At 43.2% G+C, this 72,089-nt stretch overlaps 1 protein-coding gene across 1 annotated transcript; it reads right to left on the bottom strand.

Annotated features, from left to right (window-relative positions):
* Positions 1-28,871: 28,871 nt before the first annotated feature.
* Positions 28,872-49,194, bottom strand: LOC148138380 (putative G protein-coupled receptor 139). Its single transcript, XM_087981662.1, has 5 exons — positions 48,984-49,194; positions 39,540-40,406; positions 37,479-37,515; positions 33,244-33,299; positions 28,872-29,017 (listed from the first exon to the last, which is right to left on the bottom strand). Exons 1-5 carry the CDS (start codon positions 49,192-49,194, stop codon positions 28,872-28,874), a joined length of 1,317 nt encoding a protein of 438 aa, XP_087837788.1.
* Positions 49,195-72,089: the final 22,895 nt, after the last annotated feature.

Genomic DNA, 72,089 nt, shown 5'->3' with positions numbered 1-72,089 from the left:
ATTTACGTGACTGTAAATAGAAAGGAAAAAGATTTAAAGGAGACTTGAGGGGCAGGCTTTTCACACAGAGGGTGGTTCGTATGTGCAACAAACTGCCAGAGAAAGTGGTCGGTGCAGGTTCAGTCACAGCATTTTAAATACATTTGGAGAGGTACACGAATAGGAAAGGTTTAGAGGGAAATGAGCCAAATGCAGGTAAATGGGACTTAGATTGGCATGGATGAGTTGTAGCAAAGGTTCTGTTTCTTTGCTGTATGATTCTATAACTCTATGATTGAAAAACAGTGCAAAACTTAAGATGTTTCACATCTGGCTGTTCTGAGGGCACAGGTATGTTTTGCTCCTGTCCCGTTTGCAAGGGAGCAGCTTTCATGTGATCTACATGTTTGTTTGGGACCGTCTCACTTACCCAAACTATCTACATCACCGGACCTGACATAACATCAACTTCACCTCGTGCCCATGCAAGGCGATTTTTGTGGTTTCGACACCAAACTTCACCCCCTGAAGTAAACTATCTATCTCCCTTAGAGGAGGCATGTGGCTGGTATTGGTGTCCCTGATGCTGTTTCACCCTCGCCCTTGATCTGGGAGTATCAGGTTTAACCTGGCGCAGAGTCTACTCTCCACCAGCAACTCTGCTGGAGCTATCCTTGTTGTTGTGTGAGGGGTGGTCCTACAGTCGAACAGGACCCTGGAGTGTTTGGTATCGAGTGAAGCTGTTGGCTGTTTGTTTAAACCTGCAATCGATATTTTGACTGTTCTTTCCACCAAAACATTGAGCAGTGGTTGTTATGGAGCCATATAAATATGCTGAATGCCATTCGATGTCTGGAAATACTGGAAATCTCTGCTGGAAAATGACGTCCCATTGTCCGTGACCAGTACAACTGGTAGTCCCTGTTTTGCAAACGATGCTCATAACTATTTAATTATCATCTCTGAATCTGACAAATTAACTCTATGCCCACCCAACTACTTTGAATGAGGGTCAATACTGAGGGAGTGCCGCACTGTCAGAAGGTCAGTATTGAGAGAGTGCCGCACTGTTAGAGGGTCAGTACTGAGGGAGTGCCGCACTGTCAGAGGGTCAGTACTGAGGTAGTGCCGCAATATCACAGGGTCAATACTGAGGGTGTGCCACAATGTCAGAAGGTCAATATTGAGGGAGTGACGCACTGTCAGAGGGTCAGTACTGAGGGAGTGATGTACTGTCAGAGGGTCAGTACTGAGGAAGTGCCACACTGTCAGAGGGTCAGTACTGAGGAAGTGCCACACTGTCAGAGGGTTCGTACTGAGGGAGTGCTGCACTGTCAGAGGGTCAGTACTGAGGAAGTGCCACACTGTCAGAGGGTCAGTACTGAGGAAGTGCCACACTGTCAGAGGGTTCGTACTGAGGGAGTGCTGCACTGTCAGAGGGTCAGTACTGAGGGAGTGCTGCACTGTCAGAGGGTCAGTATTGAGGGAGTGCTGCTCTGTCAGAGGGTCAGGACTGAGGAAGTGCTGCACTGTCAGTGGGTCAGTACTGAGGGAGTGCCGCACTGTCAGAGGGTCAGTACTGAGGGTGTGCTGCACTGCCAGAGGGTCAGTACTGAGGGAGTGCCGCACTGTCAGAGGGTCAGTACTGAGGGAGTGCTGCACTGTTAGAACGTCAGGACTGAGGGAGTGCAGCATTGTAAGAGTGTCAGTACTGAGGGAGTGCCGCACTGTCAAGTGATCAGGACTAGGAATAACCTTGTTTGTTCTGACCTTGTTCTTCAGTCGGAGACAGATAGAGGGAGCGGGATTGAAACACACAGTGCGGGGGCTGTGTAACATCCTCCTGAGAGAAAAGAAGTGAGATTGTGTCATATATTCCCTCACATTAATCATTATCATGGGTAGAGATCGCATAGCCTCAAAACCGAAGAGCTCCATGTCAACCTGGAATCAAGTCTGTAAAGAGTTACTGCCTATAAATGTGGGGATTGTCAGAGGGTCAGTACTCTCCTTACTTGAGAAATAATGTACTGGCACTAGAAGGGGTGCAGAGGAGGTTCACTAGGTTGATTCCAGTGTTGACGGAGTTGGCTTATGAGGAGAGGCTGAGTAGGTTGGGATTATATTCATTGGAATTTCAAATAATGAGTGAGTAATCTTATAGAAACATTTAAGATTATGAAGAGAATAGGTAAGAAAGAAGCCGAGAGGATGTTACTACTGGCGGGTGAATTAGGACAAGAGAGCTTAGCCTCAAAATGAGTGGGGACAGATTTAGCACTGAGTTGAGGAGGAACTTCTTCACCTAGAGGGTTGTGAATCCGTGGAATTCCCTGCACAGTGAAGTGGTTGAGGCTTCCTCGGTAAATGTTTTTAAAGCTAAGATAGATAAATTTTTAAACAGTGAAGGAGTTAAGGGTTGCGGTCAGAGGGCGGGTAAGTTGTGCTGAGGGCACGAAAAGATAATCCATGATCTTATTAAATGGTGGAGCAGACTTGAAGAGCCAGATGGCCTACTCTTGCTCCACGTTCTCATGCTCTAGAATGGAAACCCTACAGTGTAGAAGAGGCCATTTGGCCATCAAGGGCACACTTACCTATTCTGACCCTCCTTGCCAATGCTATCCTCGCATTTCCATGGCCAACCCACCTAACCTTCATATACTTGGACGTTGTGGACTATTTAACATAACCAATCCACCTAACCTGCATATCTTCGGACAGTGGGAGGAAACCCAGACACACAGGGTGAATGTGAAAAAAAAACTCTACATAGTCACCTAAGGCTGGAATTGAACACAGCTCCCTGGTTCTGTGAGGCAGCAATCCTAATCAGTGAGCCTCAGAATCACCCAAATCCTATGTCCTGTCACTAAGTCAATTCTGGATTCATCTTGCCAAGTTACCCTAGATCCCACGAGCTTTTAGCTTCTATATCAATTTCCCATGTGGAGCCTTGTCAAAGGCCTTACTGAAATCCATATAAATTACATCAACTGATCGTCCCACACCTAGCCACCTCATCGAAAAACTCATTCAAATTTGTTCGAACATAGGAACATCAGAACATGGAGCAGGAGTAGGCCCTCTGGCCCTATGAGCATGCTCTGCCTGTGAATAAGATCATGGCTGACCTTTTTGTGGCCTCAGCTCCAATTACCCACCCTCTCACCATAAGCCTTAATTCCTTTACCGTTCAAAAATCTATCTTTCCATCAAGAGCATTCAACAAGATAGCCTCAACTGCTTCACTAGGCAGCGAATTCCACAGAATCACAACACTTTGGGTGAAGAAGTTCCTTCTCAACTCTCTCCTAAATTCTTTTCCCTCTTGTTTTGAGGCTATGCTCCCTTGGTCTAGTACACCCACGGAAACAGCCTCCTTGCTTCTATCTGATCTTTTCCCTTCATAATTTTATATGTTTCTGTTGTATGCCCCCTCACTGTTCTAAATCCCATACAGTACAATCCCAGTGTACTCAACCTCTCCTCATAAGCCAACCTTCTCAACTGCAGAATCAACCTAGTGACCCACTTCTGCACTCCCGGTCAGTGCCAATACATCCTTTCCCAAGTAAGGAGACCAAAACTGTACATGGTACTCCAGGCACAATAAACTCCCTGTTTTTAAATTCTATCCCTCTAGGAATGAAGGACGATATTCCGATGGCCTTCTGAATTCCCTGCTGCACCAGTAAAACAATGTTTTATGATTCATGAAGGAGACCCAGCATGCTGCAATTTTTCACCATTTAAATAATAGACATGACTTCTCTGAATTAAGGATCCCTCAAGCAATGCCGATATATTTCCCCGATTCCATACATTCAAGGCCATGTTGAAAGGGATCGACTTCAAATGAAAATGGAGTTGTGCAACATCCAACTCTTTACCTTGGTCTCCTGCTTTCTGCTGAGTCAGTAAATGATGTGACAATTGAGCGGACTTCTCTCCCTCTCTCCTGGTCGACAAAATATTTCCATAGGACTTTGCGATAGAGGAGCAGAATTAAGCTATTTGGCCCTTGTCGTCCACTCTGCATTTTCGATCCTGACTGATATATTTTTCAAGCCAATTCTCCTGCCTTGATACACTCGATCCCCTCACTAATCAAGAAACTTGCTCCTATCTTTGACCCACACCTCCACGATGGGCTGAATGGCCGTCTTTTACTTTCCATCATTCTATGTTCCACAACTTCAGTTGTTGCAAGTGTTTCCTCTGTAAAATAATAATTTCCTCAAGTCACAGGTTGTACCATTCTAATAACTTACTCCCTACAGAGAGAATTCATTCCATTTTGATGCTGTCATGGAGGTGTAGGTGTGTACTGTACCTTTAAGAGAAATAGGAAGTCAGCAAGGACTGATTGAAAGCACAGAGAATTTTGAACAAGGTATAAATGTAACGGTTGGCTGACCAAATAGCTGGAGTTGTCATGGAAAAAAAATCCAAACTCAGCCAATCAGTTTAAATTATGCTCCAGATTCCAAAAATCCAATCAAATTTGAATTTAGTGTTTTGATGACATGAAACCAGTAAAATGATCCGATGTTTTGGGGTATAAAACCAGACATTTTGAACCATTAGGGGGAGAACTGTCAAGCACCAACAAGTATAGACTGCTAGCCAAACAGCTCTCTGAAACATAGCTGTCCAGAAGAAATGTTGTGCAGCAGAAGAGGCAACCCAGGAAAACCGAGAGGGAAATTTACAGAGGAAAATTGAAAAAGCTGACTGGTTTTGAAATGTGAATTTGTTTCTTTGTAAATCTTAATCAGGGTTTTTTTCTTAAAGAAAATGGACCAGTATTGTGAAGTAGGAGGTAAAAGATACGTTTAGAATGAAAAACAAAGAAAATTTACAGCCCAGGAACAGCCTGTGCCGATCCAATCCACTGTCTAAACCTATTCTCCATTTCCTAAGAATCTGTATCTCTCTACTCTCCACCTAGTATTGCATCTGTCCAGGTGCACCTTAAACGAATCTACCTTGCCTGCCTCTACTACCTCTGCTGGCAATGTGTTTCAGGCACCTACCACCTTCTGCATAAAACACTTGCCGTGTTTTCACCTCTCACCTTAAATGCGTGACCTCTCGTTATTGAATCCCATACTTTGGGAAACAGCTCATCTCTATCAACCCTGTCTATACACTTCATGATTTTGTAAACCTCAATCAGGTTCCCCCCTCAATCTCCTTTATTCTAATGAAAAAAATCCGAACCTACTCAACATCTCTTCATAGCTAGCACCTTCCATACCAGGCAACATCCTCGTAAACCTTCTCTGCATCGTCTTCAAAGTGTCCACATCCTTTTGGTAATGTGGCGACCAAAACTATACACAGTATTCTAAATGCAGCCTAAACAAATTCTTGTACAATTTTAACACGACCTGCCAGCTCTTGTACTCAATACCGCGTCCAAGGAAGGCAAGCATACCATATACCTTCTTGACCACTCTATCCACCTGTGCAGCCACCTTCAGGGTACAATGGACCCGAACTTCCAGATCTGTCTGCTTATCAACTTTTCCCAAGGCTGTTCTATTTTTGGAATAGTTTGCTCCAGAATTAGACTTCCCAAAATGCATCACCTCACAGTTGCTTGGATTAAACTCCACCTGCCACTTATCCTCACAATTCTCCAGTCTAACTATATTCCCCTGCATTCTTTTTCACTCCCCTAAGCTTTCTGCTTCTCCACCAATCTTCGTGTCATCTGTAAACGTACTGATAAGATCATTTATGTATATCACAAACAACAACGGTTTCAAAACTGATCCTTGTGGAACACCACTGGTCAGCTTTCTCCATTTTGAGAAACTCCCTTCTACTACTACACTCTGTCTCCTATTGCTCAACCAGTTCTTTATCCACCTAGCTAGAATACCCTGCACACCATGTGACTTCACTTTCTCTATTAGTTTACCATGGGGAACCTTACCAAACGTCTTACTAAAGTTCATGTATCTGACAGCTACAATCCTTCCTTCATCAATCAACTTGGTCGCTTCCTCAAAGAACTCTATTAAGTTGTAAGGCACGATCTCCCTGGCACAAAACCATGTTATCTATCATTGATAAGTCCATTCTTTTCCAAATGTGAATAGATTTTATCCCTCAGTACATTCTTCTGCAACTTTCCCACCACTAATGTCAGGCTCACTGGTCTGTCGTTACCTGGAATATCCCTACGACCCTCTTGTACAGGAAGATGACATGAGCAACCCTCCAGTTCTGTGAAACTTCACCTGTGTTTAAGGATGCTACAAAGATATCTGGCAGGTATTTCCTCTCTCGACTCCCTCAGCAACATGGGATAGATCCTATCCAGTCTTGGGGATTTGTCCACCTTAATATAATTTAGCCTACCCAACACATCTTCCCTACTTATGTCAACGTGATCCAGAGTGAACAAACTTCTATGGCTAATCTCACCATTCGTCATGTCCCTCTCCTCAGTGAACAATGATGTTCAGTAATCATTGAGAATTGCACCCATTTTCTCAGGTTCGACACACAACTTTCCTTTCTTATCGCTTAGCGGACAAACACTTTCTCTAGTTACCCTCTTGCTTCTTATATTTGAATAAAAGTCCTTGGGATTCTCCTTAATTCTTCTCGCTAAATTTATTTCATATAGTTATTTTATAAAGTTATCTTTAGCCCGCTTGATTCCTTGTTTAAGATTGGTCCTTCCCTCTCGTTATTCCTCCAGGGCCCATTCTGTTCTTAGCTGCCTGAACCTTATGTATGCTTCCTTTTTCCTCTTGGCTAGTTGCACAATTTCTCCTGTAATCCATGGTTCATGAATCTTGCCTTTCCTATTCCGTTTTTATTTTCAAAGGGACATGCCTACCCTGCACTCTCTTCATCCTATCTTTGAAAGCCTCCCACCTATCAAATGTGGACTTTCCTACAAATAGCGGCCTCCAATCCACATTTCCCAACTCCTGCTGAACTTTGATATAATTGGCCTTGGTGCAGTTTAGTACTCTTCACTTAGGACCACTTTCATCTTTGTCTACGAGTATTCCAAAACTTAAAGAATTGTGGTCACTATTCCCAAAGAAATCCGTACACAACTTCAACCACCTGGCCTGACCTATTCCCCAACACCAGGTCCAATATGGCCCCTTCCCTTGTCGTACTATTGGCATACTGCTCTATAAATTATGCCTGGGCATTCCTTACAAAGTCTGCCCCATCCAGGCCTCTGACACTAAGTGTATCCCAGTCAATGTTGGGAAAATTAATATCTCCCATCACCACCACCCTATTGCCTCTACATCTTTCCATAATCTGTTTACCAATTTGTTCTTCTACCTCATGCTCTCTTTTTGGAGACCTGTAATGCCCACCAATATAACTGCATCCAAGACATTGAATATATTTAGAACGGAGATATATCGTTTCTTGTTGATTTAGGCAAGCAAGGGTTGTTGAGGGGAAGGCGGACGAATGGGGTTGAGAAACGTACCAGCCATGACTGAATGGTGGAGCAGACTCAATGGGCTGAATGGCCTAAATGTGTTCCTATATCTTATGGTCTTACTGTCTTGTTGACTGTAGCGATTGGAGAAGGCAGCTTACTGTCTCAGGGACACTTCGGCAAATGCACTAAAGGCTAGGAGGTTTATCGTGTGGAGTCTTCTGTTCCAGTTGGAGGAGATGTGTCACTGAGTTGCTCGGAATTGTGGAACTATTTTCAGAATTGGAATTTAGGATAACCTGCAATCCATAGTCAGAATAATTAATGACAGAATTAATCTCCCCAAGTCATGAATCAAGCTCTGAGTCTTTGGAACGTTCTGTCACACAGAGCTGGAGGGGCAGAGCGCTTGTGTATGTTCAAGGCTGAGATTGCTAGATTCTTCATCAATCGGGGAATACACGGTTGTGGGGAAGGCAAGTTCAACGGACTGCTCAATTCCTCATGGATGATCCGGTGGGAATTCGGATGCTGCATTCTAGCTACAAACGGGTTGTTGCATTGGCTGATCAGGCATGATCCTACTGAACAAAGGGGCAGACTGGCGGGACTGAATGGCCTACACCTGTTCCTATTGCTTACGGTCTTACATGCAACAAAGGCTGGTCAGTGACAGCTGTGTGAGAGAGTCTGGAATATCTGGAATGTAATGGCTGACCAGTCACTTAGGGTTGGTCTGAAATAATATGTGATCCAGAGCTGAAACAGATCGTGTCCAATGCAACAACCTGTTTGTAGCCAAAATGCAGCATCCAAATTCCCATTGGACCATGCATGAGGAACTGAGAAGTCTGTAGAACTCTCCAAGCGAAAATCCAAAATTCACCTCATCACAAAAGGGACACAGCTCGATGGTGTCATGTGTTTGTTCGAAATACTGTGGAGAATTCACATGTTGCAACCACCAATTCCCGTGGCACTCCCACTGTGTTTAAATGGAAGATTCTGGAAAAGTACACCCACAGAGCTTCATCCAGAGAAATCACCAGCATCGCATTGTGACAGGATAATTCAAACAGAAAATGCAGGAAATATTTAAAATCGTCGACAAAATATTCTACTTGATTCTTGCGGTTGTCGGTGTGCCTGGTGAGTAATTATAACCACTGGAGTTGTGGGAGGGAGCTGTTTCTGTTCGATGGCTGGTCAATATTTTATCCCCATGTTCTGGTCACCAATATCTAAATACCTGATCAACGTTATCATCAAGTCAAAAGTTTTCAATTAGCTTGGCAGTTTTGTTTTATTTTCTCAAATAAGAATCAAAGGAAAAAAAACTGAAATTTACAGCTGACCTTATAGAGACCTCACTATTTGAGTTACTGACTGCTGGGAGTGGTGGGATTTCTTTGAATAGCTCAGTGTTTAAGATTTATAAAATTTATAAATCTTGATTTTTTTTTTTGGAAATCGATAAAAGTGAGTAGAGTGACGGTTTTAAAAATGTTATAATGAGATCTGTCATAAATTCATAGAGCACTGAAACAGGCCCTTCAGTCCATCTCGTTCATGCCAATCAGATTTCCTAAACTAAACCTGTCCAATTTGCCAGCATTTTGCACGTATCCCTGGAAAACCTTCCTATTCATATACCATCCAGATGCGTTTTAAATGCTGTAACTGTACCAGACTCCAACACTTCCTCTGGCAACTCATTCCATACATGCACCACACTCTGCAATCAAATGTTCTCCCTTTTTCACTTTTAAATCTTTCGCCCCTCACCTGAAAGCGATGCCCTGTAGTTCTGGACTACTCCATCTTGGAAAAAAAGAGACCTATCTGTTTATCCTGTCCATGCCCCTCATGATTTTTTAAACCTCTTTAAAATCACCTCTCATCCTCCGACGCTCCAGGGAAAGCGGTCCCAGCTTATTCAACCTCTTCCTATATGTCAAAACCTCCATCCCTGGCAACATCTTTGTCAATCTTTATTGAATGCTTCTCGTTTCACAACATCCTTCTGAAGGAGACGAGAGTTGCATGCAATATTCCAACAGTGGCCTAACTAATGTTGTGTACAGCCACAACATGACCTCCCAACTCCTATACTCAATGCTTGGACCAATAAAGGTAAGCATACCAAACACTTTCTTCGCTGTCCTATCTACCCGTGACTCTACTTTCAGGGACACATGAAACTGCACCCTAGTGTCTCTTTATTCCGTAATACTCACCAGGAACTGACCATTAAGTTTATACGCCGTATCCTGATTTGCCTTTCCAAAAATGAGCACCTCACGTTTACCTAAACTAAACTCCATCTGCCACTCCATGGCCCATTGGTTCCCACTGGCTTAAATTACTTTACTACAAAATGTATGTATTAAGTTATTCTAGAGCAGTGTTTTCCGAATGGTAAGGCTGTGCTGATATCTGGGTCTGTCGATTAAGGAGCTGAGATGTTCTTGAGTGAAGTGATGTGCTCTTCCTATCACACGTGGGAGATGAGCAAGAATCTCCATATTCCTGATGATTATACTGCAGGAATTGTCTATGGTTGGGAACCCTAACAGATCACATGGAAGGATTAGAGCAGCAGTTAAAAGCAGTGGGAAATTTACAGAAGGTCTGGAATGAGATGGATAGCTGTTATAGGAAGGGAGAAAAACCATAGATAAAGTCAGATAATGGATTGCCTCCAGGAAAGTAGAAGAAGGAAGCAGTTAATGTAGAATCTTTTGTTGCCATTCCGATCTCAAACAAGGATGTTGTTTTGGAAAATATAGGGGCTGATGGACTCTCAAGGTAATGTAACATGAACCGCCAATTTTCTGGCACCGAGACTGGCTCTAATGTAACAATGTATATATCAGGCTCCAATCAATTGATTGTGACAGGAGAATCTCTATTCAGAGGAACAAACAGACGGTTCTGCTGCTGACAGTGAGAAATCAGAATGGTATGCTGCCTTCCTGGTATCATGATCAAGGATATCTCGGAGAGGATGCAGAATGTTCTCAAAGGGGAGAGGGACCAGCAGATGGTCATTGAAAAGACTGGAACTAAAAAGGTAGGAAAAGAATGGGACGAGGATCTGAACAGCGAATATAGGAAACGAAACAGGAGGTTAGTAGTAACTGGATTAATCCTGGTGCCATGTGCTAGTGAGAGGAGGAATAGGAAGGGAGAACAGATGTATGTGTGACTGAGGGGTTGATACAGGGGACAGGAATTCACATTTCTGAATCATTGCAATCAATTCTGGAGTAGAAGGGAGCAGTATAAGAAGGATGGGGTGCACCTGAATTGGAAGGGTGTCAGTATCCTTGCAGGGAGTTTGCTGATGCCACTGAAGAGGGTTTAAACAAGTCCGCAGGTGGGGTTGGTCCCAGGGAGGTAGTGAGAAAAGGGAGAAGTCATATCCATTCTGTCAGAGGTCTCATGACACCAGGTTATAGTCCAACAGGTTTATTTGAAATCACAAGCTTTCAGAGTGGTGCTTCTTTGTCAGGTGAAAGGTCAAGATTAATTTAGGATACCTGGTCTGCATGGACAAGTTGGATCAACAGGTCTGTTTCTGTGCTGTACACCTCTACAACTGCAAATTGTCAAGGCAGTCAAGAGCAAGGCAGAGAACAAGGTCAGACTGATTAATTAAACTGCATTTATTTGAATTCAAGATGCCTGACAGGCAAGGCAGATGAACTCAGGGAATGGTTGGGAACATGGGGGTGGGATATCACGCCAATTACAGAGACGTGGTTCAGGGATTGACTGGACTGAAAGCTTAATGTTCTCAGGGCAGAGATGTGAAAGGAAGGATAGAAAGTTGGAGGGGGTGGGGGGGGGGCAGAGAGGAGGGGCAGTGGCGTTTTAGGTTTGGGATAACATCATGGCTGTACTTAGGAAGGATAATTTTGGGGGGTGTTATTTCAGTGGAACTGAGAAGTAAGCAAGTGATGATCGCATTGTTGTGATTGTACTATAGAACCCTCCCCCAATAGTCAGAGGGAAATTGAGAAATGAATTTGTGAGGGTATTGCAGTTATCTGTAAGACTGATAGAGCTGTAATTTGAGGGGATTCTAACTTTACACAAGACAAGCACATAGATTGGGACTGTCAAGAGTTTGGATAGCGAGGAATTTAAGTGAGAATGAGGAAATTTCCTCATTCAGTATGTGGATGCACTTCTTAGAGAAGGAGCAAACCTTGATGTACTCTTGGCCACAGCAAGCGATTGAAGTGACAGTGGAGCAGCATATTGGAGCCAGTGATCATAACTTATGGAAAAGACCTTGAAGAAAAGTTGAAGTTCTAAATTGGAGGAGAGCCAATTTTGATGATATTAGGCACGAACTTTCAAAAGTCTACTGGGAGAGGCTATTCCCAGGTAAAGACACGATTGGAAAGTGGGAGGGTTCAAAAATGAGATAATGATAGCCCCGGAGCACTATGTTCATATTAGTGTGAAGGGGAAAGCTGGGAATTGTGGATGGCTAGAGAAATTGGGGCTCCGGTCAGGAAAAAAAAAGATGACTTATGGCAGTTATAAATATTGAGATTGAGGAACTCCATCCAGGAGGCTGAGGGCAGTAGGAGTTCACACAAAAGGGAACTCAGGAAGGCAAAAGGGGGCCATGAGGTAGCTTTCGCAAATAGGGTTAAGGGGAATCAAAAGAGACAGTACAAATACACTAAGGGCAAAAGGTAACGAGGGAGAAAATCGGGATTACTTAAAGATCAAAAAGGCTGCCTATGTGTACAACCACAGGAGTTAGGTGAGATATAAACTGAGTATTTCCATTCAGTATTCATGGTGGAGAAGGATATGGAAGCTAGAGCACTTGGAGAAATATGCAGTGAGATCTTGACAAGTGGGAGCAAGTAAGGACTGCAGATGCTGGAGATCAGAGTCAGGAGTGTGGTGCTGGAAAAGCACAGCAGGTCAGACAGCATCCAAAGAGCAGGAGAATCGACTTTTCAGGCATAAGGACGTGCTTGTCTTGATAATCTAAATATCTTGACAAGTGTCCATTTTACAGAGGTGGAGGTGCTGGATGTCTTAAAGCACATCAAGTTGGATAAATCGCCTAGACCTGATCAGATGTGCATGAGAACTCTGTGGGAAGCTAGGGAAGTGATTGATGGGCTCTTTGCTGAGATAGTTGTATCATCGATAGTCACAGGTGAGTGCCGGAAGACTGGAGTTTGGCTAACATGGTGCTGTTATTTAAGAAATGGGGTAAGGAAAAGCCAGGGAACTATAGACGGGTGAGCGTGCTGTCAATAGTGGTATGTTGTTGCAGAGGATTCAGATTGAGAGGATTTACATGCATTTGAAAAGACAAGGACTAATTAGGAATAATCAACAGCATGGGACATTGTGTCTCACTAACTTGATTGAGTTTTTTTGAAGAAATGCTAAAAAAGATTGATGAAAGCAGAGTGCTGAACATTGTCTCTACAGGCGTCAGCAATACGTTTCACGTGGTGGACTGGTTAGCAAGGTTAGGTCACATAGAATCCAGGTAGAGCTAGCCATTTGGATACACCCAGTCTCACCGCTGTAACGCTGCATTTTCCATGGCTAACCCAACTAGCCTACATATCCGTGCAACACTATTGGGCAATTTAGCATGGCCAATCCACCTGACCTGCACATCCTTTGACTGTGGGAGGAACCAAGAGCTCCCAGAGGAAACCCACACAGATACAGGGAGAATGTGCAAACTCCACACAGATAGTTGCCTGACGGTGGAGTTGAACCCAGGTCGATGGTACTGTGAGGCAGCAGTGCCAACCACTGAGCTACTGTTCTGTATTTAATCTTACTAACTAGTCTACCATGCATAACCTTGACAACGGCTTTCCTAAGTAAAAAGCATCTACTGCTCTGCCCTCATCAATCTTCTTGATTACTAGCTCAAAAGAAAACTCAGTCAAGTCTGTGAAATATGATTTCCCTCACATGAAATGCTGCCATATTGGATGTGCTCATGAGCAGTATTCAAAATGTAGATGATTTTATTAAGTATTTCGATGGACTCAAAGTAACACAGTTTTTAATTTGTATTTTAACTGTAATCTAAGAATAAAGTGTGTTTTCCTTAAGGCCTGATGGTTTGGCCAATTGAGTCACATCTGGAACACAGCACCTCGTACTTACATTTACAACATAGAACATAGACCATTCCAGAGCAGTACAGGCCCTTTGGCCCTCGATGTTGTGTCGACCTGTGAAACCAATCTGAAGCCCATCTAACCAACATAATTCCATTTCCGTCCATAGGACTATCCAATGGCATGGTGGTTTAGTGGTTATCACTGGTGCTTTTCAGCACCAGTGTCCCAGGTTCGATTCTTGCCTCAGGCAACTGTCTGTGTGGAGTTTGCACATTCTCCCCGTGTCAGCGTGGGTTTCCTCCGGGTACTCTGGTTTCCTCACACAGTCCAACGATGCGCAGGTCAGGTGAATTGGTCATGCTAAATTGCCCATGGTGGTAGGTGGAGAGAAATGGGCATGGATGGGTGACTCTTTGGAGGGTCAGTGTGGACGAGTTGGGCTGAAGGGCCTGGTTCCACACTGTAGGGAATCTAATCTAAACTAAATTACTTTAAAGCCGGTGACTCTATTACTGTATATTCCCCTACTACTCTCTGAGTAAAGAAGCTACCTCTGTCATCTGTCCTATATCTATGACCCCTCAATTTAAAGCTATGTCCCCTTGGGTTAAACATCGCTATCTGAGGAAAAAGACATTCATAGTCCACCCTATCTAGTGCTCTGATTATCTTCTATGTCTCAATTAAGTCACATCTCAACCTTCTTTTCTCCAATGAAGTCAGCCCCAATTCCCTCAGCTTTTCCTCATTTAGGCCTTCCCTCCATACAAGGCAACATTCGAGTAAATCTCCTCTAAAACCTTTCCAAAGCTTCCACATACTTCCCTAAATGCGGTGACCAGAACTGTACGCAATACTCTGAGTGCAACCACTCCAGAGCTTTGTACAACTGTAGCATGACCTCATGGTTTTAAACTCAATCCCTCGACCAATAAACGTGAACACTCTCTACTAATAAAAAACTGAAATAAGAAAGAAGTTAGGGTCTTAGCAAGCTCCTTGATATATTTTGAGGAGGCTTGTTCTGGTCCATAATAATACAGACTGTGTTGGATGCACTGAATGTTCAATCATCAACTTCCAGACCTTTCCTTCTTTTCTCTTACAGTTAATGTATTGGCGATTGTGATTCTTTCCAAGGGAAAATGCGGCCTCTCCACATGCACCACTAATTACCTGGTGGCCATGGCAGCAGGGGATCTACTGGTCATTATCACTGAGGTCATCCTGAACCGGCTCAGGAATTATTACTTCCCACGATGCTTCTTGGATATCACCCCTGTGTGCAGTGTGATCAATGTCCTACTGTGTGCAGCCACTGACTGCTCTGTCTGGTTCACTGTCATGTTCTCCTTTGACCGGTTTGTGGCTATTTGCTGCCAGACACTCAAAAGAACGTATTGCACGGAGAGAACGTCAATTATGGTTCTAACAGTAACTGGTGCTCTGCTATTTTTGAGAAACATCCCCTTCTACTTTGCAATTGACCCTGGGGAGGTCATCAGTAACATGCCATGGTTCTGTTACCCAAAGCCAGGCTACTACAGTGAACCAGGTTGGAAAGGATTTGATTTATTCGATAAGATCTTGACCCCGTTGCTCCCGTTTGCTTTAATTCTGTTGCTTAATGCCCTGACAGTACACCATATTTTAGTGGCCAGTCGAGTCCGCAAAGGACTAAGGGGTCAGAGCAAGGGATCGAATCACAGAGACACAGAGATGGAGAGCAGAAGGAAGTCGATGATTTTACTCTTCACCATATCTGGCAGCTTCATCCTTCTTTGGTTAGTGTATGTCATCGATTTTCTGTATTATAAGATAACAGGAGAAAAACCAATGTATTATAATAATGTCCGAGTAGTTTTCCAACGGGTTGGGTATATGTTACAGACTTTAAGTTGCTGCACAAACACATTTATTTATGGGGCAACTCAATCCAAGTTCAGAGAGCAGGTCAGGAACGCTGGGAAATATCCATTTGCTTTAATTACTCATTTCACTCAGAGAGGAAACAATTAACTTCTTCCCATTGTACCAGGCCTTGAGTGAAACTTTTCACTGAAATTCCCAACAGACATAGCAGTCCACCAGGAGGCAAGAGCTGACGGCTGGAGGATCTGCACTAATGGTGATGGGGCAGAGACAGAGAGCTGAGGACCAGAGGGGAAACAGCAGCCACAGTCTCCCATTCACCAGTTCCATTCTCGCCGCCTCATCTCTGCTCGTGGGGTTTACTTGAAAATACTTTGGCGAATTTCTCTCCCTTCGAGGAATCAGAGTAAATTCGAAGATCAGGAGTAGGCCATTCAGCCTCACAGTCCTGTTCTGCCATTCAACATGCTGATGGCTGATCATTGAGGTCAAGTCCATAAACCCCTCCTCTCCCATATCGCGATCTCCTTAGCCACAAAAGCTATATTTAACTGCATTATAGACATAACAAATGTTGGGCCTTAACCACTTTCTCTGGGAATGAACTCCACCAGACAACTACTCTCTGGGTGAAGATGTGTCTCCTTATCTCAGTCCTAAAGGATTTACTCCTTATCCTTAAGCTATGACCCCTGGTTCTGGATTCCCCCACCATTGGTAACATCTTCCCTGCATCGAAGCCATTTTGCTCTGTCTGAATTTTGTGTTGTGTGATTATCTCCTTACTCTTCTAAACTCCAGTGAATACACTCCTAACTGACTCGACCTCACCTCTTGCTATATCAGGGATTAGTTTGGTAATCCTTTCCTGCACACCTTAGATGGCAGGAACATCCTCAGATAACGAGATCAAAACAGCACACAATATTCCTCTGGGCTGATGCTTCAACTGCCCTCACTCACTGTGTCTCAGACATACTTTAACACGTCTGGTGTGTGTTCCTCTCTGGACAAGGCCCATGTGGTTCTTATTTGGGTAAATCTCATCCCAGGCAATGGTTTGTGGCCTGGCACAGCAACGAGGACACTATGATGAAACATTTGCTTGGTTAGAGCTGCTTAATTTTACATCCTGCTCCTCCAAACGTGGTCTCTCAATCTCTGACTCGCTCTGTCCCTCTCTTTCTCACTCGCTCTCTTTCTGTATATCTTTCTCCTTCTTTTTATTTTTATTCTCTCTTTGTCCCTCTTTCTCTCTCTCTGGCTCTCTATCCCTCTTTCTCTGTCCCACACTGTCACTTTCTTTCTCCCTCTCCCTTCATCTCTGTCTCTCTTATGTCTGCCTCTGTCTCTCTCTCTCTCTGTCTGTACATCATGATGTCTCACTCTCTCTGTCCCTTTCTGTTTCTCTCTTTCTGTCTTTCCATTACTCTCTGACTTTCTTTCTCTCTCTTTCCCTGTCTCTCTTTCTCTCTGTCTCTATCTTTGTCTCTTTCTCTCTGTCTCATTCTTTCTTTCTGTCTCTCTCACGTCATCTCTGTCTCTCCCTCTCCATCTCTCTCTCTCTCTCTCTCTGTGTCTTTGTTTCACTGTCTCTCTCTCTCTCTTTCTCTTTCTTCTGGCTTTCAGTCTGCCCCCCCCCCCCCCCCCCCCCCCTTGTGTTTCTGTTTATCTCTGACTCTCTCTCTGTCGTTGTGAGTGTCTCTCTCTCTCTCTCTCTATCTATCTGTGTGTGTGTGTGGTCTGGCCAACCTTTGAATGTGTTGCGATTTTCTCAAACTGTGTCCCTGTTCCCTTCTCTCTGTTTCATGGTTTGGAGTTAAATATTGTTTCACAATGCTCCTGCAAATTGCTTTCAGTTGATTCGATGTGGAAAATAAAAATTAAAACTGTTGTTGCTAATTCTGCCGCAGTTTCCATCACACTGTCTTTGTGTCTTTCTGAGTGTTTCTTTCTTAACTGAGTTCAAAATCTGATATCTCTTCCTAACAATGAACAAAACTTCAACATTAAATGCTATGGGCAAATTCTGACAGCTAAATCTAACCCAAATGTCACCAATCCTACTGAACCTTACTCCTCCCACTATTACATTATTAACCTTCACCCTATAGTGAGAAAAATAGGCTTTTAGACAAATTCCAAACCTGAATATGTTCCTAATCCTAATCTAAACTCTAAATCTATTTACTTATTAACTTGATAAAAGTTGGACCAGTGCCCTAACATTAAGCCTAAATGTAAAACTGAACCCAGCACGAACCCTGATGCTAAATTTCTAAATTCAAACAGCAAAAAATGCTAATTCTAGTCCTAAACTCAGCCTTAAATAACCCAAAGGCCGACTATAATCTTAACTTTAAAATTAAAGTGAATTGGAAATCTCAGCATGACAAAATTCTGTGTCCCTCATCGTAACACAACTCACACCATGGCAAAAACGTGAACAATACTTCAAACTCTTACCCTAGCATTGAATCTAACCCAAACTTCAAAGTTAATTTCCAGTTGATTGAAAGTCCCAATGGCATTCTAGCTTGCATTGAAATGAATGTGGGGCATGAGCTGACCCGGAAGCTGACCATCCAGCTGCTGTGAAGTGACCGCCTCACTTGTCACATGATGCTGACCAGGTGGACCTGTGTGACCCCAAGGTCATCTCGATGTCAACTACAACTATAGGGAACGGGCAGGTAAGTGGGTGTGAAGGAAGGACATTATTTACAGAGATGGACTGGAGAAGGTACTTTTAATTCTCTGGGTGGAGTGAATTTCGAGAGGAAATTTGATGTAGATGTTGAAATTGATAAGAGGTATGAGACTGGGGGAGTGGAGATACTTGCTCCCATTGGTGGAGTGATCAAACACCAGAGGACCCAGCTTGAAGGTAGTTGAAGAGGGAATCAACAACGAAATGATGACAATCTAATTTTCCGCTTTGAATGGTTAGTGTCTGAAATACAACACCTGTCAATGTGCTGCACGGAGATTCATTCATGTAGTTTGAAATGAAATAATCGAGCGTTTGAAACGATAATATCTGAACTGAAACTTTGAAACAATGAGATGTGGCTGGATTGTTAATCCCAGGTAATGTTCCTAGATTCCGGGTTCAAATCCTGCCATAATGGTATTGGAATTCAATTTTTAAAATCTGGAATAAAGACTCTGACGATGACCATGAATCCATTGTCAATTCTCGGAAAACCCATCTTTGAATGCAGAGCCACAGCATGTGAATGACAATTAACTGCCCTCTGGATAATTAGGGTTGGACAATATATGCTGACCTGGCAATTTTGGGTCCACTGTCTCAGGGAGGATGTGTTGGCTCTGGAGCGTGTTCAGAGGAGGTTCACCGGAATGGTCCCAGGAATGAAAAGCTTAACAAATGAGGAATGTTTTATGGCTCTGGGTTTATCCTCGATAGAGGTTAGAAGGATGAGATTGGATCTGATTGAAACATACAGACTACTGAATAGTCTGGACAGAGTGGACGTTGGAAGATGTATCCACTAGTAGGAGAGTTTTGGACCCGAGGGCAGAGCTTTAGAGTAAAGGGAAGATCTTTTAGAATGGAGATGAGGAGAAAGTTTTTCAATCAGAGAGTGATAAATCGGTAGAATTCATTGCCAGAGAGGGCTGTGGAGGCCAGTTCATTGAATATATTTAAAACGGAAATAGATAGGTTCCTGACTGTCACGGGGATGTAAGGATGCAAGGGAAGAAGCAGGAGAATGGGGTTGAGAAAAATATCAGCCATGATTGAATGGTGGAGCAGACTCGAGGGGCTGAATTGCCTAATTACTTCTCTTATTGTCTTCTGGTCTAAAGGGTGTAGTTGAAAAATCACCAGAGCTAACTGTCACCTGCTAAGAGACACCTGCTCAGTTTTTAGAGAAAGCACCATCCCTTTACCGCAGTATCTCAGCACTCCATCTAAATTCCTGGCAGAAAGATCGACAGAGAAAACACTCCTGATTCAAAGATCAGTGCAGAAGAGACAGAACGTTCTGGAAGACACATAAACTAGCTATAATTTTGAGAGACTAAATTGTATTGATTTGAGATATAAGTGGGACTTGTATTTATTGGAACAGCATACCATTAGAATCGTGCATTCTTTCGGATAGTTAATACTTCGAGGGGAATTATTCAGTCTGGGTAAATAAATTGTTTCTTGTGGATTGTAACTCAGATTTTTTTTCGTTAAACATGAGAAGATTCTGAAAAAGATGGATTACAACCCTCCACACACTCTTCTTAAGCTATAATAGCGTGAGGCACTCCCCTTTGGATGATTAGGTTTGAATTCTCGGGGGCTGGAGTATCAAGCTCCTCTTTGTAATACTTCCCCAACAGCACAGCAGCTCCAGGATTACGTCTTAAGCTGAGGAATTCAATAAAGCAGCGATCTGAATCCCGCCTGCCACCTCAGAGAGAAAACCAAGTGAAAACAGAATAAATTAACTAACTTTTAACCAGATCTTTCATCAACCCGCACACCTGATAAACTGGCAAAAATCTATGCCTTAATCTCTTGTGGGTGGCACAGTGGTTAGCACTGCTGCCTCACAGCACCAGAGACCTGGGTTCAATTCCCGCCTCAGGCGATTGTCTGTGTGGAGTTTGCACATTCTCCCCGTGTCTGTGTGGGTTTCCTCCGGGTGCTCTGGTTTCCTCCCACAGTTCAACAATATGCAGAATTGGCCACGCTAAATTGCCCGTAGTGTTAGGTGATGGTGTAAATGTAGAGGAATGAGTCTGGGTGGGTTGCTCTTTGGAGGGTTGGTGTGGACTTGTGGGGCCGAAGAACCTGTTTCCACACTGTAAGTAATCTAATCTAATCATGATTTACTGTGATGTTGGAGCATTGATGGTGGAACTAAAGTATAACAGCGATGTGCTTACCCCTGTGTTATAGTTCTATTCTATACTGTGTGTTTTTTAGGAAGTGTGTTGGTGATTTCCTAATATTGAGGGATTTCTCGATTATCCAGAATATGTGATCATCCCGTACATCTTGTCCATTATGCCAGTTAATAAAAGGTTGTTGAACTTGGAAATGAACATAGAGGTCGAACTGGAGCACAGTTTCTGAGGTGTGTAAACAACTCGCAGCAGCATGTGACATTCACAGGTTTTACTGGTTTCTCCTTCTCAGTCGGCGAACTGTGCAAATTTGCAAAATGTGCAAATTTGCTGGAGGGGTATCTTTCCCATGGAACATTGTTGTGAGGGATGTGCTGCATATCCAGACACAAACAGGGAATGGTGAGATACTGTCACTAATAGCTCAAGGGGATATCATATCGAGACATGGCGTTACAATTACAATTGCACAGCATGGTATGGTATTGTTGAGGACTGCTCCTTCAGTGTACAAGGTGAGGAAGATGTAAGGAACGATGTTGATGCAAGTGAGCAAATGATAGGCTCGGAGTGTTATTGCTAATTCAGAGACCCAGTTGATGCTCTGGAGACCCAGGTTCAAATCCTGCCAATGGCAAATGGTCAAATCAGACAGTAATAAATACATGGAATCAATTCATAAGATGCAGGAGTGGAATTAGGCCATTCAGCCCATTGATTCTTCTTTGCCATTTGATAAAGGCTGAAATGCTCCTCACCCCTGTTTCACGGCCTTCTCTTCATAACCCTTCAATTAAAAATCTGTCTCACTCCTCCTTAAATACACTCACTGTCCCAGCATCCATCACAAAGTCCACCCTTTTGGAAATGCAATTTCACCTCAAGTCAATTTTAAATTTGCCAACCCCTCTCCTGAGCCTGTGACCTCTCATCTTAAAATGCCCACAGGAGGAAGCATCTGCTCCATATCTATTTTGTCCACATCTTATATCATCTTGAAAACCTCAACTTGATAGCCCCTCATTCTTGAATCTGACCATAGCTCCCTTGCTGTTAGTGGGGACAAAAAGGACATCTCATTCACCAATGTGCTTCAGGGAAGGAAATCTGTTGTCCTTAGCTGGTCATGTCTACATATGATGCCAACAAGCAGGCAGAGCTAACTTAATATGGAGGTAGGCAAGTCAAGGTTCTTTATTACTCAAGGTGTTTTCTATCGTTACATAATCATCAAAACATATCAATTTTCTTATTTTAATTTGCCATTCGATAATCACTGTGCCTCAATGGGATCAATACATTTCACATTTTCATCAGCTTCTAGTCTTTTCTCAGCCCTGTTCTCTGGTAACTGGTAACTTTTCATGATGGGTAAATCTCCTAAAACAAGATGCAAATGTTTCCTTCAATAAAACAAAGAACTGCAGATGCTGGAGATCTGAATCCAAAACAGAAATTGCTAGAGACTCTCAATAGGTCGAGCAGCATCTGTGGAGAGACATCAGAATTAACATCGTGAGTCCAACTGACTTTTGTTGAGTACAGGTTCTGAGTTTCTCCAGCAACTTCTCTGTTTGTATTTCGCCCTGCACTTGTGTCACTTTCGAATTGATGGCCCTGTCCCATTCTCACTCTCCAGACCCGAATTAATCTTTCAGTTGTCCTTCAGTCCTGCTCATTCCCCATCGATCTGTCATAATCCTAAATCGATCCTATTTCTCTTGTCTCTCCCTGTAGAACCTATTTAATCACAGAACAGTCAACTACCTATAAACAATCAATAAATCTGCATCACTCCAAATAAGAAAGATCCAGCTATCTCATTTTCACTGTGAGGCACTCACTCCAAAAATTGCAGTGTTTTACAACAGAGACGTCTGTTCAGCCTGCATTCGTACTAATGGCACCCATGATCCTGTAGTGCAATATCTATCCTTAATAATTTCACATCCCTCCCTATCAACAATCCCGATTCAGTCCCAATCTAAACCCGCAGTCCAGCTCGCTGTCCAAAATAGAAAGAAAATACTGTGGATTCTGGAGATACGAAACAAACACAGAGAATGCTGGAGAAACTCAGCAGGTTTGGCAGCATCTGTGGAGAGAGAAACAGATTTAACGTCTCACATCCTGTGTGAGTGTTCCTCGGAACTGAATTGTACCAACGAGTTTGTACTTATTTGTTCAGAATCGATAGAGAAGCACCTTGTTCCAGAAATGGAAGCCTCTCTCAAGGCGAGCTTTCTGAAGAGACCAGTGCTGAGCAACCACTCTGAAAAATATCGGGATGGCAGGAATCAGCAAGGGGAGACAGCGGTGTTGTAGCGATTTCACTGGGCTAATCATAATCCGAGAGCCCAGGACAAAGTTCTGGGCCTTAGGTTCGCATCCCACTACAACAGATGGTGAAATTCGAATTTAAAAGAATACAGGAATTAAAACCCAATAGTCATAAACACGTCTGATTCTATCTTCAATTCGGGAATTCACCCAAAGATTTGAGTGAAGGAGGCAGGACGGGGTGAGAGAGTAGTTACTGACGCGTACAGCTTTATTAATCAGGGCACTGAGTACAAGAGCAAGGAGGTGGTGTTGAAGTTATATTAGACCCTTGTTCAACCTCAGCTGGAGTATTGGGTACAGTTGTGGGCTCCATACTATAGGGAAGATGGGAACACATTGGAGAGAGGGCAGAGGAGATTGACAGGAAGGTTTCCAGGGATGAGAAAGGTCAGTGATGAGGATACATTGAAGAGGTTGGGACTGTTCTCCTCACAGAGAGGAATGCTGAGAGATTTGGTAGGAAGTTTCAAATTCACGACTAGGCTGGACAGAGTAGATAAGGGGAAGCTATTTCTGCTGACAGAGGACAATAGAATAATATGGGATCAGTTTAAAATGATGTGCAAATGAGGGAAGGAGAATGGGAGGGAAAAAATGTTTCCAATCAGTGAGGAGTTAGAGTGTGGAATGCAGTACCTGGAAATGTGGTGGTGAGTGGGTCTATTGAGGCATTCAAGAAGCCACTGGATGGGCACTTAGACAGGAGTGGTGTACAGGGATATTGGGTAAAGCAGGAGATTGGCACCAGGGGATAGTAGCGGGGCAGGAATGATGGGCTGAATAGCCTGTTTCTGCTGGCTAATACTTCTGTGATTCTATTGTGTGATTCACTTTCAGGGAATGAAATCTGCCGTTCTCACCTGGTCTGAAGGATGTGTGACTCCAGACCCACTAGGCCCTGACCTGCCCTCTGAAATGGCCATGGTGAGGCAGTCAGGTCAAGGGCCATTACATATTGGCCATACAGAGACCACCACATCCCATGGTCAGGTTAACACCAATGCTCATTGCCTCCCCCAACTACCGAGCAGGAACCAGTTTCATGGGGTTCCCCATGACCTAGCAGGAATCGAGGGAAGGGGCTAGCCTTTGGTTTCAGAGCAGAAGAGGGTTCCTCCGTTGTCATGGGCTGACTGTATGCTGTTCAAGCCTTTTGCATGTTTGGCCAAGACAGTGACAGTGTGTCAGAGACAGAAGGAAACCTGGAGGAAATGCCACAAACAATTCCCTACTTTTCCACAACCCGGGCTGCATAGAATGGTTCGACGTTGGGAGGACAATTGAGGAGAGGTCCAGCTGGAGATTTCCCGCTTGACAGTTTCCCGATGAGGTAATGCCAGAGGGTTGTCAAACAGAATGGGCACTGGCCTAGATATCGGGTGGAGGCAGTGAGAACACAGTGCCCGCTAAGACTCTGCCTGCACCTTCTGAAGGTGCTAGAGCTGAAAAGCTGGGCAGTTTGTCTCGGGAGGTCAGTATTGGTCCCTGTCCATCAGTATCCGCAGATCAGGGAGTTTTACCGCAGCATCAGGATGAGAGATAACAAACTGGTCCAAAGTTCAGCAGCGGGAGAGTGCTCTGATTGGAAGGGAGCAAGGAAATAGAACCTCACAAACAAAACTTTGTGGATAGTGTGGGCTGCTATAAACTCCAACAATGAGGCAGGAAAGTGGATGATGGATTTTAACTCTGGCCAGTGTGCGGTAATGCATGTAGGGAGGTCAAACAATGAAAGGGAGTACACAATAAACGGTAATATACTGAGAAGGTAAATGAAGGGCAAGATCTTGGTGTGCAAGTGCACAGGTCCCTAAAGGCAGCAGTACAGGTCGATAAGGTTGTAAAGAAGGCAGAGATATGGAATACAAAAGTAGTTATATAATGATCGAGACACTGGTGAGACTGTAACTGAAGTATTGTGCACAGTTTTTGTCACCACATTGCTGTGGGGAGGGTATAGGGGAGATTACCCGGAACGTTACCAAAGCTGGAGAATTGTAACTATTGGGAGAGATTGGAGAGATTGGGGTGGTGTTCCTTTGAACAGAGGAGGCTGAAGGGCAACGTGATTGATGTTTGTAAAACTGTGATAGAGGGCTGGAGGAAGCTCAAGGGGGCATTGGTTCAAGCTGAGTAGCAGAGGATTAGACAGCACATGAGGAAAAGCATTTGTTCCCACAGACTGCGGTTGGCGTCTGGAATTCACTGTGGAATTTGTTGTCAAGGCAGAGACCGTAAACTCCTTAAAAATAATACCTGGATCCGAGCTCGACAGGTTCCCAATGAGGTAACGCCGGAGGGTCCTCAAATGGAATGAGCACTGCCCGAGATGTCGGGGTGAAGGCAGTGAGAACACAATCCCTGCTTCGGCACTGTCTGTCGGTGCTGGAGTGGGGTGGTGATGAGACAGGAAGATGGGATTAGAAAGGGCATCTGAGTGCCTCTGTGTCATTTTGGCAAGATGGGCCGAATCGAACCCATCTGTTCTGTAACACGTTTATGGATCTATGGATTACGCTTGGAGTACCAGATGTTATAAATTACTGAATACGAGCAGGAAATTCCAAAGCTTTCACTGAGCTTTCACCGTTCTGGGGTGCAAGAAAGCAAGCTTTGAAGGGAAACACCAATTTACTCTGAGTGACAATGGTGTTCACTTTGTGAATTTCACTCGGGTGTGTGCAAGAAGCTGTATTTAAAAGGGACGTTGCTTTAATCCTACTTTTTAGAAAGAGAGAGAGAGAGTTACAACTAATGGTGGCTTAACCTGAGGGGCACCATGTTTCAAGTGAGGGGTCAGGAAGAGTAGAAGACTCCTTCATGGTGACCTCTGTCAGTGCAGGGATTGAACCTACACTGGTGGTATTGCAAACCAGACATCCAGCCAACTGAGCTAACCAACCCCTCCAGAATTACAGACAAGACCCCGGGCTGTGTTGATAGTGGGGTCTGCGCATGCTTTGCACATTTTTCACTGAAAAATGGTCAAGGTGCCTCTGAATTCTGCCTCAATTCCCATGGGAACTCATTGACCAATCAGCGCAGCCTTCCCTGGACTGGTTTTAATGAGCTAGTTCTGTCTGACAGTTGGTAAATCCAACTGGATCTCCATTCCAACAAAACAAATCCACGTCATCTCCCTGTGCTGCATGTACACGCTCCATATGGTATGGGCAGAGGTTCCAAACGATTGACAAGATCCCAGATACTGGAGGACAAGTGAACTCTCCAGGATTTTCCCAACAGTAAGTGTTAAGGAGAAATGAGGGCACAGCTCTGGGAAAACGTGAGAATGTTTTGACAGAGTTTTAAATGGTGATAACTCAGAAAGCGTCTTTGGGGATCTTAATGGGTTCTAAGTCATGAGGAACATTTTAGAAATCACAAAGACGATTAAAACCACTGATTTTAAAAAAAATCTAGAGTAGAGAAAACGAGTTTTGAATGATATATGATTAAAGTGTTATATGCATTTATAACACTTTAATTAAAGTGTCATAAATGCATATAAATTATGCTGCAATGCAATGATGTGTGATAAATGATTATATGTTGTAACAAAGCACAGGTTAAGTGCTGGCAAATAGGACAAAATTAGTTTAGGATATCGGGTTGGCATGGACGCGTTGGACCGATGGGTCTGTTTCTGTGTTGTACATCTCTATGACTCTGTGTGGTTGACTCTAATCTGTCCTCTGGGCATTTGTGGATGAGCAATAAATGCTGGCCTAGCCAGCGATTCCCTCATCCTGTGACAGAATAAAAAAAAAACAAATATATTATGATAAATGATGACTGGGATTGTCAACAATGTCACAGGAATTTTCCAAGAGTGGTAAGATTGTAATGTGCAGTAAATTGTTCCAGACGAATTTGAATTTTTATAAAGGATTGTGTGTTGTCGTGAAGTATTAATGGTTATGAAGGATTGTATTGAACTAAAATATTTCAAATTAATATAAAGGATTACATAAAATGATACATTCTCTGAATAATTGCGAGATTATTAATCAAGCGCACAACTTGACAAAGGAATGGGTCTCGGTGGGATAATATTTGCAGAGTCGGTGTGGACTTGGGCCGAGGGGCCTGTTTCCACATTGTAGGGCTTCCATAAAAGAATCAACCAAGCTCCGTAAGACGACAAGAAATAGGAATAGGAGTAGGCTGATTGTCCCTCCAGCCTGCTCCTCCCTTCATTTGGACTATGGGTAATGTGTAAACCCCACACCTCTCTGTGACAAGGCACAATCCTATGAGAGAAGAAATTCCACCCCATCTCACAAATGAGCTAATTCTGGTTCTATTTCGTAACTTGTAAATGAAGGAAAAGACAGTAAAGGATTGGGAAATCCTAGAAATGATTATGAATTGTTATAAATGGTATAATGCATTTTATATTGTTTATAAACAATTTTAAAGGGTTCTATTGATAAATTAAATAAGGTTAATGTGGAATGATTAGGCATTATAAAGCTTTAAAGTAGATGATAATTCTTTGTGCAAAGTTATCATGATCATCATTGGAACATGAGTGTGGAAAGTATTATAATGGGTTTAAAAATAAAGAATGGTTATGGTCTTTTTGATGTATTTGAAACGTGAGCAAGACACTATATAATGCTATGGATTGTTACAAACATTGTAAGGTCTTCAAAGGATCATGAGAGGTTAGAAAAAATGCAAAGTGCTATAAATGTTTGCAACATTTCTGAAAACCTTGCAGAGGGTCGTGAATACATTAAAGAAAAACTTGGACAATATTGCGAAGAGCATAACAAATCCCTAATGGATTGGAAATTATCAGAAACACAGTCTGCCACAAAGTTTGGCTGTGTCAATTCCTTGTGAAAACATACAGAGGATCACTGGAACAGTTATGCTGGAGGAAAGACTCCTCAGGAATGCAGATGTGATGCATGCTGTATGACACACACCTGCACAGGTACACGACACAGTTTTGCCTGAGGAGAACGAGGCACATTTTGGATACTTTACTGAATACACTGGGGGGATCTGATAGTTTGTGGTGAAAACAGCGTTTAGTGTCTGTCCCTTTCTTTCCACTAGATGGTAGCGGTGAGCCATTTCTTCAACAATTACAATGGAAATAGTCTGACTGAAATTCTCTTGACATTCCTGTGCACTGTACTGAATAAATCCAGTCTTTCCGACCTTTCTAATTCTGCAATAGTAAACATTGCGCAGGACTGATCAACAAGTGACAGTGGGGAGCTACAGAGAGTTGGAGATTCATCTTCTCCACGTACTTGTGATGATAGATGTTGCAAAGATAAGACGAGTAAGAGCAGAGAACCAAAGACCAACAAGTGGCTACTCTAGAGGGACATTTGTAGGTTTGGGATCACAATCATTCCACAGGCTGCAATCTTTTTTTTCCCACTTATTGTTCCCTGTGATGTGGTTGTAGCTGGCTTTGCGATATTTATTGCCAATCTTTATGCGTCTTTGGGAGGGCGGCGCTCAGCTGCCTTCTTGAACCAGTGAACTATGTCAATGGAAAACTGATGATAGATGGAGTTCAATAGAAGAGAGTGTGAGTTAATTCCTTTTGGACTGAGGAACGATAGATCAGCGACTTTCTCCATGTAGGAAAATAAATATAATGGCTGCACAAATAGGGTTTAAGCTTCAGGTGCACAGATCTTGAAAATGCCCCACGCAGGCACAGAAAATAACCCAGTACGTTAATACAATGCTGGCCGTCATATCTAGAGGATTTCAGTACAAGAATGCAGGAGACATGCTGCAGTCATACAGGACCCTGGTTAGACTCCACTCAGATTACGTCATACTTGGGTGACCATACCTCAGGAATAATATGTTGGGGGGAGTGCAACATAGGTTTACATGAACTTTACCTGGACTTCAGAGCTTATGTCACGTGGATAGCTTATGCAAATTAGGAATGTTTTCTCTACAATTTAAAAGGTGAAAAGACAATCAGATCCAAATAATCAAGTATGAACAGGAAAAGATTGAGCAGGTAAGGATAAATGATTCCCACTGACTGGGGATTCTAGAACAATAGAAGAGCCAGACAATTAGGGCCTGTGCATTCAGGACAGATGTTAGGAAGTGTTCCCACACACAAAGGATGGTACAGGTCGTTGTCGTGTAAAGTGACAGCTTGCGTTTCTCTGTGACCTCGCGCTGTAGAAAGTTGCGCTTTAGAAGATCACTATAGGAAATCTCTATGCCCGCTCAGCAGAAAGTTTGTGTTAGTCAAACAGCCTCCACAATTCGTCAATTGTGTTATAGCCAAATCGTGCTGATGAAACACGCGTTGCAGCAGAACGACCTGTAGACTTTTGGAACGCACATCCACAAACGGCTGTGGATACTACATCGGTTGTTAATTCTAAATCTGAGAAAGATAAATTTCATGGTAAACAAAGGTATTTAGAGATATAGGCCAAGGTCAGGGATATGAAGGTAGGCCCCTGATCAGCAATGATCTCATTGAATAGCAATAGAAATTCGAGGGGCCAAATGATCTCCTCGTGCTCCTATGTTCCTAAGTCCCTGTACACCCATCAGACTATTGGAACGGGTGTAACACAATTTGGATCCAGGGTGAATGAGGGATTGGGGTTCTGAATGGACACATGGGTGAACAGATATACGATCTGATTGGCTGTTTAAACAGGATGGTCTATGTCAAAGACTGAGGATTGGGCTTGAGGAGAGAGACCAGGGATAATTTACCTTCACTGCAGACAGATATGCTGCAAATTGTAACATCACTCAGAAGGTTATTGGTCCTGGAACAACACCAGAAACACGATTTGAGTGACTGGAACATGGCCTATGGTACTAGGGGCAGCAGTGTTAGGTTAATGCAAACTGAGGGGAGATTGGAGGTGAGATACCAGAATGTCAGGGGTGGAGGGGAGAAGGTGGTTTCTATTTTGAAATGTTGTGTGATCCCTTTATATATCAATTCAGGAGACAGGAAGCGGAGGGGGCGGGGGGGAGGGTGTCCAGGGATCATTCAGGAATCCGTCAATATTCCAAAGTGAGTATATACAGATTTTTAGGGAGTGAAGGAGAGAGAGGGAGCAATTCCAGGAAGTGTCTCCGGTATAGAGATGGGTTCATGATCCTGCTGCAATAGGCTATCACGATTTCACACAGGAAGGATGCCAGTGTCTGCCGCATTGTCGCTTTGTTGGAAAACTTTATTTCCGGCTTTGTCGATGTAAGGAATTAGAATCAAATGGATAGAGAATGGAGGACGTAATACATCTTTTCCAAACATTATCCTTCCTAGGATACCATGACTGTCTCCTCCCCCCCCCCCCCCTCCCCAACTTCCTTTATGTCCGATACACCAAAGGGGTAGGGTATGGTGACTCAGTGTTAAGAGCGCTGGGTCAGCTATAGAGAGACCTCAAACCCACGCACATCCCACCATAGAATTTAAATACAATTCATGAAGAAAACCATTTGTAATTGCATTTTGGTCTCTGTCATGGTATCTGTCTACGTTTAATCCATTGTTGGGGGAGGACCTCTGAGTAATGTCCAATAGGGGGAGCTGATGGTCCAATTGCTGGGTAATGGGACCAGTGTGGGCACAGTGAATGTTCAGTGATGCACGCTCGATGGGCCAAAGGGCCTCCTCTGTACTATATGATTCCACTATGAGGGAAGGGACTGGTTTGGGTTTCTTTGACTGACAGATCCCTACGGGAACACAGGAACCCGGTAACACTCCACGGTCCTTCGGAAGAATCGAAAGTTACCAATATCTCTGTCCTTGCAGCAGTATGACACCCCATCCCACTGCATTTACTCATCGCCAATCATTCAGGATCACATCCTGGTCTCTTCATGGTCTCTCCTTTTAAAAAAAAATAAGGGATGCGAAGGTCCTGGGTTGACTCAGTAGTAATGGCCTACCCATCTGTTCAGAAAGTCAAGCACATTGATGCCAACCTGGAGTCCTGGGTGGTCCTGATTGGAGAAAGATGGTAGAGCTCCTTCCCTGGACAACATCAGTGAACTGGATGGTTTTTATAACGATGGTTAAAAGGTCACCATTACACCAACTTTTTCCTGCATCACTCCATCAGTTCTTTAGCTCCAGACCTTGCATGTTCAATTCTCAAGCTCTTACCCACTATTCTTCGTCATGTGACTACTCCCCTTTCAATCAGGAATAGTTCCTGGCCGAAAGGAGAGGGCTGCACTCTAACCCTCACTGACAGTCCCTGGGCGTATCCAGGGATCCTAAGCCCTTCTCGTCTTAATTCAATATAGAGACGTGAAGGAGATATAAGATAAATCTAAGTTTCCCTTGTTGGTAAAATTGGGTTTTCTCTGGGTTGTTCCTAGTTCTCTTTAGTAACTAAGCATGTCAATAATGCGGATGGATATTTCAACGTGCTTTTGAAATGGTCTCTGAACTTGGACTGGGTCACTGTATAAATAATTTGTTTGTTGCAGCAACTTAACCCCACCAGCATAAGTCCAGCATGCCGGAAGCTTTGTACAGAACCACTGTAGTAGTTGAGATTTGTTCCTGCAATGTAATAATGTATGAAGAATAGAACGAATACGAACTACTGGAGCATAAAGTTGCCGGATAAAGAGAAAAGTATAATCATTGACCTCCTTCTACTCTCCACTTCCGGGTCATTTTGATTCTGTCTTTGTTCTGATCCTTCAGCCCATTAGGGACACGACTGGCCACTAAAGTACATCTGACTGTCAGAGCGTTGAAAAACAGAATTAAACAAATGGGCGCAATGGGGTAAAACTGCCTCAAACAAGTCAAATCCTTTCCAAGCAGGTTCAGTACAATGACTTAATCACACAGAACCACGATACATGGTTGATTATTTTTACAGGTTCAAATGTCACGTAGAAAGGGATATTCTTGATGCAGAGCTGAAAACAAGTCGTTGACAGAGTCAGAGCAGCAGTTTTCGCTGTGCAGTATTTTGCTTTGAGATTTTACTTAAGGCAAAGATGTATTATTATTTAAGTGATTTATACTGTAAGTAAACCATAGCAGTGATGTGCACACCTTCTGAATTATGTTTTTATTGCTTAATGTTTGTTTTTACATTGATTATGCAGACCTCTTACGTATCTAGAATATTTGATCAACTCCTGGTCTCATAACCGTTGGCGAATCATGGTCTTTATGAAGGCTGTACATTTCTGACTACATCGATTTCACAGTGACCTGATTGAACCCATACCTCTCACAACGCCCCCTACAATGAGTGATCAGAGCCTTCACCTGTGATCCAATCCATTCTGGGGATCGGAGCAATGGAAGAGATCATCAGGGATCAAACCAAGTTTGGGATTTAGGGACAATAAGGGCTCCTGTATTTGTATTTCTTCCTGCATTTGTTGTTCCTCGAATATCATCCCGCACCCAAACACATACAACATTTCATCTTACGTCATAAACAATTCCTGATGAAGGGCTTTTACCAGAAATGTCGATTCCCCTGCTCCTTGATGCTGCCTCACCTGCTGTGCTTTCCCAGCACCACACTCACGACTCTGATCTCCAGCATCTGCAGCCCTCACTTTCTCCATATGGGCCAAGGGTTGGGAAAAGGATTATAACAGTTCGGTGGTTGTTTTTGGCCGGCACAACCTCAATGGGCAGAATAGTCATTTTCCATCTAAACCTAAATGCCAGTGCCCAGTTCACTGGATACAAATGCACATTTTCAGGTGACGGTAGACCCGACCCCACAACGACTAAACATAATCTCATCCTTTCTAAGAGGATTTTAAAAATCTGGAGAATTAGACAGGGCAGACTTCCAAAATATGAAACCAGATGGATCCAACACACCACGCTTCTGTGGTTCTATGGATAACCAAAATTACACAAACCTGGCGACCCTCTCAGATCCATAGTCTCTCTACTTGGTACACCAGCATACAGACTAGCCAAGGAATTCTACCAGAAATTAAAACACCTAATTGAAAATTCACACAACTCCATTCACTCCACCCAAGATTTCATGAACCCCAAGACACCAAGGTAGAAGAAGATGAAATAATGGTCTCCTTTGATGTTACAGCCTTTTTTACATCAATTCACATTGACCTGGCCAAAGAAATACTGGCCTCACTGCTCGGATAACCAAGGCTACAAACACCAGACAGCACAAACTTCATCAGCAAAGATAACATCCTCAAGCTAGTGAACCTGTGCCTCACCAGCCATTTCACATTCAATAACAAGATGTACAAACAAGTCAGCGGAACACCCATGGGATCACCAATATCAGGGCTCACAGTGGAAAAAAAAGTAATGCAGAGACTTGAACAAGCTGCCCTCCCATCCATCCAACCCAAATTTTGGGCCCACTTTGTGATGACACCTTTGTCGTCACGAAACGGAACAAAATAAAGGAAACATGCAACACCGTCAACAATATCCTGACCAGCATGAAATTCACAAAAGAGGAGGAGAGCAACAACAGACTCCCATTCCTAGACATGACTGTTGAATGTACATATAATGGAGAGCTTCGAACCAGCATCTAAGAGAAAATAAAGCAAACACAGACCAAATACTTAACTCCAGTAGCAATCATCCCAACACCCACAAACCGAGCTGCATCAAGGCATTATTTCTACGAAGTACATCACACTGCAGGACCCAAGAACTACAAACAGCAGAAGCAAAACATCTATACAACCTTTTCAAGAAAAACGGGTACCCAATAAACACAATCTGCCGATTCCACAGAAACAACTCAAACAAGCAGCCAAAACACAACCAAAAAAACTATTTGGTTGCCCCTATTTGGTACGAAACGTTTGCCCCTCAGGACTCTTTTAGATCTTTCCCCTCTCACCTTAAACCTACGCCCTCTAGGTTTGAAACCTTTACCCTAAGGAAAAGACCTTGTCTGTTTATCCTATCCATGACCCTCATGATTTAAAAGGTGATCTATAAGGTCACCCCTCAGCCTCTGATGATTGAGGGAAAAACATCCCAGCCTATTCAATCTCTCACTAGAACTGAAACCTCCAGCCCCAATAACAGACTTGGTTGGTTAGGGGATCAATTGTTATGGAGACAGGCAGAAGAATGGGGCTGAGGGACATTTCAGCCATGCTCAAATGACAGAGCAGTCTCGATGGGGGCTGAATGGCATCATTTGCTCCTGTATGTTATGGTGTTTTGGATTTTTCATGGTGTGTTAATGTTTTAGCATATATCAGATATTGTGTTCTTCCATCAATTTCATTATTAACTGTACTCTCTGCCTCAGACAGACTCACACACATCAGAGGAGAAAGTGAGGTCTGCAGATGCTGGAGATCAGAGTTGGAAATGTGTTGCTGGAAAAGTGCAGCAGGTCAGGCAGCATCCAGGGAACAGGATTGGATGTGTTGCTGCACTTTTCCAGCAACACATTTCCAGCTCACACACATCAGACCCATCTGCACACCACACATTTTTTTCTGTGATAACACAATGTCATAGAGTCATAGATATGTACAGCACAGAAACAGACCCTTTGGTACAACTTGTCCATGCCAACCAGATAGCCAACCTAATCTGGACCCACCTGCCAGCACCAGGTCCATACCCTTCCAAAGCTTTCCTATTCAAATGCCCAGGCAGATGCCTTTTAAATGTTGCAATCGTACTAGCCTCCATCACCTCCTCAGGCAGCTCAGTCTATATATGTCACACCCTCCGCGTGAAAACGTTGCCCCAAGGTCTCGTTTATATCTTTCCCCTCTCACCCTAAACTTATGCCCTCTAGTTCTGGACTCCCCGACCCCAGGGAAAATACTTTGCCTATTTATTCTATCCATGCCCCTCATGATTTTATAAACCTCTATAATGTCCCCCCGTCTCCAACCCACCAGGGAAAACAGCCCCAGCCTGTTCAACCTCTCCCTGCAACTGAAATCCTCCAACCCTGGCAACGTTCTTGTAAATCTTTTCTGAACTCTTTCAAGTTTCACAACACTATTCCAATAGAAAGGAGACCCGAATTGCACCTAGTATTCCAACAGTGGCCTAACCAATGCCCTGTACAGCCACAACATGACCTCCCAACTCCTGTACTCAATACTCTGACCAATGAATGAAAACATACCAAACTGGACTTGAAACATTTATCGTTGCAATTATCCTAATCTGCTTTCCTTCTCCATAGCTTTCCAGGAGGCGATTGCTTTGTTTAAAATCAACATGAGTCTATTTGAATAAAATGCATTATCTGCGATTGCCCCAGTGCTGATTCCAACCAATAATATAGTTTAAGTCAATTCAAACTCCCACCCCCATGCTGAAACTCAACCTGATGCAATGCCTCAAACTGACAGAACAAGATCTCTCAAAACAGGTCGGGCCTTCTATGAATGCAGCACTTTCAGCAGGACCCATAAGGGCCATTCGGCCCATTGAGTCTGATCTGTCATTTGATCATGGCTGATAGGTTTTACAACACCATTCTCCTGCTTTCTCCCCATAACATTTAATCCCCTTGGCAATCATGGACCTATCTGTCTCTGTCTTAAGTGTACTAAATGACCTAACCTCCACAGCCCTCTGTGGCAAAGAATTCCATCGATTCCCCACTCTCTTGCTGGAGAAGGTTCTCCTTATCCCCGTTTTAAAGGGTCTTCCCTTTACTCTAAGGCTGTGCCCTCACGTCCTCGTCTCTCTTGCCAAGGGAAACATCTTCATAATATCCACTCTGTCCAGGTCGTTCAGTATTTTGCGAGTTTCAATTACATTCCCCCCACCACATTTTTCTAAATTACAGATCCACAGTTCTCAAATATTCCTCACATGTTAAACCTTTAATCCCTGGGACCATTCTCGTTCAGGAATACTCCAACTGAGAAAGGATGGATCAGAGTACTTTCTCGATGATAAGAGTTTAAATACAGTGAATGTTCAAAGAGATTTGGTCATTCAAGTGCATGGATCAGTACAATGTCAGGAAATAATCAAGGGAGTTCCTGGAAATCTGGCCTTTATATCTGGAGAACTAGAGTACAAGGATGTGGAAATTATGCTGCAGTTATACAAAACCCTGCTTAGGCCCACTTGGAGGCTGTGAGGAGATATGGACATAGATCGGTATTGGAGGGAATGCAATGAAGGTTTCCAAGAATGATACTGAGATGTTAAAGAGGGGAGATTATGCAAATTATGTCTGCTTTCTCTATAACTTAGAAGGTTGAGGGGTGGTCAGATCAAAATATTCAAGATATTGACAGGAAAAGATGGGAGAGATAAAGATTCCCACTGTTTGGAGATTCTCGAACGAGAGGGAGCAGAGTCTGAGAATGATGGCCCAGAGAGTTCAGAAGAGATGTTAGGAAGCACTTTGACACACAGAGGAAGAGAGAGGTTTGGAACTCTCTTCTATAAATGCCAATGGATACAGGGTTAGTTGTTAATTTTACATCTCAGGTAGATGTAAATAGTTTTTTTGCTCAGAAAAAAGTATGAAAGGCATTGTATCAAAGGAAGGCATATGGATTCAGGCCATAGATCAGACATGTTCACGATTAATGATTGAAAAGGCTTGAGTGGCAGAATGGTCTCCTCCTGTTCCTCATTCCATTGAGACTACTTATGGTCTTCGAAGCCTCAGTTTAATTTTGTTTCATCATGATTTATCTACAAAGTAAGAGGAACAGAAAACAAGAGAAGTGTGGATGTTGTACACTGGAAATTGCTGGAAAAGCTCAGCAGGTCGAGCAACATGCGTCCAGAGAAATCAGAGTTAATATCCCGGGCCCAGTAACCCTTCCTCAGTACTGATAGTAACTGGGGAAATGCCAGTTTATATGCAGAAAATAGGGTGGGGCGAGAGGTTAAAGAATAAATGATAGATGGGGATAGACCCCAAAGAGAGAAGGGCAGTTGGTTAGAAAAAGGAGCTGGTAATGAGCTGCCTTGGAGGGAGAACAGCTGTTAATGAAGACTGCCCGTGTCAAGCAATAGGTCATGTGTAATAGCAGACTACATGATAACGAGGCCTTTTGTGTATGGTAGGGGGGTAGGGCATGGGAGAGTACAAACCCTCAAATTATCGAACTCAATATTGAGTCCAGAGGGCTGCAGGGTCCCCAAATGGAAAATGAGGTGCTGTTCTTCCAGCACGCGCTGAGCTTTGCTGGAACATTGCAGCAAACCTGAGACAGAGATGTTGGCCAGGGAATAGGGTGGTGGGTGAGAGTGGCAGGCAACTGGAAGCTCAGGTCCTTTTTTTGCAGGCAGAACGTAGGTGGTCTGTGAAGTGATCACCTAGTCTCTGCTTCATTTCCCCCATGGACAGGAGATCACACTGTAGAATGCGGTAGACTAGATTGTGGTAAGTGCAGGTCAATCAAAGCTTCACCTCAAAGGTATGTTTGGGCCTTTGGGTACTGAGGAGGGAGGAGGCAAATGTGTTTGTGGGAGAAGGTGCCATGGGGCTGTGGGGGATAGTGGCGTTGGGAGTGAAAGGAAGAGTAGATCAGATTGTCCCAGAAGGAACAATCCCTGCAGGAGCTGGACAGGGGACGAGAGGTGAACATGTGGCTGGTGATTTTATCGCGCTGGAGGTGGTGGAAATGTTGAAAATACAGTGCAAAGCTTTTCCACTGTCACCACGACCCAGCGGCATTCTGAATAGTTTAAGAATAACAAAAAGTACAGGAAGGTTTCACTTAAAGAGAGTCAATCGTCCCTGAGCCAGTTCATCATCAATGAGGCCTGTGTCACCATCCTTCCTCCATTGCCTCGCCACTCAGAGCCAACCACCACTGAAGTCACCAACCTTCAGGTGCCATCTTTTGCCGTTGGACTGACTCTCCTCCCTCACCACTTCACCATCTTTGCCAGTACCAGCGACGTCAGAGTCACAATTCTCATCGCTGGTGCCCACCTCATCGATATCTCCGTGATGCCATTCTGATGACAGTGCCAAGCCTGACCAACGATGAAGTGACCAATCTACAGGCTCTGCCTTTCCCTACTGACCTCGCCCACGCCATGTCCACCCGCTGCGGCAGCAGCCCATTCCGATGCCAGCTCCCATTCTTCACCTACCCCCTGTTCTGCTCAGCCTCAGTATTTCCTTAATTTACTTATTATTAAGAAAGGGGAAAAGGACATCCCTGGACGAACCGATAAAGGCTAGCAAAGTCAGTAAATTGTTCTCCTTGTGCAAGGAGAATGGCGTACTTCAGTATGTTTTGAGAAGACCCTTCAGCAAGAAAGGTCAGAAGCGAAACCTCCAGACATTCAGTGTCTGGTAACTCCCTGAGTTCCTGAAAACAGGCGGAGACCCTTCTCCCTGAAGAAACACTGTGCTCAACATAAGCAGGAAACTGCAGCAGGACATGGCCAGCTTCCAGCTAAAGGAATGAAGGAAGGCAAGGAGAAACCTCAGGGAGTGATCACGAAGAGATGGCGTCTAACCTCAAAAAGGGCATCAACACTGAAATGGGAATCTCGCCAAAAGTGACAATCTTGGCGCTGTAGACAAAATAAACGGATGCAGTTGAGCAAGCAAATGGTTTCAGCAGTTGATCAAAGACCCAGGAATGGGTTATGGTGTGACCTTAGTCATGGCGCAGTTACACAGTCAGCAGCTCAACTAATTATCAAGTCAGAAATCACACGACACCAGGTTAGAGGCTAACAGAATAAGTTGAAATCACAAGCTTTCAGAGTACTGCCCCTTCATCAGGTGACATGAGGATGATGATCAAATATATTATGGACGAGGCCCGACCCCCTCAAAACTTTTTAAGAAAATCAGCTAGATCCGAATGTTTTCTTAATTTAAAGCCAAATGTCGAGTATATATTTTAGTAGTGATGTGCTTGATCAAACCACGCAGTTTTACACAAAACTAGAATTTATTTTCACAGTACCATTGAAAAATGAACAAAAGAAAACAGAATTTAGTGTAACAACTTATTTGAAACGCAACCGATTCAATTTCTCAATGTAATGAAGTTCCAATCCCTGCAACACCAAACACCACACAAACACACCACTTGGAGAAAGGTAAATTAAAACATAGGTTCTTACAGGTAGGAGAGATTTCACAGAGAAAAGTCAGGTAAGAAATATCTACTGAAGCAAAAAGTTTGTTTACTGTAGCAGTTTCTCTGCTACCGCTAGTTTCTGACTGCTTGCTAAAATAACCCAAACTAGAAAACAAATGAACTGGGAGAACTTGCCACTCCCCTACCATTGTTAAATTTGATATTTCCAGACATATCTGCACCTCTGCCTTTACAACACCTCCTGAAAAATCCAATGACACAATAATCTTGTTCAAGGGGTAGCATCATCACAAATATAATCCTAAAGATTTTTACTTTCTGTCTCTCCGCATAAAACCCTACCAAAGTGAAAGTGGTCTGGAAGGAAGAGAAGGACTGGCTAATCTCTGTGTTCCATGAAGAATTGGAGCTTAATCCTTGACCCCTCTACTCCCACTTCCTTTTACATCTCATCCCTCCAGTGAACCTCTTACGCTTGTTACATTGCCCTCTGGCCTGTGGGGCTGCTCCTGTGAATAGAGTCCTAGCCTACAATGGACAAAAACTGCTCCTTTGAGTAGAGTTCGTCAGTAGGAGTTGCTTCAGGGCAAGCCGACTGTGCCTCAGCCTTCCGAGTCAGTCACAACTCTTCAGAGTTTCAACCGCTACATTCCTTCCTCCCACTCTCACTTTGACCCAGGTATTGTCTCATTGCACTTATAAACTGACATTGAAAGGCCTAATCTCCTGTATTGGTCTCGTATATAGATGCCCTTCCATTAACATGCCCCAAATATTGCTGAAACGAATCAGTTGGTACAATTTAATTTATGAACAGGAGGCACAAGGTTTGCATCTCTGGCTTCCCCATCGGGGTTTATCTCGATGATATCTCAGTGCAGCCTTGAGCTGCTCTCTGAACTTGGACTGGGTCATCCCATATATAAATGTGTTAGTGCAGCAACTTACATTCACCAACATGACTCCGACTTGTTGGAATAAGATTGAGGAATGATTGTCAGCTTTAGAATCTGATCTAGGAATTATGTTAGAAATGAAGTTTATCACATATATCAACCACAAAAGGAGAAAGTTGCCCGATATGGCAAAGAGTAAAATCACAGATTTCCTCCTGCTCTCCATCTCTGGGTCTCTGCGATTCTCTCCCTTGCTCTGACTCCTCAGTGCCTTACGGACTTGGCTGGTCATTAAAATGTGTCTGACTGTCAGGGTGTTGAACAGAAGAATTAAAATGAAGGCAAAGAAAGGGGTTAAAGCTGTGTGAAACCACCTGAATCCCTTCCAAAGGGATTCAGTGTAATAACTTGACTTTGAAATACAGAGCCATGGTATATTGTCTACGATTACATAAGGCTTATATCGAAAGTAGAAGGGCACATGGAGTAAACAGAACAGAATACAGGTTGTTGCTAAAACAATAGCTGTATTTCTCTCTGTGCAATATTTAATTTTTAGTTTCTGGCAACAAATGGCGATGAATCGATCAAATGTGAAAGTGACAGTGAACCAAACAGAGCAGGATGTCGCTGCTACAGACAGGACATAGACTACACTGCACACTGGAGTGATATCCAAGAAGGAAAGTGGGAGATAATAATTGTTAATCTGCCTCAGTATGACCTCCGTGATAACGACCAGTAGGTCTGCTGTTGACATGGCCATCAGGAAACGAGTGATGCCCGTGGAGAGACCGCACTTTCCTCTGGACAAGATCACAATTGCCACAAGATTAACTGCAGGGGAGAAAAAAAAGAGAAACTGAAAATTTCTGTTCAAGTATTCTTCACATTTCGTCCCAAGCAAACATTTGAGTATACTTGAGCATAAGAGCTGACAGGTCATGTTAAAATTGTACAAGACATTGTATCGGATGCATTTAGAATACTGTGTACAATTCTGGGTGCCACATTACCAAAAGAATGTAGATGTTTTGGAGAGGGTGCAGAGAAGGTTTACGCGGATGCTGCCTGGTATGGAAGGTGCTAGCTATGAAGAGAGGTTGAGTAGGTTAGGTTTAGTTTCACTAGAAAAAAAGGAGATGGGGTGGGACCTGATTGAGGTTTACAAAATCATGAAGGGTATAGTCAGGGTGGATAGAGACAAGCTTTTTCCCAGGGTGAAGGATTCAATCACGAGAGGTTATGCTTTCAAAATGAGAGGTGGAAAGTTTAAGGGGGATACACACAATAAGTGCTTCACATAGAGGGTGGTGGGCGTTTGGAACGCATTGCCAGCAGAGGTGGTAGAGGCAGGCACGGTGGATTCATTTAACATGGGTCTGGACAGATGCATGAGTGGGGGGAGCAGAAGGATACTGATGCTTAGGAATTGACCGACAGGTTTAAACTGTAGATTTGGATTGGCTCAGGCTTGGAGGGCCGAAGGGCCTGTTCCTGGGCTGTAAATATTCTTTGTTCTTTGTTCTTTGTTTTGGCAACAAGAAAGTGGTGGGCTTTGGGCAGATATTAAGTTAACTGCGCAAAGTTCTTAGTTCATTTCCAGGTTTGCATGGCACAAGGGAAGATTGCCTTCAGAAGGCTATTTCACGTGTCAGAATTACTATCAAACCGAAAGCACGTATGTTCACTTTAAACTAGAAACTTCTTCCTGAATTTTGAAGTCAAGTGCAGGCTCAGCTGCCCAAATGGAAGGGCTGGGAGATGGACTGTAACAAAATAGATGCATGTAACAAAATGGTTGTGAAATGGATACCTGATTTTCAGTTGTTGTTTTGCCAACAATTCAAATTTAACCAATTAGTTTACATTGTGCCCAGGATACTAACCACAACCGAGTTTGAATTTATTACTTTCACATCATCGGATCAATGAGATGGTACAATGGGTGCATGAAAAAGACGAGCATTTTGAAAATTGGCCAGAGAGAGCAGCTGCCATCGATCAGCTGAGCAATTGCCGTAGAACCAGACAGCTAACTACCCATCTAACATCTTGGTCTCGAAGATATTAGGAAACATTCTCTATCAAAGGCACCTTTTCATACTCGCAATAAAAAGAAAGAAAATGACCCAGGGCACTCAACAGATGGATGATTGAAGGCAGCAGAGAAGGCAGAGACTGTGTGGTCTTGAGATTAAGTTAATGTAATGTTTAACAATTGTTTTATTGGAACAGCATTAGTGTAGCGGTTGGGTAAGATAGTAAATAGTTAATAGAATGGGTATTTGATTCATGTATAGCTTCTGATTAGTGTTCACTGTTAGAGTTAGGAAAATAAATTGGCACACTTTCTTTAAATGATGAAAATAATAAGTTCTCTGTCACTCACTTACATTTTAAAAGATTGCGAGGCGAGGGGAGTTTCTCTGGGGACTGGTTTGAATTAACAGAGGGGATTGACCTTCCAAATTGGAACAGTATGGTTTAATGAAGGCTGTTAACATCCGAGGGAATTTGGTTTTGGTATTTAACATCTGTTGGAAAGCAATTCTCTTTTTCGGGGAATGCAGAAGCTGAAGTGCAGTCTGCAGAGATGAGGGGGGAATAGAAGCACCTTAAACATATAACCTGTGTGTCTGCAGGATCGGAGTTTAGTTCTCTTGGCATCGTAAACCGTATTCTCCGCAGATTCCCCAGATCTCAAAGGCCCATGTTGTTAATTTGGTTTCATGTTTGAATCATATCAGCTTGTGGCCATTGGATAACCGTCATAAGATATAGGAGAACAAAGAAACCTATTCATACAATTAAACAGTTACTCAAGAATCAGAGTCTGAATGAGAGATAAACTTTTAAAAAAACAGGAAGTAACGATCAAGTGGCAATTAGAGATAAGAATGCAAGGAGTGAGGATGACACCAAACATCTGCCGGAGGATGTGGATAGGTCAACTGAGGAAGCAAAATGAAGAAGGGTGCAGAGAAATGCAAGATTATGCCCTTTGGCCAGCAGAATAGAGGAGCTGAATATCATTTAAATGGAGAGAGGCTGCAGAAAGCTACAGCACAGAGGGATTTGGAAGTCGTCGTGCGCAGATCACAAAAAGTAGTTTCCAGGTTCGCAGGGAATAGGGAAAACAAATTAAATGTTTTTTTTAAATTTCAAAAGTAATGGAACATAAATGTAGGGATGTTTTGCTAAAATTAAACAAGGCACCAGTCAGTGCACAGCAGGAAAACCGTGAAGGTGATTGATCTCCTTACCGAAGGAAAGATACATTGCAGTGGAGAGTGTCCAATGGAAATTCACTCAGTAAGTGTGAGGTTTCCTCCCACTTCCTCCAGACCAAAGGGGTAGCCATGGGCAAACGTATGGTCCCCAGCTATGCCTGTCTCTTTGTTGGCTACGTAGAGCAGTTGATCTTCCGTAATTACACCGGCACCACTCCCCACCTCTTCCTCCGCTACATTGATGACTGCATTGGCGCCACCTCGTGCTCCCACGAGGAGGTTGAGCAATTCATCAACTTCACCGACACATTCCACCCTGACCTTAAATTTACCTGGACCATCTCTGACACCTCCCTCCCCTTCCTGGACCTCTCCATTTCCATTAATGATGACCGACTTGACACTGACATTTTTTACAAACCCACCGACTCCCACAGCTACCTGGATTACACCTCTTCCCACCCTACCTGTTGCAGGACCAGTTCCACCACAGAACACACCAGATGGCCTCCTTCTTTAGAGACCGCAATTTCCCTTCCCACGTGGTTAAAGATGCCATACAACGCATCTCGTCTACATCCTGCACCTCCGCCCTCAGACCCCACCCCTCCAACCGTAACAAGGACAGAATGCCCCTGGTGCTCACCTTCCACCCTACCAACCTTCGCATAAACCAAATCATCCGCCGACATTTCCGCCACCTCCAAACATACCCCACCACCAGGGATATATTTCCCTCCCCACCCCTTTCCGCCTTCCGCAAAGACCATTCCCTCCGTGACTACCTGGTCAGGGCCACGCCCCCCTACAACCCACCCTCCCATCCTGGAACTTTACTGTTGTAAACAGGGAGGTTTATAACAGGAAGGGTTTTCAGGAAGCTGGAGAGGAGGGGGAGCTGAAGGAAGTGGCGCAAACAGGAAGGGTTATTGGAAATGTGTGAGGTTTTAGAGAGCCCGCAGCGGTCGGATCTGGAGCAATTCTTGGAACATGGAGGTGGTTTTACAATGACTGAGAGTCTCGAGCCACAGGAGATTACAGAAGTAAACACGTGGAGTGGACTGAAAGGAACCGGGGATGGAATCACACAATAGCCAACTGGAGGTAGACGTTTTAAAGAAATCATTCACCAATTAACCAATCATACGACAGCCAAATCGCAGTGATGAAACGCGTGTTATAGGCGAATGACTAGTATCAGTCAGGGACGAGCTGGATTGGCTTTACTGGGAGCTTGTACAGACACGTTGGTTCAAAGGCACCCTTCTGCCTGCCCTGAAGTGGCATATAGGTGCATGATTCCCCTTATTCTGAGATGATTCCCTAAGTCCTAGACTCTACCACTCAGGGGAAACAACCTTTCAACTTTTATGTCATCAAGTAGCTGCAAGAATCTTGTCTGTTTCAAGAAAGGTGCCTCTCATTCGTCGAAACTCAAGTAAGCATGTTTCCCCTGCTGCAAGGGGAGTAAGCCCAATTGCTTTAATCTTTACTTACACCCGGAGCGTATAAAGAAGGAATTAGCCATACACGTCTACAAATCATTGGTCAGACTGCATTTGGAATAGTGTGTTCTCTTCTGGGCACCTTATTGAAAGAAGGATGTTAAAGCCTGGGAGAGACAGTTCAGAGTAGATTTATTGGATTTGCACGGGAATTACTCAATTCGTCTTCAAGGTATCCTATCTGGAACTGGTGCCTTCTCTACCTGGAGTGTTGCCCGTCTATTTAGCATCTCTCCTTTGTCTGTCAGTATACTGTTTATTTGCTCAACACGTGCATTTAGAGCTGGGTCATTATCACCATTTTCTGATTTGGTAAAAACATAAATAAAGTGCTAATTTTGTGTCATCTTTCCAAACCCTTTACTTCAGTTCATAGCTTACCATGCCTGTTCGTTCTGAGCCACAGTCTATCATTTGCTCACCTTTTACGACTAACAGGCTTGAGGAACATTTTGCTATTTGTTTTGGCATAGCATGAAATCCTTTCCTCATGCTTCCTCTTAACCTATCTTATTCCACCCTCATCCTTGCTACTGCCTTTGAGATAATCGTTCTAATTTTTATTGTTATTCTTATTCTGGTGTGCATCATGCACATCCTGTTTGTTACTTATTTTCCCATCCGTATCCTTCACCATCCCGATACGCTAGTTTTGGATACTGCTATTTATTACTCTAATGTACCCAGGTTGCTCCCTATTCATCTCTTTTTTGAAATCTCCCCATTCGTCATCCATGGCTTTCTTCACCAACATGTGTTTCAAATCAACCTGACCACTTCAATTTTTAAATCCTTACAAACTGCTCTTTTCCAGTCTTGATTTGGAGATGCCGGTGTTGGACTGGTGTGCACAAAGTTAAAAATCACACACCAGGTTATAGTCCAAGAGGTTTAATTGGAAGCACTAGCTTTCGGAGTGACGCTCCTGTTGGACTATAACCTGGTGTTGTGTGATTTTTAACTTTTCCAGTCTGGAATCTTAATCCTTGACTGATCTGTATCCTTTTCCAACTTCGTATTGAATCTGTATTAGGATGACTATTTCAAAAATACTCCTGCAAATCAGAATTTCAACACTTTGCGTCATTTCCAAGGACTACGTCCAATACAACTCCATCCTTGGTAGGACTGGAAAGATATTATTTGAGCAAGTTTTCCTCCATACACTGCAGGATATTCTTCACTTCAATCCTCCCCACTCTAACCTTTTCCCAGTCTACCAACGGATAATTGAAATCAACATCTATTATAATCCTACTTTTCCTGCAGATTTCCATAATCTGCCTACTAAAGCTCTCGTCTATGTCCTCCCCAATATTAAGAGGTCTATAATAAATATCCAACTGCTCAGGAGCAGAGAGTTTATAAATTCATACAGCGAAGAAACAGACACTTTGATCTTACTCTACTATGTTGGCCGTGTTCCCTCAAACTGAATTACTCCTGTGTGCCTGTATCTGGTCCATATCTGTCCAAACATTTCATATTCATGTACCTGTGCAAATGTCCTTTTAGATGTTGTACATGTATCAGTCTCTATCACTTCCTCTGGCAGCTAGTTCCATCTACACACCATCCTCTGTGTGCAAATTTTGACACTCAGGTCCGTTTCCCCTCACACATTCAACCTATGCCCTCTATGTTTAGACACGCCTACCCTGGACAGAAAGTTATATGGACTTGGCAGCAAAAGCAAATTGGGAGGCTGGTACAATTACACCATTTAGAAGTCCTTGGCTGGGTGCATGAAGAGGAAACGTTTAGAGGGTTGTGGCAAAAGTCACGGCAAATGGGACTCGATTGATTTAGGATTTTTGCTTGACATGGATCAAATGGTCTATGCCTGCGCAATGCATCTCTATGGCCCTATATTAGTGATTATCATGACGACCAAAATATTTTTTATTCACGTATTTGTCTAAATGTTTTTTAAATGTTGTAACTGCCCCTGCATCCACCACTTCCCCTGGAAGTTCATTGAATACACAGACCACCCTGTGATTAAAAAGAAAATGCCCCTCATTTATTTTCAAATCTTCCTCCTATTACCTTGAAAATATGTCCCTTCGTTTGAAATCCACCACCCTGGCGAAAAGACAACTGCAATTCACATAATTTACATCCTTCATGATGCTATAGATCTCTATAAGGTCACTTCTCAACCTCCAGTGCTCCACTGAAAAGGTCTCAGCCGATCCAGCCTCTCCTTATAAGTCAAACCTTCCCTTCCAGGCAACACCCTGGCATGTCTCTTCTGAACTCTCTCCAGCTTCATAATATCCTTCCTACAACTGGGTGACCCAAACTGGCCATGACACTCCAGAAGACGCCTCACCAACATCATACACAACCTCAACATAACGGCCCAGCTCCTATACTCAATGGTCTGAGCAATGAAGGCAAACATGCTCAAATCTCACCAGCTCATGCCTGATAAAGAGGTTATGCTCTAAATGTCGACTCTCCTGCTCCTCAGATGCTGCCTGACTGGATGTGATTTTCTAGCACCACACTTTTTGAAACACGCTCAATGGCTTCTGACCCACCCTTCATAAATGTGATGTAAAGTGCACAGAACTATGCTCGTGAAACCCTGCTCTTCAGCACAATGATCCAATTATTTAAGATTTGGAGATGCTGATGATGGACTGGGATGTACAGTTAAAAATCACACAACACCAGGTTATAGTCCAACAGGTTTAATCGGAAGCAATTCATCAGGTGGATCAAGGAGCAGTGCTCTGAATGCTAGTGCTTCCAATTAAACCTGTTAGCCTATAACCAATTACTTAAGACCTCTTTGCAATCTTAGATAAACTTCATTGTTCACTATACCAGAAATCTTGCTGTCAACTGCAGATTTACTCACCATGCCTTCTATATTCTCATCTATATCATTCATATAAATGACAAACAAAAGTGAACCCAGCAACAACCCCTGTGATCACAGGCCTCCAGTCAAAAAAAAATCCCTCCACCATATATCCCTCTGTGTTATGCCATTAAGCTAATTTTGTATCCAATTGGCAAGCTCACCCTGAAATCCGTAGGATATAACTTGCAGTCAACAATGTGGAATTTTCTCAAAGGTTTTACTAAAATCAAAGTAAACAATGTCCATCACCCCACCCTCATCTATATTAGAATACAGAGTCAGAGAGACGTAAATCATTGAAACAGACCATTCGGTCCTACTCGCCCATGCTGACCAGATATCCTAATTTAATCTAGTCCCATTCGCCAGCACTTGGCCCATCTCCCTCAATGCCATTCCTGTCCATATAGCGATCCAGATACCTTTTCAATGTTGCATTTGTACTAGCCTCCACTACTTCGTCTGACAGCTCATTCCATACACACACCATCCTCTGTGAGAAAAGAAATGCCCTTTTGGTTTCTGTTAAATCTTTCAGCTGTCACCCGAAACGTATGTCCTGTAGTTCTGGACTCCCCCAACCCAACGAAAAGACCTTGTCTATTTAACCTATCTATGCCCCTCATGATTTTGTAAACCTCTATCAGGTCACCCCTCAGCCTCTGACGCTCCAGGGAAAACAGCCCCAGCCTGTACAGCCTCTCCCTGTAGCTCAAATCCTCAACCCTGGCAAAATCCTTGTAAATATTTTCGGAACCCTTTCAAGTTTCAGAACATTTCACACAATATTCCAAACGTAACTTAACCAATGTCTTATACAGCCGCAGCATGACCTCTCAACTCCTATACTCAATGCTCTGACCAATAAAGAAAAGCGGCACGGTGACACACTGCTGCCTCACAGTGCCGGAGACCCGGGTTCAATTCCCGCCTCAGGCGACTGACTGTGTGGAGTTTGCACGTTCTCCCCATGTCTGCGTGGGTCTCCTCCAGGTGCTCCGGTTTTCTCCCACAGTCCAAAGATGTGCAGGTCAGGTGAACTGGCCATGCTAAATTGCCCGTAGTGTTAGGTAAGGGGTAAATGTAGGGGTATGGGTGGGTTGCGCTTCGGCGGGTCGGTGAGGACTTGTTGGGCCGAAGGGCCTGTTTCCACACTGTAATGTAATCTGATCTGCCTTCTTCACTATCCTATCTTGCTGCGGCTCCAATTTCATGGGACTATGAACCTGCAACCCAAGGTCTCTTTATTCAGCAAACGATTAAGTGTATAAGTTCTGCCTTGATTGCCTTTCCAAAATGAAGCAGCTTGCATTTATCTAAGTTAAGCTGCATTTGCCACTCCATGGCCCATTGGCCCATCTGATCAAGATCCCATTGTACTCTGAGGTAATCTTCGCTGTTTTCTTGTCATCTGCAAAATTACTCATCATACCTATTATGTTTACATTCAAATCGTTCATATAAATGACAAAAAAGTGGTGGAACCAGCACCAATCCTTGTGGCGTTCCACTGGTCACAGACCTCCTGTCTGAAAAGCAACCCACCACCACCACCCTCTTTTTTCCACCTTCACGCCAGTACTGTATTGAAATGGTTAATTCCCCCTGTATTCCATGAGATCTAACCTTGCTAACCAGCCTATCACGAGAAACTTACTCACACCAAAACCAAGCTGCCTATCCCAGATCATTCCTTGCCTCTCTGAATGCATACCAATGCTATCTGTCAGAATCACTCCCAATAATCTACCCAACAACACAGTCAAACTCACAGGTCTTCAGTTCCCAAGCTTCAACTTACATCTCTTCTTGAACAAAGGCACAGCATCCGCCACTCTCCAATTATCTGACACCTCACACCTCATTATAGATGATACAAATATCTCTGCAATTTCCTCCATATCTTCCCAGAAAGTCCTGGGATACACTCGATCACGTGCTGGAGATTTATCTACCTTTTTATTTTCTAAGACCTTCAACACTTCCTCTTCTCTGCTGTGGAATGTTTTCATGTCGCATTCCGCTTTTTGCCTACTTGATCTCCCTAGTGAGAATTGTCCTACACTCTTTATACTCTCAAGAAATTTACTAAATCCATGTTTGATATATGGTTCTTTTTTTAATCTTTAGTAGAACCTCAATATCTTTATTGATCCTTTGTTCTCTAATCCTGCCAGCCTTTCCTTTCACTCTAACACGAACGTAACAACTCTGAATACTCATTCGCATGCTATTCAAAGCCTCCCACTTTTCAGGTGTCCCTTTACCTGCAAGCAGACCATTCAAACCAATTTTTGCAAGTTCTCATCTCATTCCATTAAATTTTGCCTTACTCCAATTAAAAACTTGATTTTTTATGGATGGGTTGTCTTTTCCCAGAACTAATAAACGTATCACCATTTGGCACAAAGTGTTCCCCTACTGTCACTTCAGTCACTTGTCCTGTCTTATTACCAAAGAGAAGGTCGAATTTGGTTCCGTCTCTAGTGAAAATATTTACATATTAATAAAGAAAACTTCCTTCTAGACATTTAACAATGTTTTCACTATCCAAGTCTTTAAGACTATGGTAGCCCCAGTCAATGCTTGGACAATTAAAATCACAAACTACAACAACTTTATCATTCTCACAAATATCTGAGATCAATTCCTCAATTTCCTTCTGACTGCTGGGAGGGGTGTCTCTGGTACAATTTCATCAAAGTAATTGTTCCTTTTCATTTCTATCTTCAATCAAAATATTTTCTCTAGTAACAGCAGGAATATTTTCTGGCACCAAAAACGCCACTCTGCAGACTCTTTTGCCTCTCTTTCTGTCCTTCTTATAGCATCTGGAATCAGGAACATTGAGCTGCCACTCCTGTCCATCCCTCAGCTCTGATGTCTGAAATCCCTGCTCCCAAACATGCCATGGGGTCATCAGCCTTAGCTGTGAGACGCCTTGCAATAAAATAAAGGCAATTCCATTCTTGAGAGTTACTTCATTCTCTGACTTGCTCTTCCCTTTGTTTTTCTAATTATCTTGTTGTTTTCAGATTCAGAAGCATCCTTATCTATCTTTTTATTGAGCTACTTAGGCTCTCTCCAACTCTGCACACCCTTCCCACTTCCACACCACCCCCGTCACTCCCCCCACCAGCCCCTCCCACCGCCCCTCAATAGTTTACAGTTGACTTCGGAAATCTTCCCACAAGGATATTAGTTCTTTTCCAGTGCAGGTCATTCTGCGAAAGCGTGACAGTTGGTTCCTCTGTAAACCAACACTACAGAAAATCAAGCTGTACCAGATCACTATGGGAAATTGGTATACTCATTCCATAGGAAGTTTGTGTTACCCAAACAGTGTCGACAATTCGTCAATTGCTTATAGCCAATCCGTGTTAACATAATGATCTGCATCAGTGAAACCCATCTGTTTGAACGTATCTTTTCTACCCAGAAGAGATCCGAAAGCTTTAAGAATCCGAATTCCTGAACATACTGATACTGATACTGATTTACCTCATTTTTCCTTTTTTGCACCGGGCACTGGGAGTAAACCAGATATTACTAGTTTTGAAGTTTTTTTTTCACTCTCCGTATATTTACTCTGTAACGCCTTAATCATTTCCCTGACTATATCATTCTAACCAATGTGTGCGATAAATTCCGGTATCTCACCCTCCCCTTTAACAAGATGCCTCACACTTTCTGAAACATCCTTAGTACTAACAACAGGAAAGGAACAGAGATGATAGGAACAGAAGAGGTCATTTGCCCCCTCGGTCCTGCTCTCCGCCATTCATCAAGATCTCCCCATTTGCTTTGATCCCATTCACCCCAAGTGCAATATTTAGTTGCCTCTTGAACACATTCGATGTTTGGCATCAACTACTTCCTGTGGTAATGAATTCCACAGGCTCCACACTCTCTGGGTGAAGAAATGTCTCCTCATCTCAGTTCGAAATGGTTCACCCCCAAATCCCCAAACCATCCTCAATTCACTCTCACTGCCACAGAATCTCCTATCTCTGCCCCTGACAGGGCAGTCCCCGATAACAATTATTCTTCAACATTTTGAAAAACTCCACCGAAGATAAGGTTCAGTCTCCGTGCCCAAGATCTGATTGCCTCTGCTTGAGAGAGGAATAGCCATTCGAACCTTCCGAATTACCTTGTAACCTTTCCTGACAGTCACCATCTATCTGACTGACCCTGCAGTGTAATCACTTCTCTAACTCCAGGAGCCATGCTGTGTATGGCCTCAACGACATTAAAACTAAAAAAAAGCTTACAGTAGCACGTTAAATATAAATTAAACTGTCTTCCTTAAACTAAAGGTGTGACTCAGTGGTAAGCACGGCTGCCTCACAGCGCCAGGCACCCGGGTTTGATTCCACTCTCGGGTCGCTGTCTGTGTGGAGTTTGCACGTTCTGCCTGTGTCACTGTGGGATTCCTCTGGGTTGCTTCAGTTTTCTCCCACAGTCAAGAGATGTGCAGGTTTGGGTGGATTGGTCGTGGCAAATTGCCCCAGAGCATCTAGGGATGTGCAACCTCCGTGGGTTAGCCGTGCGGATTGCAGGGTTACAGAGAAGTGCTCTTTGGAAGGTCTGTGTGCACCCAATGGGCGAAATTGCCTGCTTTCACGCTGTAGGCATTCTGAAGGGTTAATACTGAGCGTGCAAGAAATTAAAAAAAAGTATGTCTTGAATAAAATCACCCACATGACTGAACAATTTAATTAAAGAAAACGAGTCCTCCTCATGTCGTCCAGCGGACAGCTTTCAATCTGATAATAAAATTTCCCTCTAGCGCCATCCAACCGGCAGCCTCTGTAAACACAACTCCAGCATTAAAAAGCACTCTTAAGCAATGTTAAAAATCTATTCTACGCAGACGATTTTACAGGAAAATAAAAACACCAATCCCGCTGCGTGTAAACTGAAGAATACTGATCTGCATTACTTCAGTGGTTACACTCACTTACCAGGGACACCAATTATGCCCAGGATCATGTAATATATCTCATTCGCCTTAGCAATCCGTTCATGCATTTCCTGACAGAATTAATCAGTTTCTTCACAGAGCCAAAAGAAAATAAAATTGGAATAAAACTCAGAGGTGACAGAGTGTTTGATTTATATCCTGTGGGAATCTCCACAGGGAAATTATGATTTCCACATTTCCCAGGTTTCATTTTAGATCATGCAAACAAATCACGACTGACACGCTCAGAGCTCATAGAGATATACAGCATGGAAACAAACCCTTCAGTCCGACTCGTCCATGCTGACCGGGTAACCTAGTCTAATCGTGTAAAATTTGCAAGCAATAGGCCCATATCCCTTTAAACTCATCCTGTTCATTACCCATGCAGATGCCTTTTAAATGTTGTAATTGTACCAGCCTCCACCACTTCTTCAGGACCTCAGTCCATTCATGCACAACCCTCTGTGAGAAAAAGTTGCCCCTTAGGTGCTTTTTAAAGCTTTCCCCTCTCACATTACACCTATGCCCTCTCGTTCTTGACTCTCCCATTCCAGGGAAATTACCTTGCCAATTTGTCCTTTCCATGCCAGGCATGATTTTATAAACCTCAATGAGGTCACCCCTCAACTTTCGAGGCTCCAGGGTAAACAGCCCCAGCCAATAGAGTCTCTCCCTGTGGCTCAAACCCTTCAACCCTGGCATCTTCTTTGTAAACCCTTTCTGAACCCCTTCAAGTTTCACAACATCCTTACAATAGGAGGGAGACAAGAGTTGCACGCAATGTTCCAAAAATGGCCTAACCCATGATCTGCACAGCCAGAACATGAGCTTCCAACTCCTGTACACAATGCACTGACCAATAAAGGCAAGCACACTAAATGCTTTCTTCACTATCCAGCCTTCCTTGGAGTCCACTTTCAAGGAACTTTCAAGCTCACTTTGTGAGAATATGTTGAAAAGAAACATCCATCAGAGGAACAAGTGGAAACCATTCAGCCCCTTGAGTGTGCTACTCCATTCAAAAGGATCATGGCTGATCCTCTGACTCTGGCCCTGTTTCTCGCGCTCTCCCCATAATTGTGCCGTTGGATTGGTCACCCGAAAACAATGAATAGTTCTGATCACACTGGGTAATGTATAATCATTGGAAATGTGGTCACGCAGCAATAACACTTTTCCTTCCAACATCAGCAGCTCCAATCACAGATCTCACATCCAATTCTGTGAGATCCAAACCCGGTTTGATGATCAATTCACTGAACGTTCATTTCAAGCTTTTGTTGCCCCTGGGTTTTACCAGGGCAGTTAGACAACGTGGATTGGGCATCAGCGCATTGGCTCGGTGGTTAGCACTGATGCCTCACAGTAACTGGGACCACGGTTTGATTCCACCCTCGTGCCCCTGACTGTGTGGAGATTGTATTTACTCCCCACGTGTGCATGGACTTTCTCCAGGTGCGCTGGTTTGCTTCCACTGTCCAAAGGTATCCAGTTGGATTGGCTATGCTATTCCTGTTCAGGGACCTGCAGGTTAGGTTGGTGAGCCATGGTTATGGACGGTCGGGAATTGGGATGTTTTTCAGAAGTTTGATGCAGACCTTAATGGACTGAATAACGTCTCTCTGTCCTGTACGAATTTCATGCTTTAATAGTTTTTCAACTCAATAGACCACATAATGTCAAAAGGCTCGTCATTTCACGTGAATTTGAGGAAAAGGAGAACGATGGAGTGTGAGAGCGGAGTGGGGAAGAGACCTGGAACGAGAGAACGTAAGAGCAAGGAACAGCATGAGACCATTCAGCCCCTCGAGCCTACTGCGCCGATTTGATATGACCATAGCTGACCTCATCTCTGTCTCACTCTCTTGCCTGCCCTCCACAACCCTTCAACCTGTTAATTAAGAATGTCTTTGGCCTCAAACCTTTCTGTGAAAGAAAATTCCTCAGGCTCCCAACTCTCGGGGTGAAGCCATTTCTCCCAATCTCAGTCTGCAATAACCTACCCCCCGTATCTTCAGACTGTGAATCCTCTGGTTTCAGACACCCGCCGGTGACCAGGAACATACTTCCTGCGTTTTGTTCACAAATCCCCCTCGGAACTCCTCATTCTTCTCAATTCTCTCTCTGTCATCCATGTGTTTCCCTCTTGGTGTCTTTCCGTCTCTCTCTATCTCCATATGCTTTACTTTCTCCTTCATTGTCTCTCTTACTGTTACTTTTTCTCTCGCTGTGGCGCTGTCTCACTCTCTTACATGCTCCCTCCATCGCAATCTGTTTCTTTCCTTTTTCCCTCCCTTCCTCTTTCCCTCACCTCTCCATCGCATCTCCTCTGTGCTCACTCTTGCAATCCATCTCTTCTTTCAACTTTCTTTCCTTCATTTGTTCGCCTCTTTACTCTGTGTTCTCTTGTTTTCTTGTTCTCTTTCGCTCATTCGCTTCCTCACTCATTCTCTCTCTTGTTCTTCATCTCTTATTGCTGTCTTGTTCGCTCTCTTCTTGTTATCCCTCTCTCTTATTCACGCACACTGTCTCTGATGCATTCTCTCTCTTGCTCTCTTTCTGTCTCACACACACACGCACTCTCGTTCTTTTCCTCCCTTTCTGACTCTCACTCACTACCTCCCTTGTTCTCCCTCTCTCACACACACACTATCTCATTCCCTTGTTCTCCATCTCTTACTCTCAATCACTCTCTCGCTCAATCACTCACGAAACAAAAGTTGACATGTCAGGTCAGCAACTGTTGTCAGAATGAGGCCTTATTCAGAATCTGTCACAGAATTTTCAGACTGTTCAGTGGTGTCAGGCCGGAAAGCAAGAACTTATAAAATTGGACAGCATCCTATTCTGGCTTCGAAATTTGTGTTGTCTGAAAACAGAAAAGAAACTGCATTTAATGAACCCCGCTGGATGTGGTGATATACCCCACAAACCTGTGTTTGTGGGAGAGGTGGTGTACCTGTGCGTCTATGTATATTTCTGATTGGAGGTGAGTGAGCAATGCTCGACAATTCTGTGTGTTTGTGTGAGATTATGTGAATTCATATCAGTGTGTGAGTGCACAACTGAGTGTATTTGTGTATGTGTGACACAGATGAGCAGCACAGAAACAGACCTTTCAGTCCAACGTGTCCATGCCGACCAGACTTCCAAAATTAATATGGTTCCATTGGCCAGCACTTGGCCCATATCCCTATAAACCCTTCCGATTCAAATGTCCATTTCTGATTCCTTTTAAATGTTGCAATTGTACCAGCCTCCACCACTCCCTCTGGCAGCTCATTCCATACATGTACCATCCACTGTGAGACAAAGTTGCCCATTAGGTCCTTCTTAAATCTTTCCCCTCTCTCGTTAAACCTATGCCCGCTAGTTCTGGACTCTACCACCCAAGGAAAATGACCTTGTCTATTTACTGTGTCCATGCCCTCATGATTTTATAAACCTCTATAAGGTCACACCTACGCCTCTGACGCTCCATGGTAAACAGCCCCAGCCTATTCAGTCTCTCCCTGTGGGTAAACCACTCAGCCACTTTAAATCTAACAGACAGAGAAGCTCACCCCGTTCTGTATTCAGTTCAATCTCAAGAGGCAAAAAACAATTCCAGGTTTCACTATTGAATCTAAATATTAACAATTTTTTCATTGCGTTCAACAGAGAGCATTAAAACCACAACTACTACCCAATCTTGTCTCTTCAACCTATATTTTATCTCTCACTCTACAATACTGGTCTGATTAAAAACAAACAAATGAAGATTTACAAAAATAAATCTCGTTTCAAAACCAGTCAGCTGTATAGATTCACCTTTGCAGAGTTTTCTCTGAATTTTCCTATGTCATCGTTTCTTTCAATTACTGCTGCACAACTTTTCTTCTGGACAGGTACGTTTCAGAGAACTATTTGGCTAGCAGTCTGAACTTGCTGGTGCTCTTTGCAGTTGGTCCCATTAACTGTTGAGAATGTCCGGTTCTATATCCCAAAACCTCGGATCAATTCATTGGTTTGCTGGCAAATTCAAATTTGATTGGACTTTGGTCTCTGGGGCATAATTTAAACCGGATGGCCAAATACGAATTTACTTTTGTCCCATGGCAACACAGCACCAGCTATTTGTGTCAACTAAATGTATTTTTTAATGTTCAGCACATACTATGCTTTCAGTCCTTGCCAGCTTCCTCTCTTTCTTAAATTTACAGTACACCCACATCTTCATAACACCGCTCCCTTAAGAAAAAAAATGAGCCACCATAATGAAAAGATGGCTTCATTTTTTCTTTATTCCTTAGCCACATTATCATGACATAATGTCTTTAGTCTAGGTTCATGTTAACGTCTTCCCACATAAATATAACATTGAATAGATACCAACCTTATCTATAATTTATCACTATTAAATCCATGATAATGCATCTGTAACTACCATCATATAGAACATAGAACATAGAAGAATACAGCGCAGTACAGGCCCTTTGGCCCTCGATGTTGCGCCGATCCAAGCCCACCTAACCTATACTAACCCACTATCCTCCATTTACCTATCCAATGCCCGCTTAAATGCCCATAAAGAGGGAGAGTCCACCACTGCTACTGGCAGGGCAGTCCATGAACTTATGACTCGCTGAGTGAAGAACCTACCCCTAACTTCAGTCCTATATCTACCCCCCTCCCCCTTAATTTAAAGCTATGCCCCCTTGTAATACCCGACTCCATACGCGGGAAAAGGTTCACACTGTCAACCCTATCTAACCCCCTAATCATCTTGTACACCTCAATCAAGTCACCCCTAAACCTTCTTTTCTATAATGAAAACAGCCCCAAGTGTCTCAGTCTTTCCTCATACGATCTTCCTTCCATACCAGGCAACATCCTGGTAAACCTCCTCTGCACCCGTTCCAGTGCCTCCACATCCTTCCTATAGTATGGCGACCAAAACTGCACACAATATTCCAGATGCGGCCGCACCAGAGTCTTATACAACTGCATCATGACCTCAGGACTCTGGAACTCAATTCCTCTACCAATAAAAGCCAGTACGCCATATGACTTCCTCACCGCACTATTTACCTGGGTGGCAACTTTCAGAGATCTGTGTACATGGACACCAAGATCCCTCTGCTCATCCACACTACCAAGTATCCGACCATTAGCCCAGTACCCCATCTTTTTGTTATTCTTCCCAAAGTGAATCACCTCACACTTAGCTACATTGAATTCCATTTGCCACCTTTCTGCCCAGCTCTGCAGCTTCTCTATATCCTGCTGTAACCTGCCACATCCTTCCTCACTGTCAACAACTCCCCCGACTTTCGTATCATCCGCAAACTTGCTCACCCAACCTTCTAACCCCTCTTCCAGGTCATTTATAAAAATGACAAACAGCAATGGTCCCAAAACAGATCCTTGCGGAACACCGCTAGTGACGGCACTCCATGAAGAAACTTTGCCATCAACTACTACCCTCTGTCTTCTTCCATCCAGCCAATTCCTAATCCAAACCTCCAACTCACCCTCAATGCTATATCTCCGTATTTTCTGCAGTAGCCTACCATGGGGAACCTTATCAAACGCCTTACTAAAATCCATATATACCACATCTACCGCTTTCCCCTCATCAACCTCCTTCGTCACCTTTTCAAAGAATTCAATAAGGTTTGTGAGGCACGACCTGCCCTTCACAAAACCATGCTGACTATCCTTGATCACATTATTCCTATCCAGATGTGCATAAATCCTATCCCTTACAATTCTCTCTAAGACTTTGCCCACAACAGAAGTGAGACTCACCGGCCTATAGTTACTAGGGTTATCCCTACTCCCCTTTTTGAACAAGGGAACCACATTTGCTATCCTCCAGTCTTCTGGCACTACTCCTGTAGACAAAAATAAATATGACTGGCAGCATGCCCAATTTGTAAAGTCTGTGCTTTAAGACCCCAAAGAAAGAGTCTCATATTCTTGTCTTTATGTCATTCCATGAATGTAAGTGGATTGTAATTGGTGTAAACAACCGTCTCCGATACATTGTTTGTCACAGACACGTGAAAATGTTGGAAGGGCAGGACCAAGCTCAATTGTTCTCTTCTATCGTGGAGTATTTCCACTTGTGGATGTTGAGGTTCTTTGAAAAGTAACCAATTGGCAGTTCAATCCCATCATCACCTTCCTGCAGTAGTACAGCTCAAACCCCTATGCCACTTGCATCAATGTCAACCTCAAACGTTTTTGAAAATATTTGTGAAGCTGAAACTGGAGCGGTGTTCAATACTGCTTTGAAAGGGTGGAATGTCTCCTGGCATTGCTCTGTCCATCAAAACCTTGTGTTCTTTTTCATCAAATTTGTTAATGGTGTAACTACACTGTTGCAGCTTGGAACATACTTCCAATAGAATCCGCTTCTTCCCAAGAATCGAAGCATCTCTTTCTTTGAGGTGGGTCGTGGAAATTCCTCGATCTCCTCTGCTTTCACGAGTTCAGTCTTGTTTAAATTTATTACCAGTTTTGCTTCTCATCGTCGTTCAAAGTACCAATCTATCTTTAAAGCACGCACCCATCTATCAAAATGACTATGCTTAATTCTTTCGAACTCAACATAAGTCTGACCTGACTCCTTCTTTATGTTTCTGAACCTCTGTCTAGCTGCTTCTGGTACCATTTAATAACCACTCAACACAACCTGTTTGACCTCTTTATAGTCTCTTGACCCCTCATCTGACAGTGCAGCAAATGCCTCACTAGCTCTGCCGACCAGTTTTGTCAAAACTGGCATTACCAAGAAATTCTCGGACACCTCCATCTTCCTCGTCAGTTTTTCAAATGAACTACAGAAGGCTTCAGCATCTTTCTCATCAAAATCTGCCGGAGCTTTGACATATTTGTATGTGTCACTACCTTCTCTATTAATCTTCATCCTGTTGACTTGACATTGCTGAATAGGTCGCAACTTCTCAAGTTCAAATTCTCTCTCATCTTTTGCTCAGCCAAGAACAGTCTCTCTCTCTTTTGCCCGTCTCTCTCTTTTCTCTTTGCCGTTCTCTTTCTGTCTCCATCGCTCTTTCCTCTCTCTCTGTGTTTATCTTCGAACTCTATTTTCCTGAATTGCAAATTAAGTTTTCTACCACTACTGCATCTGTCTGTTTCTCTGATATACTTAAATATTTGAGCAATTCCTTTACAATTTCAGCTTTACTTTGATCCTCGGTTAAACTTCTTGGATATTTCTAAAATTATCGCCTTTTCCTTTCCTTCCAAACCTTCTTGGCAAATTTGAGAATCATCTTCAAATCCCTGAACCTATTTAGCAGTTTTAAGAGCCTTCTCACTTACTTTTAATTTAATCGACCACAGGTTACCTAAATGAGACTAATTGTCTCACCTACATTAGATTTGAAGATCTAAGAAACCAACCTGCAAGTGTTTAAATCTACGGGCTTTTTTCTCACCCCAAATCTATTCTAATCTGTCCAAATCTCAGACTGGATTTGTCTAAACCTTTTCAAATCATTAATCCGAGACAAAACTGTCCAAACCTCAGCGACAAGTCCCCAAACTGCTACAACACGGACAACCCCCCTGCTTAATTCAATCGAGTAGCACTGGAAAGATTGATCCCATGCGGTAAACTGTGAACATTCGAGAGGCCAAAAAGTATTTAAAGTAAAAAAAAAACAACCTTATTTGTTGAAGTATAACAGAGAATAATTAACTCACAACTATTTACAAACATTTACAAATCTTTGCTATCAGCTATGTTTTACTTTCCCTTGTCCAACACTGGTCCGATAAAACCACCGATTAAGATTTAACAACATGTTCAAAGTTCAAAACCAGCCAGCTGTCCAATCTTCCCTTCCTCTGTCGTTTCGTTTTCCAGGTCAGTTTCGATGTTCTTCTCTGTGCAAATTCCTTCTTGAGACAGGGACAACTCAGAGAGTTCTTACTAGTACCTTCCATCTGATGGCCTTTCGACAGTTCTCTTTCAACTGTTATCGTTTCCTTGGTCCTGTACCCCAATACCTCGGATTATGTCATTGGTTTTTATATTTTCAATACACTAAATTCAAACTTGATTGGAATCTTTTGTTTGGGTATAATTTAAACTGTTTGGCATATTTCGAAATTGTTTTTGTTTTGTCTCCAGGCAACTCGCTACACGAGCTGCTGAACTTTAACATGACATTATATCTTGTTGAGAACGCTTGATGCTGTCAGGTAGTTTTTTTTAGCTTTTAACTTTCTTAAATGTACAGTGCACTTCGACACCTTCATAACAAAGCCATTTTCTCCTGCTCCCCTCTCTAGAACAATGAGCACATCCCTGAATACTGCTTGCAAAGCAGAACTCCAAGGCTGGACACTGCTGGAAGACATATTGCTTTATAACTGTTGTGCTTCTCATTGCTATATCTCTCCAAAAATTAAAATACACAGCACAATTGTTGAGCTCTTGATAAATCTCAGAGTCTAGAATGCTGACCATCTGATTAAACCAGGTTGCATGAAAGTCTCGCTGATTTTCTCTGCAACATTAATGGAAGTATAGCTGGATTTTCTTGAACTGTGTCACGCTGAGCACAGTGTTAACAGAAGGAATGGGAATAAAATAGGGTGATGGAGGGAATGGGAGCAGAGTTTACGGTGCAGGATTGCTGACCTCAGTGCTGATTCTGGAAGGATGCCACCTTTTAATTCATTCATAGCACACGACCGTCATTGGCTGGGCCCAGCTTTTACTTCGTCTGCTCCGTCTCTCATTGCCCCCCTTGAGAAGTTGAGGTATGCTATTTCCTTCAGCTGCTGAAGACCATGTGGGCCCACAATGCGCTTAGTGAAGGAATTCCAGGATTTTGACCCAGTGATAGTGAAGGAATAGCAACATACTTCTAAGACAAGATGATAAGGGACTTGGAGGGGATTGTTGTGAGTCAGTGGTCAGTCAGTGGAGCAGGGTAGGAATAATGGAGCAAGTCCCCTCGTGAATCCAAATGCTGCATCTCCCACAATCGCCAGTTTGCGTTGTTGATATCGAACCCGAGACAGATTAAGCTGACTTCTCAAGTTGACGTAAAGGATCCCACATTTAAGCCAAGCAGGGATTTGGACTTAGGCAACGCTAATGTTCTGACTTATATTTCACTGCCATATGACTTCAATCCTTACTGGTAACCCTTCGCAACCCTCTGGAATGAGCCAAATAGACACTCAGACTTGGAACACAGAGCAAAGCAGTATGTATAAAGGGGCAACTCTGCAACTCTGTGTGTGTGTCTAAACAGGGGTGTGTGTGTGCTCATTAGCGTATGTGTGTGTGCACAGTTGTGTGCATGTATACCAGGATGTGAGTCTATGGATGGAGGCACGTGTGTACAGAGCTGTGTGTCTGTGTGTACAGGAGTGTATATATGTGTGTACAGGAATGTGTGTGTGTGTGCATGCAATGGCGTTTCAGTGTGCGTGTGTGCGTGCACATGCGCAAGGGGTTGTTGTGTGTGTACAGGGGAAAATGTGTGTGCACAGTATTGTATGTCTGTGTGTGAACAGATGTGTACATCTGTGTGTTTGTGTGCAGGTGTGCATATATGTGTGTATATATGGCTTTGTTTGTGTGTATACAGGGAAGTGCGTGTGTTTACAGGGGCATGAGTGTATTGGGGTGTCTCTGTGTGTGTATGGTGGCATGTGTGTGCATTGGTGTAAATCTATGTGCGTATAGAGGAAGGTGTGTGTGTACAGAAGTGTGTATATGCAGGGATGTATGCGCGTGTGTATCGGGATATGTTGTGTACAGGAACGTTTGTGTGTCTGTGGGTGTGTGTGTGTTTGTACAAGGATGTATTTGTGTGTGTAAAATGATATGTGTGTGTACAGGGACGTGTGTGTGCATGTGTGCGTGTGTACAGGGACGTGTGGATATAGGGGTGTATTTGCCTTTTGCAAACTCGACGTCTAGAGAAAGAAGCAATGATTTTTCTCGAGGTTTGAATGGAGCAGCTCAGTGCCATGGAACTCCCAACTCCATGCCTGTTTTCCCAGGATGGGGAGACTGAGACATGCATTGTGTGAACCTGGAATTTCATCAATTCAATTTGGGATGCTGCAATACTAACCAAATCTTGCTGGTCTCCCAGTAGAAAACATCATCTTTTAAGTGAGAGTTTTCGACTGACACGTGCCAAGATCAAGGAGAAGGTGCTCAGGAACTCACGACAGCTCAGGGCCGTGAGCAGTCCGCAGTCAGGAAAACCCACTGCCTCAATTCGATCTTCCATTTTGGAGTGAATGCTGGACCTTCGAGCATCCTCCCAGCTCCGACTAGAATGTATATATTTATTAGCACACTCAGCTAATGTTCCATTTGGATAGAAGCACATGACAAACCATAGGAAATAGGGACAGGAGTTGGCTACTCGGCCCCTTCAGCCTGTCAAGCCTGATGCAACATTCCTAATGTCCACATTCCTGCCCATTCCCCTTTACTCTCGATCCCCCGACTAATCAATAATCTGTCTGTCTCAGCCTTTAATATACACAAGGACTCTCCATCCTCATCTCTCTGTGGTAAGGAGTTCCAAAATATCACACTCCTCTGAGAGGAGAAATTCATCCCCATCTCAGTATTATATTGGTGACCAGAGCGTGCCCTCAGCTCCCAGACTCTCCCATGGGGAGACATACACTCTCAGCATTTACCATCGAGCTCCTTCACAATCCGATATATTTCAATGAGGCACATCTCATTCTTACAAACTCCAGTGAGGTGAGTTACATGTTTAGCCTTTGATCATAAAACAATCCCTCCATACCAGAAATCATCGTTGTGAACCTTCTGCGAACTGCCTCCAATTAAATCATATATTTCATGAAATCAGGGAAAGCTGCCCGCAGAGCTCCAGATGTGGTCTCACCAGCATCTTGTACTGTAGCAGTGAGACGTCTCTCCTCTTCGACTCCAACACCCTTGAAGTAAGGCCTAATATTTCATGACCCCGTTCCTGAATTGCTGTTGCCCCTGTGCGCTAGCTTTCTGTGGTTCGTGCACAAGTTCCCCCAAGACCCTGTGTGTTGTGTCGCACTGCTGCTTTTCTTCGTGTCAGCAACAGTTTTCTTTCCTTCTCCTGTCCAAAATGACCTTCACACTTGTCATCTTTATACTCCGTTTACCTACTCTTTGCCCACTCATTCAACTGATTGATATCTCTCCGTAAGCTGCCTGTACCCCTTTCACAATCTGCCTCGCTACCTTTCTCTCTCAATGCAAATCTGCAGGTTGTGTCAACAGTAAGGAATATAAATGCAATGAAGGCATGTATTTTGCGAGGACTTAAATATTAAAGCAGGGATATACCTATGCGGCTCCTTGAGAGTCTGGTCAGAGGATATTTGGAGTATTGTGCGCAGTTTTGGGCCTATATCTCAGGAAGGGTGTACTGGCCCTGAAGCGTGTTCAGTGAAGTTTCATGAGAATGGTCCCATGAATGGAAAACTTAACAAATGAAGAAAGTTTGAGGGCTCTGGGTCCATACTCGATGGAAAATAGAAGGATGTGGGAGTGGGAGGGGGAATCTAATTGAACCATATAGAATAGTCCATGGTGTGGACTGAGTGGATGTTGGGAAGTTGTTTCCATTTTTTGGAGGGATTTGGATCGAGGGCACAGCCTTCGAGTAAAGGAAAGACATTTTAAATGGAGATAAGAAGTAACATGTTCTTCCAGAGAGTGGTGAATCTCCTGTGAAGGCTGTGGAGACAAGGTATTTGAGTATATTTAAAATTGAAATAGATAGGTTCTTGAGTATCAAGGGGATCAACAGTTATGGGGTAAAACGGGAGAATGGGTTTCAGAAACTTACGAGCCATGATTGGATGGCAACGCAGACTCAATGGGCTGAATGGCCGAATTTCTGATCCTATGTTTTATGCTCTGTTTGTGTAAGTCATCTGCAAATTGGGCTCCAGTGCATTTACTTCCATCATTAAAGTGAAAATACTCAAGTAGATATTTTGGGAAGTTTTTGTATTATGTGCCATGCATGGCCATTGCTTAAGTTCAGTTGGCTGGACAGCTGGCTTGTATTACAGAGTATTGCTAGTTGGAGAGGTTTAAATCCCAGCATGGCTGAGGTGACCTCGAAGGACTCTCTGCACTCTCACCCCTTGCCTGAGGTGTGGTGTCCCTCAGGTTAAACCACCAGCAGACACCTCTCTCTAATGAAAGAACAGGACTATGGTAACTCTTCCTCATCTGTAACATCTGATTTGAAATGACTCAAATGTAATTTATTGTGCATTTTATTTCATCATATAATGTATACTTTTGCAACAGAAACATTGTTGATTCATTTAAATTATCTATTTTTACTATTTAGCAACTCAGTATTAACATTAAAACATATTCTATCACAACCGTGTTCTGACACAGTCTTGTTTTTTTCCCAAATTGAAAAAGATCACTTTGAAAATGTTGCAATCCTCATGTCCCTGTGGAGATTTCCAGAGAGTATAGATAATGGGCTTCGTTAACTCCAGAGCTGAATTCAGGTGGATTGTTCATCGAGGCAGAGTAGTGCATTCGGAAAATGCACGGAATAATTCTGATTGCCAACAAAATATATTACGTGATCCTGGCTGTCATTGGTATTCCGGGTAAGTAGGTGTACACAGAAACTGAGTAAACATGCTGCCATGTTTTTACAGTGGGACTGATACTGTGCACAAACCTTGCTGCAGATACTGCATTGCTTTTATCGTTTGACGAGTTTTGAGAAAAATTGCAGCTGATGTTGAGGTTCTTGATGTAGGTTTGCTTGCTGAGCTGGAAGGTTCATTTTCTGATGTTTCATCACATTACGAGGTTACACCTTCAGGGAGCCTCCGGATGAAGCTGCGCTGGTGTTTCCTGCTTTCTATGTATATGTTGGGTTCCCTTGGGTTTCCAAGGTTTTTGATTTTTTGATTTATTTCCTTTCTTGACTTTTTGATTTCAGTCTCGACCCTCATCTCAACCTTCCTTCTCCTTTGATGCTGCTTGACCTGCCCTGTTTTTGTCCAGCTCCACACTTTATCAACTTAATGTAGTTTGCGAGATTGTGTTTAGTACAATAATGCATCGTCGAGAACCACTGATGCCCCGTCAGCCTGAAACAATGTATTCATTACGAAGATAGCTCTGTTAGTTATCAGAAAGAGAAATTGCTGGAGAAACTCAGTAAGTCCAGCAGCAAACGTGGAGAGAAAGCATAGTCAACGTCTCGAGTACTTTCTTCAGAACTGACTCTGTTCAACCTGTGAAACATTAACCCTGCGTTCTCTCTCCGCGAGTACTGCCAGACCTGCTGAGCTTCTCCAGAAATTTCTGTTTATTGCATCAGATCTTCAGCATCAGCACTTATTTGTGATATTCTCTTATAAATCTGTTATGACACGGAATAAACCCCTCTGCTAATTTAAACCCGACTCACAGAGAAGCTCACCTCACGCTGTAATCTGTTGAACTTCGAGAGACAAAGAACTATTCTAGAGGTCACAATTAAAAGTAAAAAAATCAACAATTTCATTCTTCATGTCCAAAAGAGAACTAAGGACAACTACTTACAGCGCATTGCGCTTAAACCTATCTTTTGCCTCCTGCGCTGCAATACCAGGTAAATTAAAAAACTCTTATGATTTTCAAAAATGCTTAATACAAATTCGATTGGATTTTGGTATCTGGCGCGTAATTGAAATGCATTGGCTGAGTTTGGATTTGCTATTTTATCTTGGCAACTGCGCTGCATTATTGGCTTTACTGTGAAATTATGCATTTTAAATTCTCTCAGCACAAGCTACGCTTCCTATATCCGTTCCAGATCCAGTATCTTATAATAGTACAGTAAACCCGGTATATGCCACCTTTATAGGAGCAGGGAGGTGATGTTGGTACTGTGCACGACCTTGATGAAGCCACAGCTGGAATACAATGTGCAGTTCTGGTCCCTGCATTATCGGAAGGGTGGGATTGCACTGGAGAGATTAGCGGTCAGAGGCGATTCACCACAATGTTGTCTGATATGGAGTGTTTCAACGATGGAGAGAATCTGAATAAATTTGGGTTGTTTACGTTTGACCAGAGAAGGCTAAGCTGGAACTGATAGATGTGTTTCCCATTCTGAGATTATGGGGATGCTGATGGAGTTTAGATGAATGAGAGGGTTCTGATTGAAATTTACAGAATGCTGAGCGGCCTTGATAGAGTGGACGTCGAGAAGATGCTTCCAACAGGAGAAGAGATGATTATCTGAGTGCATAGCTTCAGAGCGAACGGAAGACTCTTTAAAGAAGAAGAGAAATTGCTTCAACCAGATGAAAGCAACTCCGTGGGGTGCATTATGCAGAAAGCTGTGGAGACCAAGACACTGATTGTAGGTAGGGCAGACGTAAGATAGGCTCTTAATCAGTGAATACATCAAATGATCCAGGGAGAAGCCAAGAGAATGTGATTGAGATACATGTCAGCTGCGATCTTGGAGATGACTCAATAGGCCGAATGGCCTAAATCATCTTCTTTTCCGTATGGTCTTATGGTCTTATTGTGCTTTCACATTTTGTGTCATCTATAAATTTCTAAATTAAATGAATATCCAAAATAACAGCATTGGAACCATTAAGGAACCAGGCCAGACCCCTCCTCAAGACATTTTAAGAGGTTAGAGTAGATCCTAACTTTTTCGTATTTTAAAGGCAGCTGCGAGGTGGATATTCCAGGAGTGATGCAACCACTCAATCAAACCTCTCAGCTTTCAGCAAACCAGAATTTATTTAAACACTACACTAAAACACGAAAAAAGTGGAATTTAAAGTAAATTCACTATTTGAAAAACTTACTAACGTGATACAGGAATTTAATAAAGGAGGTGTGCCGATCCAGTCACAACCCATACACGCACCCCTTGGCAAAAAGATTAATTGAAACACAGATACCTACATGCCAGAGGGAGCAACATCCAGAGATTTGTCAGAGGGAAAGTCAGTCAGGAATCGTCTGCAGAAGCTTGCAATCTTCCTGAACTCCAGCAGCTTGTGAGTGTCACAACAAAACCAATCTGGGATTAACCTGAACTGGGGGAGCTGGCCACTCCCCCGCCATTGTTATATCAGGCTCTTTCCAGACTCCTTGGCACCTCGACCTCTCGTAAAAACAACCCAAGCGCTAAGGAAGCTTGTTAAAATGACAGCACCATCAAAGTACTCTATTGTGGTGATCTCCTGTGACAAACCTCAATCAGAAAACTCGTCACCACAAGTTCATTTTCTCAGTCAGTTTTGTTTCCATGTTCCTACTGCCCTTTCTTTTATTGAATGACGGGAAAGTGATTCTGGAATATCTATTTGATACTACCTGCCTCCCTCTGCTCATTTAACATCCCCCTTATGACTGCATACCAAACGTTTGTCTCCCCATCCTATCTGCTCTGGGATGTGATCGCTCATCCAGCCCCTCACCCAAGTTTTGCTGTGGTGAGGGGGAGTTCAGGGGATGGGAAGGGTGTTTCGACACAGGATTTGTATTCACGCGCATCATCGCTCCACCTCATCCTCTTCTCTTGCCACCACCCACCTGCACAGATCAAACCGAGATCCACTCATACGCTGTTCCCTTCCATGACGGAGGTTCCTGCTCAGGATTTGTTTCCTTGCATACTCCCAATTTGAATTCTGTCCTACGCTAGGTGAGAGCACCATCCAATCAGTTCAAGCAAGCTTATCAACCTACCTCTCTGTGTCCCAACTGCCTCTCTCTCTCTGACTCTGTTTTTCTCTCTCTCCTTTTCTCACTCTGTCTCTCTCTCCGTCTGTGTCTATCTCTCTCTCTCTGCAACTCTGTCTCTCATAGTCTCTCTCAGTTTCTCTCTCTGTCTCTCTGTCACGCACTCTCTCTCTCTTCCTCCCTCTCTCTGTCTCTCTCCCTCTCTGTCTTTTGTTCTCTGTCTCACTGTCTTCCTGTCTGTCTGTCTCTTTCTGAGACAGATGTCGGGTGACTCCCTACCCTTATTACGATGTTCAGCAGTAAGTGAACTAAGTCTTATCTCATTAACTCTCGGTTTGTCAGATCGGGAATTAGACATGTCTGAGATGAGCCAAAATCTTAAATGTGATGTTTAATTAATTTAAAGCCACGTGTGTTTTGATACCAAAGGGAATAAGTGACAGTATGTTTGGTTCAAACCTGTTCTCTTCTCTCCCCTGCAGTTAATTTAGTGGCTCTCTTGATCTTGTCTCAGGGAAGGTGTGGCCTGTCCTCCTGCACCACTTGCTACCTGGTGGCCATGGCAGCATCGGATCTGATGGTTCTTATTACAGAGGTTGTACTGAGGAACATCAATGGTTATTACTTCCCATTATCCTTCTTAGATTTGACTCCATTATGCAGTATAATCTATGTCTTATCAACAGCAGCCACCTCCTGCTCTGTTTGGTTCACGGTCACTTTCAGCTTTGATTGATTTGTCATTATCTGTTGCCGGAGACTGAAACTTCAATATTGCACAAAGAGAAATGCAGTTGTAATTCTGTCAACAACCTGCACCCTGATCTGTTTAATGCATATTCCTTTCTACTTTAGATTTAAACCTTATGCAATACTTTACAATCTACCATGGCTCTGTGTTTCAAAGCCAAGCTACTATAGTGAGCCCAGCTGGGCGGGATTTAAATGGTTCCTCACAGTTTTTAATCCATTGCTACCATTTGTTCTAATACTGCTGCTCAACGCTCTGACTGTCAGACACATTATAGTGGCCAGTCGAGTCCGGAAGGGACTGAGGGAACACAGCAAGGGAGAGAATCGCAGTGACCCAGAGATGGAGAGTCGGAGGAGGTCTATAATTTTACTCTTTTCCATTTCTGGCAGCTTTGTAATTCTGTGGTCGGTATACGTGATAGATTTCATTTATAACATTATTCCTGGAAATGATTACACAGATGGTGATCATTCTTTACTCATATTTGGACAAGTCGGAGTTATGTTGGTGAATTTAAGTTGCTGCACAAATGCGTTTATTTACGGGGCAACACAATCCAAATTTAGACAGCAGATCAAGGAAGCAGTGAAATGTGCTTTTTACATAAAGCAACATCGTAATTATCCAAATTAAACAAATGCCTGTCTCAGAGTTTACAACGTATGGATGCTGTTTTAATAAACTAACTTTGCATTAGTAAATGTCTCCATTGGCTGGTTTGAGGGGGAGCTGAATTAGGTGATACTGGGAATGGCACAGCCTTAGAATAAAGGGAAGACCCTTCTGAATAGAGATAAGGAGAAACTTCTTTAGCCAGAGTGTGGTGGTCTGTGGAATTCATTGCCACAGAAGGCTGTGGAGACTTGGTCATTGAGTATATCTAAGAGAGAGACAGTTAAGTTATTGGTTAGCAGGGCGATCAAGGATTACTGGAGAAAGCGGAAAAATGCGTTTAGAAAACCTATCAGCTATGATTGAATGGCAGAGCAGATTCGATTGACCAAATTGTCGAATTTCTGTTTCGATCGTCTAATGATCGTATGGTTTAGAGGTGGCAAAACTATTTACATATATCCACGAAAGCTTTCTAGACCAGCTAATGCAAAGTAACACAAGGGTGAAGGGTCCGAGATCTAATTCTGTATTTGGAGTTGAGGTGACTATTTCCATTTTACAGATTGAAAAACGTTCATAAATGGTTGAAGAAAAGATGACCGCTACGCAACTAGACTTCCAGTTGAACGTTTCTCACCTTCAACAGCACGCCACTTTGCAAATGAGGCTCTGAAAGTTAGTACCATCACATCTTATGCAGTGATCTCCCACGCAGAAAAGATTAAGACACTCTGTATTTTGAAACACAATTAATATTTTATAAATAAAATGATCACTCAGAGTTTGAAAGGCTTGCGGATTTTGCAAACACCTTGAATCGAGAGGATCTGGGAAATTAAAATGTGGGACTTCTCCAGTTCTATTAGCAGAAATTTCTCCTGAACAGCTTGTATAAATTTATTGTTAACTTCAATGAAAGACGAGTATGTTAATCCCGTCATAGTTTTCAACGCTAACATAAACTTAATTGTACTCTGAAACTTAAATATTGCTTTGTGGTTGAAGTGCCAGACCTCTAGGAATTCTCTGGAATGTCTTTGCTTAGCCTGTCCCAGGATAAATGTGTTGTCCCAGTCAAAATGGTGGGTTCTCTCATCCGTGTGTCGGTCTACGAGGGAGAGATGGTCGTCTCTTTATGTGGCTACCTGGTGTTCACTATCCTGGTGGCTAACTTTCTTCCTGTTTATCCTACTTAGTCAGAAATGACAGCTGGTTTACTAAGTCCCCTCGGAATCCTAGTTGCACACAAACCCACCAACACTCTCAAACAAAAACTAACAAACTGAAATGACCCAGAACAACCCATGGACAAAACCAACGTCGTCTACAAAATTCCATGCAAGGACTGCCACAAACACTACACCTTGGACATGAGGAGGACGATCTCATTAACATGAGATGTCGTGACACCAATGCATTGATGCCGGTGCCCTGCACATACCACAGAGAAAACGTGCTGGTCTGGTACTAGTGCCCAGCTACAGATATCGAGATGTGATTCTCTAGTAATGGTTGGTCAGTGACACTTGATTGAACACAGATATTCTGATCAGAGCGGTACTGTTACATGTACATGAGGCATCACAGTGCTAATTTGATATGACACTTTTCCGATATTTATACTTTAGCTTTGAGTGTCTATCCATAGACAGTCACATTAATTATTTTCAGAGGAGCTGACTGTGCTCCTGTCGCACAAAGCCATCCTGAACCCATGGATCCCAAGCTGACTTCCACAAGGTTTGATGGTTTTCCTTCCATCGTCCTTGGGTTTATAAATTATGGCTTCGTGTATAAAAGCAAGGAAGTGACAGGTGTCATTTGGTCAGCCTACTGTTCCTCGGATGCTGCCTGAACTTCTGTGCTCTTGCAGCACCACTAATCCAGAATCTGGTTTTCAGCATCTGCAGTCATTGTTTTTTCCTGTCAGCCCATCTGTTTACTTAATTGTGGGTGTTGCTATTTGTATTCAACTTGAAGTCGTCATCAGCTATTAGATAAGCCTTGGATTCTGGGAAACGATATTTCAATGCTTGTGCCCCATTTTTCGACGAAACCTGAAGGAATCGCCCTCACATGCTGGTTTCGCATATTCTGCCGCTTAGTGGTAGATAATTGCAACGCAAAGTGATCACTTTTTTTTGTGACAAAATGTAGACCATGCACAATTAATCGAATCAAAACAAAACAAACAGACAATTGCTGACCTTGGAAATGCCACCCAGATAGTTACTCCCTCCCAGGAAATACATCCAGTTGAGTTCGAACATGTCTTAATATTCTTGTGTCTGAAACATAAATTGGAGAATAAGGTCTCTTGTCACAGCCAGTTCACATATTAACTCCTCGGAATATCATGCTGCTATCCAGTGACTGTGTCTATCGGTTCATATGTGCATGACGCTTCAGTCAAACAGCTCAGAAATGCTATTGCACATCAATTCGCTAATTTGTTAGCACTCCCACCAATTATCTAATGTAATGGCAATGTGCACCAATTCTCCCATTTACTGCTGCCAACCAATTCTCCCATTTACTGCTGCCCACCAATTCTCCCATTTACTGATGCCTAACAAATCTCCCATTTACTGCTGCTCACCAATTCTCCAATTTACTGATGCATACCAAATATTCTGTTTACTCTGTCCACGAAGCCAATTCTCCCATTTAATCATAAATGTATACTAATTCTCCCATTTACTGATGCCCGACCCGAAGTCTACCATTTAGGGATGCCCAACTCTAATTCTCCCATTTCCTGGTGCCATATCTCATTTCTCGAATTTAGTTCCACTGTACACCAACTCTTCCATTTAGTATTTTC

The sequence above is a fragment of the Chiloscyllium plagiosum genome, unplaced genomic scaffold (assembly GCF_037043375.1).
Source record: "Chiloscyllium plagiosum isolate Xiang-an unplaced genomic scaffold, Cpla_swu_hap1 HiC_scaffold_40, whole genome shotgun sequence".
Taxonomy (NCBI): domain Eukaryota; kingdom Metazoa; phylum Chordata; class Chondrichthyes; order Orectolobiformes; family Hemiscylliidae; genus Chiloscyllium; species Chiloscyllium plagiosum.
The sequence above is the reverse complement of the archived record's forward strand: the minus strand, read 5'-3'. Positions and strand labels throughout refer to the sequence as shown.

What these genes read in the sequence shown, in the direction of transcription:
- LOC148138380 (XM_087981662.1), bottom strand. Translation starts at nt 49,194, where the DNA reads ATGAAAACATTCCACAGCAGAGAAGAGGAAGTGTTGAAGGTCTTAGAA. An exon ending in GCCTTTGTTCAAGAAGAGAT is followed by an intron (nt 40,407 to 48,983) that starts GTAAGTTGAAGC and finishes TCTCCCCTGCAG; the next exon opens with TTAATCTTGTGGCAATTGTG. An exon ending in TAATGCCTTGATGCAGCTCG is followed by an intron (nt 29,018 to 33,243) that starts GTTTGTGGGTGT and finishes TATCTTTCTCAG; the next exon opens with ATTTAGAATTAACAACCGAT.